The sequence below is a fragment of the Thalia democratica genome, chromosome 5 (assembly GCF_965202585.1).
Source record: "Thalia democratica chromosome 5, ktThaDemo2.hap1.1, whole genome shotgun sequence".
Taxonomy (NCBI): Eukaryota; Metazoa; Chordata; class Thaliacea; order Salpida; family Salpidae; genus Thalia; species Thalia democratica.
In genome coordinates this window covers 74349714-74403783 of record NC_139169.1, presented here as the reverse complement: position 1 = coordinate 74403783, position 54070 = coordinate 74349714, and the positions used below count along the sequence as shown (strand labels likewise).

The window sequence follows — 54070 nt, the reverse complement described above, 5'->3', positions numbered from 1 at the left end:
AATGTCTAAGTTATGTTATTGTTTTTTATAAGTTTTCAATCACCTTTTTAAAATTTTAGTTCGTAGAAATAAAAATAGGTTTATAAGTATTTTAAAAACTTTGTATACTACACTAGAATATTTGACTCAGTCAACGCAAAACTGATTAAGTGACATTTTTATATCAAAATATACTCAAGTTGAAACAGATAACAGTAAAAGATTCTAGATATATAGAGTAGTTCAAACATTTTACGTTTATTTTTTTCAGTAGGTGATTCTTTTATTAAAATTATTTTATTAGTATTTAGAAAATGTTGTAATTGACAATATTTTAATAAGAATAAGAAAAAAATTAACACACCAAGTATAGCTTATTTTAATTTTTTTTTTTATTTCCAAAGAAGTATAAATAACATTTATACAAATGAAAAATTAACTTTACTTAAAAATCAATATTATCATGTACAATTGTAAAAGTTGTAAAACTATGTATAAACTTTTAGGAGGCTATCGATATCTATATAACTAACCTAAAAGCAAGATTGTTCTAATTTTAAAATGTTGGAGTGAATAAAAAGCAAAACGTTACAAAAAAATTTTATTTTAATAATTAAGAAAAGAAGAAGCTAATGTAAGAAAAACAAATTATAAAAAAATAATGTACAAACAACACAACTCAAATGCAGTAAGGAAAAACTTTAAACCTTACAAATAAAGGTATGGTTTAAAGTTTATTCAATTTAATAAGGCCTATTGCTTTTTAAAATAAAAGATTTAAATTTCTTAAAGTTTAGAATATAACCATCTAGTTTAATGATGTATTTGCAACTAAAAGGGTATTTAATTTTGAAACATAACTTTTTGTAAGCTGATCGAAAGTTTTTGTTTAAAATGTTATAAATCGAACATTCCACACTGAATTAGGTGTTAAAAATGCAACAGATATTAATAACGATTTATGTTTTAAAAAGTGTTCATCTCTGTAAATGTTATTATGTAAGTATAAAGAAACATTTTAAAAATTGTTGAAAACAAACTAAATGTAAATGCGACAACCATAAAAACAAGAACAAAAGACATTTTTTTTTTTAAACTACTTTTGCCTTTTCGGTTTAGCGATAAAGAATTCTTATAACTTTTATACAACCTAAAGTCAAAAGCCACAATAAGCTAAACAAAATAAACAAAACGGCCGCGTTAATATTCTGATTCAAATAAATGCATATTTAGGACTAACAACATGGTAGACATAATATGTAGGTTGGAACAACACAGATGGTGTGTCATTTATTTCCCACATAAAAGAACTGTTAAAATTTGAAATGTAGCACTTAATATCCAAATAAAAGCAGATGCATCTTTTGCTATCTTAGTGCTGTTTATCTTTTTGTACTTGAACGGAAAAGTCAATGCTACAAACCTGTCAATTGAAGCAAACGCCAAAGATATGAACGAGACGAAAAGTGTTGTTGGTGCAACAAATTGTAGTGCGAACTGTAATGTTTGAAGACACAAGTCAGATCTGTCAGCATAAAACTCTGGGTAAAATTTAACCCGTAACGTTTCGTATTTATAAATTATTACAATATTTTTATGTTTCGATATTTTCAAGTCACTGTGATAGCACCATCTTACTAACTTGTGATGCGTATCTAGTTTCAACATTTTTAAGCAGAAGCATACAAAATAAGCACTTATAGAAAAAGCCCAAAAAATATCAGAAACTGCTATGGAACACTTGTAAACATACTGATTATGACGTAACTGTTTTGACTTGTTCACCACAACAAGCACAATAAAATTTCCAACCACTGATGCTGTTCCAACTAGTAAGTAGAACACCGCTATTTCGACAATTGTTGCTCTCTGTCTAAAAAAGCATTGATTTATCTTTAATTAACAGTATATCTTTTATGAACCATATCTTTTTCATGTTATGTTCGTTCTTAAAGTTTAAACGTCTAGTTTTAGGTTTTACAACAAAAGTTACGACACATATAATTTTCTCATGTTTTAGTTATAAATGAATTTCTAAAATTGTCGAAAATCTGGCTGGAATGAACAGTAACATTCTTAGAAGATAAAAACCAGAATTTGACGTGTCTAATTGAAAATGTGAAGTTAGATTTATATTCAAACATAAAGTATAGCTCACAAAACGTATAATCAGGGGGGTGCCTATCAGTGGCGTCGCGTGGTATTTTCTTAGGTGGTGCAGAAAAAAAAAGCGAGTTGCCGGTGATCGATTTGCCCCTACTTGAGTTGTCCATGCTCGAGTTGCTTCTGCTCGAATTGATTTAGCTCGAGTTGCCCCTACTTGAGTTGTCCGTGCTCGAGTTACCTGTGCTCGAATTGCCTCTTCTCGAGTTGCCTCTACTCGAATTGTTTCTGCTCGAGTTGCTTCTGCTCGAATTGTCTCTTCTCGAATTGCTTCTTTTCGAGTTGCCCCTACCTGAGTTGTCCCTGCTCGAGTTGCCTCTTCTCGAGTTGCTTCTGCTTGAGATGTTTCTGCTCGAGTCTCCGCTGCTCTGCTTAGCTTTGTTTCCATTTTTTGTATAGAACAGCTTCTTAAATAATACTTAAACCTGCACTGTTTTAAGGAATTTTCAACTTAGCTTACTTACCGCAAGATGTTGATTTTGCGGTAATTTTTGAAGAAATTTTTCTTTTTTGAGTTCATTTGCGGCAGTCAGCTAAGAGCTTGTGGCAGTGTAGTGAGCAAAATGGCCGTTTTCTAAGTTGGAGTTTTGTAAGAGACTTTGTTCTAAAAAATAACAAAAACATTATAGATACTTAATTTTCTCTTACAAAATTTAAGGTGGTGCAATTGCGGCTGTGCAACACCGCACGCGACGCCCCTGGTGCCTATATAAAAACAATTTTTCTACTTTGTAGATTTTTTTGGGGCAAACATTTTTGATATCGCAACGAAGCTTTGCAATTTTTTTATCTAAAATGTTTCTTTCTAATCAATGAAATTTTCTATCGGTTGCAAACTGCAAAATGGTTCATAAATGCGGTATTGTTTTTTGTAAAACAAATGACTTCTGTTTAGAACACAAGAACTTTGACTTTTAGAAACGTTGTGTAAAACTATTATTGTAAAAAATATTGAAAACTTCACTTTTAAATTTTAATGTTTGAATCCTGAAAACTATGAGTCGAATAGTTTTGTAAGCATAAATATTTGTATACAATTTTTAAATGATTTTCTTTAAACTAAAGTAATTTTAATATATAAAAAAATATAAATAAAAAGAAAAACTTTATAAAAAGTATACGTTTGTTAAAAATATTAACAACTTAAAATTTGTCAGTTAGTAGTGAGAATTATTACTTAGCTTTTTTTTTTATGAAATTTGTTTAATAGAGCATCAGAAAAATCATGGATTCGAAATGTTTTTTAAATAAATTGGTATAAAATTCATTTTACAAATTTGTAAATTTTATTGTACAAAAACAGTTTACTCAGTTCGGTTTACAAAAACTTTCCAATTATAAATAAATTAAATTCGTATATACCACTGCTCGGGTTTATAATTTAAAAAATAAATCATACACGTAATTTTAATGTTTTGAAACTACTTAAAACTAATTAAAACATCAAACTTTTTGTAGACTTCTAAGTTTACACGAGAAAAAAAAAATACAACAAACAATTTTTTTCATTCAAGTATGAATATAAACTAGTTTGAAAAACCGTTCTAGATTAAGTTTTTGAATATTTAAGTACTTTTTTGATTAATTTTGAATATATTTTTACATTAACTAAGTTTTTTTTAACTACTTAAACTGCTTTCATAAAGTTTTAAAACATAATGTCCTTAAAGAAAAAAGCAAAAAATTAGTACACAAAAATTTACATCTAAAGTTTCAAAAGGTTTTGTTTGAAAAAAATTATTTCTGCTTTCTAATGGAAATCTGAAATTTACAACTTAACAACTCATGCAACTTTTGTTTAAAAAACTTTTTTCTATATAAAAAACTAGCATTTAAAGTTTAAACGTCCAAAAATGCAAATATTCAATTTATTAACTTTTATTTTAAAGGTTTTCAAACAAAGGAAAGTATAGCTTAAGAAAGAAGTTTAAAAAATCTACCTTTTATATCAAAAACTAAAGACTATATGAAAAAAAGTGATTTCATAAACCTTATAAGTTTTACTTTCTAATTCAATATGGTGCTTTTTGTGTTAGATTAAAATAGTCAAGGCTAAAAGTACAATGTAAAGTTTAATTTAAAACTTTTAAAACGTTTTATCAATTATCTAAAGCTGTAAAGCAATTTAATATTGCATATAAATTAAGAAGTTTACGGCAAAGTAATAAGTTTTTTCATTAACTTCGTATTTTTACGTTTTGTCAAAATCTAAGTTTTAATCTGCAAATAAAACTAAAGTAATATTTAAAATACTTAGTTTAAAGTTTTGTGTGAGCTAATTATACTATGGAAAATACTTATCAAGTCAAAAAGTTTTGGCATTTAAATGACTTAAAAATTTTAGCTTTATGGTTAATATGTTTAGGAACTGATATATTATTCTGTTTGGTGAGATCTACAGTTTGAAAACCCGCTCTGCGGCAAAACTTAGTAATTGTTTTTCTCGAAAGTAATAAGCTATTAATATGTTATAATTATACCTGTACATATTTTTTTTATAAATACTTTATTACATGAATTAAACTTAAAACACTTTAATACTTGACTATAAACAATAAAACCTATTTAACTTTTTGTTTAAAAGTTGTATAAAGTTATTTATTAAAATAGGTGTTAATTTTTTTTAGTTTGTGCTAAATGTTCTTTTAATTTAATATCTTTAAAATTTTCCAAAAAATTGGAGGTAAATTAAAACTGTTATAACTTGTTTATGTTTTCTCATTATTTAGTTTACTTATTTTTATGTATCTATATGTGTTTTAATAAAAATTACAAAATCAATCTTGTGGCTTTCTTTTTTTTACCAATATTAAGTTATGGGTAAGCATGTAATAAAAAATCTGAAGGTTTAGTTTTACAAACGTCAAAAATAATTAAGATATTCGCATATTTTAAACCCTGGTTTCTAATTTCGCATTATTTTTAATTTAGTTGATCTTTTATCTTGTTCAATTCTAACAGTAAACATCCTTGAACGTTTTTATTCTTTATTTTTATCATTCAGTTTGTATTTATTTTTGTAAATGACAAGCTTGAAATCTCTTAAATAGTATTTTAGCTGGTTTTTATCTTTGATAGGACTTATTTATTTTTTTTGATCACTAACTTCAATCTGTTAAAACTTGTGTCTTATTACATTTTAGAATGTTTATTGGACAACTTTATTTAAAAAAATTTACTGCTAAAAGGATTTTAATAAGATAATACAGTGTTGAAAACAAGTCTTTTCAGTTTTAATATCTATAAAATTATCTAACTTTTTGTAAAGTTAATAAATTTTTGATAATTTATAACTAAATGCGAATTCTATTGTTTCTTTTTTTTTGGTCCTTTTTAAATAAAAAAGCTAGTTAAGTAGATGAAAATTAAGTTACTTTATTTTAAAACTGTTTATAAATAACCTTTTTATTTTGCTTGTGAGTAGACTGATTTATTTCTTATGTTTATTTTTTTTATACGATTACTCTAATATACGTTAAGTGATCAATTCCCAAAGCATGGACTTTCGCCTTGAAACTAGCTCAAGTTACCAAAAAATTTTGATCATACCATTTGGATCTCAGCGAGCACTTGTGGTCTGATGGTCCAAGTGATATGATACATTACTATAAAAATATAAATCAACTGTCAAAAGAAACCCGTAAGAAAACTACTTTTGTTCTATAGTATATATATATTTTTTTGTTGTTAACAATAAAATATTGAAGTTTCATCTTAATCCTAATTGTTAATTTCAAGTCTTTTTTAGTTTTATTCTTCAAAAATTTGTCGTGATCCTAGTAAACCACAGGTGTCCTTTTGTTGATGTGACGGAAATCCTCCAATATTTGCTGAGTCAGCATAAAAAATTATAAACATTTTGTGTTTTAATTAGTTTTAGGGGTAAGGTGGGTTAGGGTTAAGGGTATAAGTATTAAAAACATTAAAAAAAATATTTTTAATTGACGATTCAGCAAATATTAGGGGAAACACTTTTGCTTTAAAATCGGACTTAACCACAGTGGACTAAAATGGGAATCAAGCGGCAATTAAGTATAAAAAAATTAAACAGTCAACAGAAATAAAACTAGGTGTTATACAAAATAAGACAGAATTGGATTTTTTGCTTTCAAAACTGTTTTTGTTTTGCTTTTGCTACAAGTATTTCATAAATTATGTAAGTTAAAAAGCAACGAGTTTTTGCTATTTGTCCGCTCAGAAATTACTAAAAATTCATCAAATTATTTGTCGTAGAAATACTTACGAAAACCACACAAAAGTACCTGGATTATTTATTTATGTCTTACTTCTTTACTTTTTTTTTATTAAGCGTTTAATAGTGTCGATCGTAAAAGAAGATTAGTCCTTAGAAAAGTAATAACTTTGACTCTTTGAACTTTTGTTGATAAACTCTAAATATTCGTCAAAATATTGCTGAAAAAACCTTATGAAAAAATTCTGGGCCTAAAATGAAAAATTAAGATATTTTTTAGCTTCTTACTAAGTTGTCTATTCTAAGAAAGAAAAAATATTTTTGGTTTAGGTTTTCGACCCACAGTCTTAAGGTTTTTTTACGCCCTTTTTTTTAAATTTCAAGGGTTTCAAAGGGCATTAACAGTTAAGACTCTTAACTAATAATGCCCTTTGAAACCCCTGAAATTTTAAAAAAAGGGCGTAAAAAAAACTGTAAAGAAAAAAATTAATCCGCCTTTATTTAACAAACTAAAACCCTTAGTTTAATTTTATAGTCATTTTTATAGTTTATAGTCATTTTTATAGTTAAAACTTTTTTGCCGCTTGCCATTTAACATACAGTCTATGTATAGTTTATAAAAAAATGTAATTTTATGTTAGTGTTTTTCGAAGAGTAACATCTTTTGTAACCTGAAGTTGTAATGTAACTTAAAATAATACTTACTTTCTACTTTTCCATTACGACAAAATTTAAAACTTCTTAATATCATTCTTCAGTATCTAAGCTCTACAAAAATAATACTTAGCAAAACACTCTAGTTGCGCATTATTGCTTATTTAAAAAACACTTAAAGTACACTCTAATCAAACAAAGGTTATAAAACATACACTAAAGTTACAAAACCAACATCGTTTTGTTAGAAAAATGTGGAATGTAAAAAGCAAACATTTTAATATGTACCTGTTGCGATACAAATAAAACCACAATTATGACGTAACAACGAGTAGATGTTCGCTTTACAATAAACTGAGTATTTTTTGACAAAGAAAAGTATTATTGAAAAGGCACTTATGCTTGTGTTATCGTATAAATTGTAACGATTAAAATAATACTACAAAACATAATAAATTTCAACAATGGTTGGTTTTATTTTATCAAAAACTAAATTAGCGCTTCATTTTTTTTTACAGAGCTATAATTTTTTTAAATAAAAAAATTACATTTGTTACTCTTCGAAAAAAAAGTATTTTAAACTACAATACAAGTTGATTATTGTCTTATGCAGAAATCTAAAAGTTATGCTGTTGTTTTTTTTCATGTTTCTTATACAAAACATACATTATTACAAGAATTTATCAACTTTCTACATGGTTTGTTAAACCTTGAAAGTTTATTGACTTGTATCAGATAATGAGCTCTTTAAAGCTTTTCAAAGCTAAATTAAGTAATTTTCACGTGAGTTTGTTAACAGTAAATATTTACAGTACTTTATTTAAAAATTAGAAAGTGTTTATTCAAAACATTTTTTAGAATTTTGTGGTTTTACACAAACATGTTGTTTTAATTAATTAAACAAATAAATACACTTAGTACCGTAGGTTTATTCAAAGCGAGCAGAAAAAAAACAAGCTTAAAAAGCACTTTTACATTTAGTGGTTTGAGATGATTGTAAATTGGTCTTTCTACCGGGCTGCAACATAATGTTGCTTGATAACCAAAAGATAACTGTTGTTTTAACTTTATAAAAGTAAACATTTTAACTAAAAGAAAATAAAAAGCACCTTTTTTACGGTTGAAAAAGTTATACAGCTTTAGTGAAAAAGTTTAGTTGCAATTTATTTCGAAGAAAATATTAGTAAAGTTGTATTTATTAGTTTTCAAACTTTATTACTCGCTTTTATTTCGTTTTGAAAATAAACAAAAAATTTAAAAAAGGCGTTAATTAACATATAATGACTTTTAAACAGGTAAATTAGATTATTAAAAAGGTAGACATAACTGCAAGCAATGACAAAAAAAATTACAAAAAAAATAATTATCTTACGTTTAACAACGTTTTTGATTATAAATTACAAAAAATTAGAGCACGACTATTCACGACTTAGCTCAGACACTTATAGATAATAGTGTAAATAGATTAACTTCCTCAAAAAAAAATCAACACAATTAATTTAAAATAAACAAAGTAATTTTTAACACCATAGTATGATATAAAAAGTCTTATGTACACTTTAAAAGCCTTATCTATTAGCATTATTGAAATTAATCTTTGATTTATATTTAGAACTTTATAGAAATAAAACGTCAAAAAACAATTGAAAACTAACAAAACTTTTTTGACACCTTAGTAATATTAAAATATTTATGTTCAGAGTAGAATCCTTTATTTTAAAATCTTGAAACTTATGTTGAAACCCTAGTATAGATAAAACTCCCATTAAAAAATACAAAAATAACAGTTAAAAATAAAAAGTAGTTTGTTGACACCATATAGTAAAATAAAAATCTTATGTACAGTATAAAAACCTTGATTTTTTGTGAAACTTATCTGGAGACCCTGAGAAGTCTGAGCATGGTGTCATTCTCATCCTGTAAATTTTTGTTGCTCTTCACCAGTTTTGAGTTCTCATCTTCAAGACGCTTCATATCCTTTGATAAATGATAAATAAAAAATTAAATAAATACACAAATAAAAAACTTTTTAAATAACTAGTACAAGTGATTGTTTTCTTAATGACTTATTGAGTTTGTTAAATATATTTTTAGACTAAACCTCTATAATTACTTCTTTGATAGTTTTAATTTATGCAATTGAAAAGACTTACACAATCTATATGTTTTAATAAACAACTTTTTTGTTTCTATCTTATTTTAGAAATAATTGGCTGGTTATTGTTTTACTAACCTTTGGTTTGTATTCACGTATGATAAATTTTAATATAGATTTACTTATGATTTAATTTAATAACTTATTTTAGTTTTAATTTTAGTTATTATCATTAAAAGTTTTTAAAAAAAAACTAGCAACTAGTTGTTATTTGCTTTTCAAAATGCAATTTACTTTTTACAACAAATTTTAAGGAATATAAATTTAAATATGAAATTTTATGCTAAAAGTAATTGAAATACTGTCAAAGTTTTAATCAAAAAAGTAGAAGTCATAAGTTTCAAAATAAAAATTTAGTATTAAATGTCGAACTGAAGTTATAAGTAAAGTAAAAATTAGTTAGAAAAAATTCTTGAATACAATGTCGCAAATAGAATAACAATAATAATAATATGTACCAAGTTGAGTTGCTGAATTTTTTTCTGCAAACTTTCTACCAGTTCCTCTGAAATCTTCAATTTTTCACTCACATTGCTCGTTCCATTTTTCTTGCTCTAACAAAAGTTTATCAAGTATTTTAAACAACAAAACTTTTAAAAATTGATCTAAATAATAATTAAAATTTTATCTATAATTACAAACATACAATTGGTATGCTACAAATTAAATATAAAACTACTTTTAGATATTAGAATTATTTTTTTTTAACTAATAAAGCTATATTAAATTCATTTTTATCCTTGTAAAGCTCTAATTTTTATTCAAACGAAATTATTCACACTTGAAGCATTCTCAAAATCTTTTGATCACGAGACGACAAAAAGCCACAAAAAACATAAACAAACCTCGTTCACAGCCGAATCAAATTGTGACGTCACAATGCAGTCTCCTGTTGCCCTGAGCGAAACAAAATCGGTGAGGCGTGAAAATCAACAAAGCGTGACAAAAACAAAGTTGGTGTTATACGAAAATGTTATTTATCTTTAAACATGTTGACATGTTGATGTTGTGAACGATTATTGCTATAAATAGCTGAATATGCTAAACATTTTAATATTTGTATTATCGTTAATCATTATTGTGAACAAAAATGCCAAACAACTTTTTCACAAATTTGGTTGAAATATTTTTAGTCTTCAATATACAAAATTTTTAAATATTTGTAGCTTTTATTTAATTTTAAAATGTGCTTAGAAACCAAACTATTGGAACAAATAATTTTTCAAAGCTAATGTTTGTGCAGAAATTCGTAAAACGTCTCAAAAATATTTTTAGATTATAATCTCTTTAAGAAAATTTAAAAAACAAAACTAATGCTATTTATAAAAATTAATAAACTTATTTAGTCCTAAACCCAAATCAATTAAACATCAAAGACACTAATTAAGGATCTCATAAAAAAATATATTAATTTCAAATCAACTTATTTACAGTTTTTGATTAATCATGTTAAAAAACATTAAAAACATGTAGATAAAATCATCTATAATCTTTTGTTATAAAACGCAGGATAAATCGTCAATAACAAAAACATGTTTGAAATATTTTCAGCTTAAATTTTTATGTTGATAATAAAATAAATCACGCATAACCTACAGTTAATGGTTGAGTGCAAACAAAAGAAAAACATTAACTTGTGCGATTTTTCATCTTGTTAAAATAGTTTAGTCTTAAATTCAAATTTTGCCTTTATGCTTCATTACACTGTTAAACAATTTTTATCTGAAATTTTAAATTTTTCCATTTAACTAATTTAAATATGAACACATTTTAAAGCCGAAATAACTATTATCGACTAAAAATTTTACAACTTTAATGTTCAATTCACTAAGGTTTTAGAAAAAAGTATCACTTTTAATCTCGTAGTGTAAAGTGTTTACAGTACTACTAAATTTTTGCATCTAAGTTCAAAATAAGATGCATAAACCATCGTGATAATTAAATGTTCAGCATCAATTATATACAAGAAGCAACATTTGTTTTGCTTCATTTTATCTTTTACAAATTCAAAAATTTACACAAACAAAGAATTTAAAACGTTTACGTTTACAATTTAGTAATCTAACTTTGGTAGTTTTGTATAAGGTTTTGGTACTTAAAATTATTTAAAACAAGTAACTTACTTTTTAACTTCGTTGTTAGTAAACTCGTTTTTGATCGTGTTACTTTCCGTTTGCTTCTGCAGCACTTCGTCTTCTTTTGTCTGAGAATGTTTTAAAAATTAGATGTGAGTTCGGAATACTTTTATTTTGGAAAAGGCTAAAATACTTTAGTCTTTTGTCTATAAAATGTTTAAAATTTTATCAAAGTTTTACAAAGTAAGCAATAGAATTTTACTGGTGACAAAAGTTCATTCAACTTCTTTTTTAATTTACACTGTTAAATAAAAACACATACGTTACAAAATTGCACTTCATTTAAACTTTTAAGTAGCCGATAGATTGCTCATAATTCGGATGTAACAGACACTTTAAACTTGAAATAAACCGATGAAACCGCGGTCTTACGTGATTTATGATTGAGAAAAGTTAAAACAAATTGAGAAAAGTTTTTTTTTTCGAAATAGTGTTTGTTTTCACGTCGATTTAAGTATTAAAACTACTAATATATGATAGTTTTAAGATAAAATTACAATTTATATATGAAAACTGATGCAAACTAACTTTAAAATTAAGTATGTTTGAAACTGAAAAACTACACTAAAAGTTTGTATAAAAACTATTAAAAACAAATAAAAAATTATATACAACTTTAAATAAACCATCAAAAAAGTAAAGAATAAAGTTAATAACTTATTTCAAAAACATTCTCCTCATTTAAAAATGAAAGTATTTCCAAACAAAGCCTCATTTCAAGTACTCTTATAATTTAGCCGTTAGAAATTTTAAGTGTCATCAATTATATCGAAATTCTAAAGGTAACGTGCTTGAACAAGATTACCAAAATAACTTTATCACACATCATGTATGAATGTTCTTGAAAATTTAAATGCCTTTAATAGTGTTTATCGAATTCTTCTCGGAATTTAATTTAAAGCGCAAGTTTAATGTACTTTCGCATGTTAACACGGTTTATAAACTTACACGTTTGTAACAGTGTACATACTTTGGTTAGAAAAAATTCGTTAACATACGTTTGAAAGGATATTTGCTTTTTAAATTAAGTTTTTTTTTATCTTAGACTTTTAATTTAAATAAATGTACAGTTTGATCTAAAAATAACAACAGAAAGTTATTTATAGATGTTTTTCCATCGTTTAAATTTATGAATAAATCATTAATGATCCATCATTTAAATTTCAAAACTTTTAATGTTAGTAATTACTCAAAAACCATAATTGATATTTAGCTTCTTATAAAGTAATTTGTTTTTGTATTTTATGTGTTTGTTGTATTATTTTGTTTTTAACTGCTTATAGAATTGAACTTTCTAAATATTAATATTATGTACAAAATAAAGTTTGGCTATAAAAAACTACCTTTTTGTACACTTGAATTTTGTAACTAACCATTTTTTGTTTTATACTATAATAAGCAAAACAGTTGAATATATTTAAATTTATGTGAAAAATTAATTTTGTAAGCAAAACTTCTATATGCTATACAGTCTTTTACTTTATTTATATTTTAAGTCTGTAACATAACGGTTGCAAAAATAAAAAGCCTTGGTTGTGCTTTTTCTTGGGTTTCTTAAAATAAAAAACACATAAAACAATAGTTTTAACTTTTATCATTTCTTTTGTTTTACTACTTATTTAGATATTACTCATGCACAAGCAAAATTACCTTTTTAGTTATAAATATTCAGAACCGTTTTTAAAATATTTTTACAAAGCAATAAAAAAAACAACTTTAAATATTCTGCATCTTTTCTATAAGGGACCTGTAACTTGTAAGCGAGCAATAAAATAAGTCAGTAACTAGTAAATGGTCTATAAATAATAATTTGGGTACTTATAAACTAAATTACTGTCAAGCGGTTTATTATAAAAATTCCAAGGAAACCCTAGGTTGCAACACATATCACAGTCTTTCGAACCTGATACTAATTATTTTGTCTTATTTTTCAATGTGATTTTATTTATTTCGACATATTTTTTAATCTTTTTTTTATTTATTTTGTCTTATTTTTCAACCTGATTTATTTATTTTGTCATATTTTTCAACCTAATTTATTTCATTTGTCATATTTTCCTGCTCAGAAGCCTGAATTCGGATACCAAAATGTGTCTTAACTTAATAAAAGATGTAAAAAAAAAAATAAAGTATGTGTAAAAATCATTAAACCTGATTCCCTGCTCAGCCACCTGAATTTCCTCCTTGCCAACCAAACGTACCATAATTTGTTATAACAATTAACTATACATTTTAACTTTAAACTTGATATTCCTACTCAGTAACTTGTATCTCCTCCAACTGAGTATATTATTATAACAATATTTTTACTTTCCAACCTGATTTTCCTGCTCTGCAACCTGAATTTCCTCCTTGCTCACCAAATGTATCATAATTTGTTATAACAATTAACTATACATTTTAACTTTAAACTTGATATTCCTACTCAGTAACTTGTATCTCCTCCAACTGAGTATATTATTATAACAATATTTTACTTTCCAACCTGATTTTCCTGTTCCGCCACCTGAATTTCCTCCTTGCTCACCACTCCCGTGCTCCTCCTGTTCTGCCGCAGCTTCCTCTGCTTCTGTCGCTGCAGCACCCGCGACTTCGAAGCTGAAGGCCTCCTCGTCTCCGCTTCCGGCTCCTGTGACGTCACGCCGGTTTGGTGTGACGTCACAGTGAACGGTTTTTCGGTTGACGACGACAGAGACGTTGAGTTGCTTTCGGTGGATGGACATTTTGATGGGTCTGTTTGGAAAGTACTATTTTTTTTATTGTGTAAAGCTTAGCTTAAACTGTTTTCAAAATGTAATTGGTGAATTTTGTTTTTTGTTTAATTATGAAAAGTTAATTCATAATTAACTTTTTTTTTTGTTTCATATTAGTTTGATTTGTTTTTTAGACGCTGTGTAAAACATTTAGCAAAATTCGAGTCTACTTAAAAACGTTAGTTGCTTGTCAATTTAAACGAAATACTCTTAACTTTAAAGCATGATTTCAAAAAGTATCTTGATCAAAAATCTTTCACATGAATTTAAAATGTGTCGTTTTGAATAAAACATCAAAGTTTTTAACCTGTAAATATTTGATGCTAAATTCTAATGTTCAAAAAACTTAACAAATGTCTTGTAATTACAAAAAATCAAACAGAAGTAAAATACAAGTTTACATAAAACTGAACTTATTTTTTCAAGTCTGCAGAATTAAAACTGTACGTGGCTTTCAATTCTTATTGAAAGGTTTAATAAAAAGGTGAATTTACAATAAAAATATAAATTCAACTTTGAATTTTAAACGTTTAAATAATCTTAAATAATAAATTATACAGCTACAAAAAAGCAAATTTTATGATAAACATTTTGAAATTTAGATTTTTAGCTTAAAGGAGATGCTTTGTTTTCAAATTGTTGAAAAGAAGACATGTGTTTGAAAGTAATTTTTTTTTCAATTTTAACTATAACAACTATTCTAACACTTTATTAGCACTACTTTAAACTAAAAATAAACTTTTTATCAGAAAACGTGTTTTTATATAATACATTTTTAGTTTTTATCAGCCTACTTAGAAAACAGATTATTTAATTAAGTAAATAACTATTTTTCTTATTTTTCCTAAAGACTTTTAAATTATAGTAGCTCTACTTTCAATTACTTTTGGTAAAACAGATATATATATATATATATAGAATTAAGTTATTTAACTTAATAAATCAAATCTTTTATCATAATATATATGTATATATATATATATATATATAATTTATTCAAATGGCGATTTTAAAAATTCTGGAACATATGTTTCACAAAGCTTTAATCTTTCATAAAGCTTTGATCATCAGCCCTTAAAATAAAAGCCCTTCAAGTGTGCTCAGTTGAAAGTGTTTACGTTTAAACATTAACCTTATTTTATATATATATATATATATATTTATTTATTTATTTATTTATTTAATTATATAAAAACTATAATTCAAACAGCTGTTTCACACATTGAAATGTAAAATTTCATGCGATCTTCAGTGAGTTGTAGTTTATTATAATAGTGAACAGAAATTTCGATTTTAGAATTTTTTATAGTAATTATGACGTAGTAATAGTACAGTTTATTGTACGATTAGTTGAATTTGAAATACGCTGTAAGTGTTATTCTATGCTTTTTAGGAAAGTTAACAGGAAGACACTAAAAGTGTCCTACTCCTGCATGCCAAACATGAAACAACTTATAATGGCACACAATCGAAAGATGTTAGACACAACAATACCAGGAAGCTATAAGAGAAAGTGGATACGATCACGAGTTAGCCTATAGCCACAAAAACGAGAAGGGTAACAACAAGAAAAGAAGGAGAAGAAATATTTTATATTTCAACGCTCCATTCTGCAAAAGTGTGGCAACACGGGTTGGGAAGCGCTTCCTAGAGATTGTGGACAAGAACTTTACAGTAAACCATCCATATTGTAAAGTTTTTAACAGGAAGACACTAAAAGTGTCCTACTCCTGCATGCCAAACATGAAACAACTTATAATGGCACACAATCGAAAGATGTTAGACACGCAGTACAAAGAGAGGCGAATGTGTGACTGCAAAAAACAAGAATGCCCGGTAAATGGAAGTTGCCTGATGGAAAATATTATATATAAAGCGACAGTCATAACTGAAAATCAGACTAAGTTTTACGTTGGCTCGACTGGGCTATTGTTCAAGAATCGCTACACAAAGCACAAGTACAGCTTCAAACACGAAAAACATAAAAATATGACAACATTATCGCAGTACATTTGGAAACTAAAAAATTACAAGGTCAATTTTAAAATTCAGTGGGAAATATTAACAAGAACGAAAAATAAGTATAATTTAAAAAACGGATGTAAATTGTGCAATGCGGAAAAAATCGAAATTTTAAAAGTTAAGAAATCTGAATCTTTAAACAAAAGAAACGAATTACAAACTGGATGCATACATTATAGAAAGCAATTTATCTAAAAACTCTGTTAATAATTTTGTCTAAAATCAACTATCTATTATTACGTAATACCTAATTTTGTATAATTTTATTGCTGTACTTACAAGTTTGCTTTTCATTGAATAAAACTTGGCTGAGGACGCGTATTAAACGCAGAAACAGCTGTACCAAGCAAAAGTTTATTTTGCGTATGTTATTTCTATATATATATATATATATATATATACATCAATTGACCAGTTTTTTTATTTAACTTTTAAAACACACTTACAATAGTTGTTTTTTTCAAAGTTTTTTGTCATCGATTGTACTATTGAACTTGGTTTGGATTTTTGGCCTAAAAACAAGTTATTTGTGATTATATCAAGTTGTAAACGTTTAAACTTTCTTCTCGTATAAATATGCTGTTAAAAAAGTTATTATCAACCATAAAAAAAGCTAACTTTACTTTTATATGTATAACTAAAAATGTTAAAGTTTTTTTTTTCAAGTTTAACACTATTTAAAATTTGTGGTAAACTTAAAAAACTTTATTTTGTTTTAGAATAATTAAAGGTAAAAGTTTAAGCTAAAGTAACATTAAGAAAATAAGTGAATAAAAATTAACAGTTCCTTCAATTAATATACACTACCCCTGTGAATTTCAAGTTTAAACAACTATGGTAAGAAAGTATTCGAAAAGTATGAAATTAATTGTAAAACAAAAAAAACAAATTTACTATTTTGTTTAAAGTACATAAAAAGTTTTATAAATTTATTAGTTTGGTACTCCTGTTCATATATTCTACAATTTTTAAGCTCTTATCTTCTTAAAAAAGGTTAGGATACTACCTAAATTTAAATCTAAGAAACAATAAACATATTATTGATAAATAAAACATTGAAATCAAATAATATTCCTAATTTTCAAACCTGATTCTTCGTTGGGCCGAAACCTGGAAGTCCTGCTTCTCCTGTAACTTCTGGTCGTTGTGATGTCACTGTTAGGGTTTTGTGACGATATAATCTTACTGTTGATCGATGACGTCAGGTTTCTGACGTAAGCGTCGGAGCTGTGCCTTACGTAGGATGACATTTTAAAACTATCTCTAAAGCTTAGAATTTAAGTGTTAATGGTCTTGTAAGGTTTTTAATTGGTGGAATTATCTTACATTACAACATACTTACATTTAAAACTATTTTAAAAATCTAAATTAATAACATTTGGTTTAATGATTAACAATGGTCTTATTTTTTAAGTTTGCTTACATTAAAAATAAAAGATTTCGATATACTTTGGTAATATGATTGTTATAAAACAGTTATCATATAACAATAGTTTGCTTAAACTTTGTTTCTTCTTTAAGACTTAGTTACGCTTCATTCTATAAAGGTAGTAAAGTGTATATTAAAAAGTTCTAAAAAATGAAAAAGTTTGATAGATTTTTGTTAAACTGTAATTAACATTTAGTGTGAAGTCAGAGACAAAACTAAGAATACTTTTTATCTATTTTAATTCTTTTTTGTTGTGGTAAATAATGTATTTGGTTGTTAAAATCCTATGTCCGTTTGTTGTTGAACTGTATAAATTTTGTAAAATCGTCTTTAACAAAAGTTAAACTTGCTTGAATTATTTTTTATTCTTAAGAGCTTTCCACTGTTTTAAACTACATGCTTAAACTGCTCCTAACCAGTGTAAAACACAATTTGTTCTTCTATCATATAATTTCTCTTAAATGTTTTAAACAAATTCAAATGCATTTAAAGTTTTTTATAGCTGATAATTCAAAACTTTTATTAATTGTGTCAGTTTTAGAAACAAATATATTTTACTTAAACCAATGTTTTTCAAATTTTCAAACAAAGTTATTCACAAAAATAGTATAAATCAATGTTACTTTCAAAGAATTTAACCAGTAAAAATTATCCTTTATTGTTAGATATTTTAACAAATATTCATAAATTTACATAAATACTAGTATTTTTTCATTAAAAGTGACATATATAATCTTTAAAAACACACTTAAAAATAAGGTTTGCCTTGAACTCAAGTAACAATAAAAGTTAAGGTTTTCAATGGTTTTAAAACTTTTACATAAACACAAAGCTTACAGAAAAGTAGTTTGAATAAAACACTATCTCTATAAAACATTTTTTCCACATTGTGGTATAACAAAACGTTTTTCTAGTTATAAAATAAATTTTTTTAATAAAGTTATATTGTTTAATTTTCATTATTTTGGTTCTAAATATCGAAATAAGTTAGTTTTTAAAACAAAATTACTGTATTTTAATGAGAAAAAATGATTAAAAACCTTTTTAATTTGTGTTAGATTTTTTTATAAGTTTTAATCTTTAAAGAAAAGTTTTTCTTAATAATAAATATATAAGAGAAGTTATTATAGTTTTATTTAAAATCTCGATTTTAATATTTTGTTGTTTATTGTAATAAAAACTATTTTATTATTTTTAAACACAAAAACTTTATTATTTTGTCAAAACTGTGCCTTTATAAAAACTAATTAATTAGTCAAACCTTGAAAACACATCCTTAAATGAACAAACTATAAAGCTATGGTAAAAAAACGAAAATTGAGAAAAAAGCTTAACGCAAGTCATTATGTAGAAATTGCTTTTTAAACAAGAAAAAAGTTTGATCACTCATGCAGAACTTGCATCATATTGTTTATAAACTTTAATGGCTCTTTTTAAGTTTGACAATATTGTACCTGTGGTTTACTTTTTGTAGTTGCTTGGTGTTTTATACTTAAGACTATATAAAACCTTTTTTTTATTAACAAGTGTTTTTTAGCATTGCTTTTACATTTGTTCATTTAGTTGGTAGAAATAAGAGCTGAAGTAAAATTATAAATCAGTATAAAGAATTGATTTAAAATTTACACTAATATAATATAGCTTAGTAGTAAATCTTATGTATTCTAGTTTTCGGCAGCCTAACTCTATTAAAAAAAGTTTTTTTGTTGACTTAGCCTGAAACTTTTATGTTAAACAAAAAAAAAATATGCTTAAATGCCTAATTATTATAGCATCTTAAGAAGCCTAGTCAGCAGATTCTACTAAGACGTGTTAGGTTTACTGAATAAAATACAGAACACGGTAAACTTCCTTCGAAGACAATATTATAAATAAAATTAAAATAACTAAATATATATATATATATATATAGAACTAAAATTCACAAAATAAACTTTTGCTTGGGACAGCTGTTTCTGCGTTTAATACGCGTCTTCAGCCAAGTTTTATTCAATAAAAAACAAACTTGTAAGTACAGCAATAAAATTATACAAAATTAGGTATTACGTAATAATGGAATAGATAGTAAATTTTGACAAAATTATTAACAGAGTTTTTAGATAAATTGTTTTCGATAATGTATGCAACCAGTTTGTAATTCGTTTCTTTTGTTTAGAGATTCAGTTTTTTAAATTTTAAAATTTCGATTTTTTCCGCATTGCACAATTTACATCCGTTTTTTAAATTATACTTATTTTTCGTTCTTGTTAATATTTCCCACTGAATTTTAAAATTGACCTTGTAATTTTTTAGTTTCCAAATGTACTGCGATAATGTTGTCATATTTTTATGTTTTTCGTGTTTGAAGCTGTACTTGTGCTTTGTGTAGCGATTCTTGAACAATAGCCCAGTCGAGCCAACGTAAAACTTAGTCTGATTTTCAGTTATGACTGTCGCTTTATATATAATATTTTCCATTAGGCAACTTCCATTTACCGGGCATTCTTTTTTTGCAGTCACACATTCGCCTCTCTTTGTCCTGCGTGTCTAACATCTTTCGATTGTGTGCCATTATAAGTTGTTTCATGTTTGGCATGCAGGAATAGGACACTTTTAGTGTCTTCCTGTTAAAAACTTTACAATATGGATGGTCTTCAGTAAAGTTTTTGTCCACAATCTCTAGGAAGCGCTTCCCAACCCGTGTTGCCACACTTTTGCAGAATGGAGCATTGAAATATAAAATATTTCTTCTCCTTCTTTTCTTGTTCTTACCCTTCTCGCTTTTGTGGCTATAGGCTAACTCGTGATCGTACCCACTTTCTCTTATAGCTTCCTGGTATTGCTGGGTTGTTTCCTTAAAAATTCTTTGACTGCTAGAAATCTTCTGGAGGCGGTTATTCACTGCGACCGGTATGTGTTTTAACACATGCTCTGGGTGGTTTGACTTGCTATTCACATAAACCGTATGCGCATTTGGTTTTCTATACGGCTTATGGCTTTCATTTTGAAGATCTAAAGTTACGTCTAAAAAAGTCTGTTACGAACAGGTTGGCTTCGATAGTAACATCAAACCCAATGTTCTTAAAGACTTTTCTTAGATGTTTGACTTTTCTCTCCATATCTGGTCCCGGTTGAATGTCCACCACTGCTAAACCATCGTCACGGTATATACCAAAGTTACCATCTCTAAAGATTTTTTTCCTTCTTCAATATATCTAAAATATAAAGGCCAACCAGTTCGCAAATTTCTGCGCCATGAAAGCTTCCCATTGGTACATCAAAGCTGTTCTTGTTATGCTTTTTCGACCATGGTTCACCCTCGTGGAACAGTACTGATTTGCAGCAATGTCTGATTAGCTCTTTTTCATTCTCCGTGATTTTAGTTAGGCCTGCAGCAAATTTGAAGGAGTTTTCCAAAATTGTTGCTGAGATGGCTAGATAAAAGCTCACTATATCAAATTTGATAAACCTTGAAATTGATTTATTGCTTAAGCTATTGAACCACTTCAATACCTCATAAGTGTTTTTCCATTGTACTAAATTACTTTTTGATCTTATAAGATTGTTGATTTTATCTAAATTTGTTTTTGCAGGTTTGCCAATAAATGTTTTTGCCGGATTAATTATTCTACAACTTAGTTTATTTGGGAAGTTTGGTTATGATCTTTTAAAGTAATGTAACATTGTTGTTGAGAAAGTTTGGGAATTTTACCTTTTATTTTGTTTTTATTTTGTTTCAATACTATTTCCTTTGCTACATAATTAATTTTATCGATGAGACTGTTTTCCGATTTTTTGTATGTAGATGTAATGTTTTCTGTAATTAGTTTTTTATATTTATCCGGACTAGTTTTGTATAGGCTATGAGATTTATCTGCAAAAAAAAAAACTTTTTTGGTGGACCTTATTTCCTTTAAGTCTTTGTTTAGTTTGCGGGTAAAAAAGTTTTGGTATTTTCGGAATTTTAAGTTATTTATTAACTCGTAAAGGTCGTTTTCAAAATTTGTTAAAAGTTTATCCTCGAGAGCTCGTTTTTTTGTTGGAAATAAGCCGTCATAATCTGAAACTTTAGCTTCTGTGTTTTCATCCCTTAAATGGAATGCTTTCCATCTCATTTTAGTTATCAGTTTATCTACTTTTTCGTACATTTTAATTTTTAACTCTTTATTACTACTACTTATTGATATGCTCTAAAATGAATATTTGAAGTTTATAGGTCTTAAGTCGTGTATACTTTTAATCATCTTTAAAACTTTAGAGACTCAGCTTAATTGAAAAAGCGAGAAACTTCTTACTTGTTTTTTGCACTCATCAGCTTTAAAACAAGTTTAAAATAAAGCACAAAACAAAATCACCAATGAAAGTTAAAAATTTTTAGCTTAAATAGATTATGACGTTATTTTGAAACTATCAAAAAACATGCAAAACGGCTTGTGCAAAAATTAATTTACTATTCGACAATAAACTAGCAATATTAATAGTCGTATGCTTTATTTTAAACTTGTTTTGAAGCTGATGAGTGAATAGTCACGAAACTCGAGTCCTTTGAGTTTTGCATCTTTAAATAAACCTTTTTAATAATAAAACCCTCAAGGTGGGCTCAGTGTGAAAAATTTAATTTATTAAGTTAAATAACTTAATTCTATATATATATATGTATGTATATTTTAGTAAATGTTTAGTAAAAATACAAAGAATATGACATTTAGTTTAGTAACAAACACAAATAAAAAATTACACATTTTTAGAATTTCATTATAAAAAATATTAAAACTGGTTTTTAACCTAACATTTTTTTTGCTTAAAAGTACGGTGAGGGCAAAAAAAATTGTATGGAACATAATTAGTTCGCGCGTTGCATTTCGCTGACCCCCTTTAAAACCTTAGGCAACTAAACAAAAAAAAAATCAAATAAAGCTAAGCTAGCCAAATATTTGTTTGATAGAAAAATTGTTTATAGTTTAAAAAATAATTTCAAAAACTGATTTTACTGTTGTATTTTTTTAGTTTATAATTAAAATGTTGGTTTATTATTCATTTATCAGTATGCAAAGCTTTAATAAATGTTTAAACCTTTAACAAATAAACAAATCTTAAAATTTTATAACCGAGTTGTTAAGCTTATTAATTTAAAGTTTAGTCTGAGATAGTAAACAAAACACTCATTTTCAAAACCTGTAAAAATTTTATAGATATAAGCTTAAACTAATTGTTCATTATATATAAACTTTTTTGTAAAAGGTTTAAACATTTTTTTGTCAAGAGCTTTGTAGGTTAATCGATTTTTAAGTTAAGGAATATTAAGACCTTAACAGCATTTTTTAAAATGTATTTATTTAAAACCTCTACGTATAAATTTTTTTTTTTAATTTTGATACTGGTAAAAAAGCTTCTTAAAAAGACTATAAACTATTATTAAATATTATTATTTTTCAATGGTTAAATTGTTCTTAAATTTATTTATTATAACGAACTTAATAGAATATTTTAATTTGTTGAAAATTTTTTTCTACTTTATTTGAAGAATATTTAAATACGTGTATTTCAAATATATTTTTTCTATTTTTCGTTTAATATAAGTGTAGAAAAAAATTTGCATCTTAATTTATTCACCATTTCATTAGACCTGGTAAAAAAAATAAGGTTTTTATTGAACGTTGATAGTCTAAAAAGTGTAAATCATAAACAGACAGTAGTAGTTATTTTGAAAAACATAATTGTTAGATTGTCAAAAGTTTGCACTGAGTTTGCATTGCTCTTGAAAAATTCACAAAAACTATTTTAATAAATATTTATTAGAAACACACACTAATGATGTCTACTGTAAGTTGTTTCTTAAACTACTGTATTATTACTATTATGTTTCTCAAAGTTTGTATTGAAAGTTTGTTAAAAAATTTAACTAGTTTATTCTAAATATAATACTAATAATTTTTAATACTTTTTAGTAAAATTTAGCATATTTTAAATTTCTAAAATTAACTTAACAATGTACAATAAACTTCAAGATAATAAATCATTAGTAATCTTATATGCAACTTTATAAATTCTTAGTAATCTTTTTTTTAATGGGTACAGTTTTCTTTAAAGTTTGGGAGTCATTACTAAAATATTTTGGGCATACAGTTTTTGCGTTAAAAAAAAATTAAGATAGTTATATTTATAAATTATTAAAATTTGTTTCAAAATATCTCTACTATGATTTAATTATGTTTATTTTTATATACTTTACTGTTAATTGAATATTGTTTTAGTTCATAAATACAAGTCTTTAAGTGTTTTATTTAATGTGTTAAATTTTTATTAATTTTAGTTTAAAATACCAGTAAAATTGTTATAATAATTACTAGTAGGGGTAGAAGGTACTTGGGTGATGTTTGCTCGACTTATGAGTCTATATGATTTGGATGTGTTTTTGCTTCATTAAGAAGAATCTGAAAAAAAAAGTTTGCAGCCCAAAAATCACATACTTTTTGATTTTTCGACTTAAAGAGTAATAAAATCACTTACACATGTCCTAGACTTATAATTTAGGTCTTAAATGAAAGCTTATACTTATTAACATATATTTAAAGATATCTGCTTTTGATGTTTTATGATGTCATATTCACCCTAAATTTGCAAAATATGTCTGTAAAATGTATGAGCAGGGAGTACAGCACAAATTTTTAGTCATATTGTAAATTTTAAAAAGGACATATGATTTGGATGGGTTTTTTCTTACTTGAAAAGAATCTAGAAAAAAAAATTAATATCACAAAAAAAAAGTTGCTGCCCAAATTACTGGTTTTAAACCCCAAAAATCAAATATCTTTTGATTTTTTGATTTAAACAGTAATAAAATTGTTTATACATGTCCTAGACTTATAATTTATATCTTAAACGAAAGCTATAATTATAGGCACAAATTAAAGACATTTCAACTGCTTTTGTTGTATTATGATGTCATTATTACACTAAATATGCAAATTTTGTCTGTAAAACTGTACCTTTTTTTTAATATAAAAAGCAATTTCTTCTGCTGATACTTTTAGTTCTTTGAATTAGAATGTAAAATGTGTAGAGTCAGCTAGGCAGAAAGATAATACTGACGTAATATTATTTCAATTGCATTTTGATATATATATATATATATATAATACATTTTAATTCTATTTCTGTTATTAGAAATTACAATTATTGAGAGCATTTTATATAAGTAAATGCAATAACAATTAACTGCTATGAGTTTAAAACTAAAAAAGATTTGATAATAAGCTTTGAAATTAGAAAATTAAAACAATAAACAAATTAACAAATTAAGTTTTAATTTATTTAGATTTACAATACTTTATAAACTGTAACTAATAGTAATTTAAAATCAATAACATACTTAAAGCTAATGAAAAATTAATATAGATAAACATTTATTGTTTAATTAAATAAAAATTCTGAAATTTATAGAATAAGATTACACTAATTTTAATATATTTATATGCACTTTCTATGATATATAAGTTTAGGTCTTTTATTCTTAGACAGGTGCTCTCAATAATAATAATTTCTAACAACAGAGAGTGATTTAAAATCTATTTTTTATGTATATCAACATGCAATTGAAATGACATTACATCAGTAATATCTTTCTGCCTAGCTGACTCAACACATTTTATATTCTAAAACAAATTGTTAGTAAAAAAAAGTAAAACCGCAGAAATATTTGCTTTTTATATTAGAAAAAAAAGTACAATTTACAAACAAAATTTGCATACTTAATGTCATAATGATGTCATAATACAACAAAGGCAGTTGAAATGTCTTTTATTTATGCCTAACATTATAAGCTTTTGTTTATGATATAAATTATAAGTCTAGGACGTGTATAAGTAAGTTAATTATTGTTGAAGTTGAAAAATCAAAAAAAATATGTGATTTTTGGGGTTTAAACCAGTTATTTGGGCAGCATTTTTTTTTTGTGAAGTTTTTTTTTTTAAGATTTTTTTTAAGTAAGCAAAAACACATCCGAATCATATGTACTTTTCAATATGACTAAAAAATGTGCATACATTTTACAGACAATTTTTGCACATTTAGGGTGATTATGACTTCATAATACATCAAAAGCAGATGTATTTAAATATATGTCAATAAGTATAAGCTTTCATATAAGACATAAATTATAAGTCTAGAACATATATAAGTGATTTTATTACTGTTTAAGTCAAAAAAATAAAAAAGTATGTGATTTTTAGGGATGAAATTAGTGTTTTTGGGCTGCAAACTTTTTTTTTGAATTAAGAAAAAAAAATTTCAGATTTTTCTTAACGAAGTAAAACCACATCCAAACTATATAGACTTGAATGAATATTACAATATGACCAAAAAATGTGCTGTACTCCCTACCCCTATTACTAGTGTAATTTTGTTTCAACAGATGTTTTAATAAGACATTTTAATATCACAATTAGTGAAAGTAAAATTATTTTAAACAAATATGTACAGTTAATAAAAGAATTAAGTGTTATTTTTATATTTTTATCTAATTCAAATGTTTAATAACTATTGTTGATAGAAATCTACTCTACAATTTTTATTTCAAGATATTGTTATATACCGTATCTATATATTTAATAAAAATATGGGATTTTTTTTGTTACTATTAACTTGTTGTTTATGGTATTAAATATTTCTATTTTTTGAAAACAATTGATCCCCTTTCTTAAATTAATTTTTATATATTATTTAATATAATGTTTTACACAAACTTATAATGTTTGTATGACTGCAATTATGATTTAACTGTACAACAGCTGCTTTGTTGTGAAACTAAAATTTATTTTACTCTCAAACTATAATATTTTTACAGGCTTCTAAAAGAATTTATTATAACAATAGTTGTACAAGTAATAAATTTATAATTTATATATAAATTTATAATTGTAGTTTAAGTATATTAATCCAGTAAAAGATCGTGAAAAGTCAAAGAGTACATTTTGGAAAAATTTGTAAGATTGATTGTTATGTAAAAATGGTGTTTTATATATTATAAGTTTTTTTTCAACTCTTTTAGTTTCTTTTCAGTTTGAATACTTCTTTGTACATGTACTTTTTCTCATTTAAACTGAATTCACATAATTTTTTCAAGGACGCATCAAACTCAGTTGCTGAAGACACCAGCATGAAAGGGCAGCAGAGTTCAGTTGAAATTCTCAAAATAAACACGGAGGTCAGCGCAAAGTACAGAGGGGCTTTCTGCGAGGCAAGGATCAAGGAAATAGAAGTTGAAAAGATTCAAGTTCAAGTAAAGGTGAGTTGTTTGTCACCATATAAATAGTTTGAAACAAACAAAGCATGATTATACCAGCAAATGTAATTTTGTGATACAGAAAAACTAGACTTTGGTATTACTTAATAAAAAAGTTATAACGGTTAATACTTGTAATATCAATTACTTATTTTTAATTTAGTGTCTTCTTAATTTTTTTATGTAATTTATTTTTGTTTCACTAAAATTTACTTGATCTTTTGATTTTCTTAGGTACTATATAAAGTTTGGTATAGTTAACAAAGTATTTCTTTAAAAAAATTGTATATTAAGTATAATATTTTTTTTAAACTACTTTAACTTGTAAGACATCAGTAACTTTTGATTATTTATCAGGGTTCGTGCGCGTCAGGCTAAATCAGGCTAAGTCAGGCTAAATCAGTTTTTTTGAAAAAAGTTGAAAAACGTCAGGCTAAATCAGTTTTTTTTATTGAAAAACTTGAGAAATCTTTTCAAGATCAAATTGAGATGTGAATTTATTTCTAAATAAAGATTTAGTTATTAATGACAAAATCAATCAGTATTTGTAAAAAAAAAGCTTAAAACCTTTTGTTGAATCTCTAAAATTTTTCAAAGAACCTTTAATGTTTTGTTTTAAGTAGATTATATATGTCATAATTATCAAAAACCAATAAAAAAATACAGTTTGAACATAACAATTTAGTTCAACAACTTAACTGTTTGTTTGAATTTTAGTACTTTTGTAAGCCTTTCATTTTTAATTTTAATAAAACACGACAATGTAAGTTGTTTTAATCTAAATCTTCTGGTTATAGTGTTTAATTAGTGCTTAATTAAATTGAACAATTGTGCTTAGTAATGTATATTAAATTTTTACACCAGTAATAAATAAGATATTTAACTTGTTTTAAAACTTATCACTGATTTTGTTATGTTAAGGGTATAGGGGGGAGGGGGTCAATCACCTTTTTCACAATTTAGTGTTATTTTTATTGAGTTGTAACTAAGCTATGAGTTGCTTTTTGCAGATTTTTAAAGCTCAAAATACTTTCAAGATTAAGCTGATTGAAATCGGAGACTACAATAGTAATAATCAAGACACCCAAATACCTAAAATGACTTCTAAAGGGGATTTTCCTAAAATGTCAGGCTAAATTGGTCTCAGTCAGGCTTTATGAAAAAAAATTCGCGCACGAACCCTGATTTATTTTTATTGATTTTTTTAGCTTGCATCCACTAACAAGAGCCATTGGGTTATATATTAAAAAGTAATTGTTTTATAAAAAAGTTATATATTAAACCTAAGGTTTCCAAACTACTTAAACTTTAAAAACATCAGTAACTTTTGATCATTTATTTTATTGCTTATAATATTTTTTTTAGCTTGCATCCACCAACAAAAGCCATTGGGTTGACAAAGATAACGTCAAAGGAACTTTCAAGGTGATATGAAAACATTTATTGATATATATATTAAAATAACTTGTTTAGTTAAGGCAAATAACTATACAATAATTTTACAACATTTTGTTTAACCCACTGACTATACAGTTTCTTATGGTTAAGTACTTTAAATTTTTTCAAGTAAACTCTTTTATTTTTGTGATCAACCAGTGTGGTGATGTGTTAAAAGTGCAGAGCAACATTAACTAGGTTAAATACAGTTATCTTTCATAATTTCAAGTTTAAGTTCATTTTGTGGTTTGACCATTGCTTCATATTTTGATATGAAATAAAATATCATTCAAGGTACTTAAATTTGACGTCATTGAAATAGCTTCTATTACCAACTTTTTTTAATGTCTACTATTTTACAGTTGTTTGTAAAACAGTTTTTAGTTCTTTAAAATTAATTTTAGACAATTTTTTTTGTTATATTATATAATATGAAATATTCTTTTCAATCGAGTATTTCTAATTAAAGCTATAGGTGTGAAGTGAATAACTTCTTGTATCATTACAATTATTTTATTATTACTATAATTATATTATTACAACTAATTATAAGCTGTTGTTATTTTTACTCTAATAACTAAGCTATCAGTTGTATTTTAACAACTTTTACCTTTTTGCATTTAAAATTTAGCTTTTATACTTTTTAAACTTTTTTTACTATCAACTATTTAATAACAACTTTTTTAATTACATTTATTTATTTAAAATCAATAATTTTTTAATTTGTTCTAGATAAACTTTACACACATTTTTCTTTGCATCCTTTTTCAAAAACAGAAAATAAATTTTATAAACGAGTTTTTTTAGCATATTCTAAAATATTTTGAAAGTTTTTGTTTTGTTTATAAGTTTAGAATGTAGTAGAAACTATTTTTTGTGATAAAAAGTTTAATGTTATATCTAAAAAGAGCTTTTTTAAGCTGTATTGTCAACGTTTTAATATACTGGGCTACAAAAAAACCTGGAATCCTGGAAAAATTTGAAATTAAAGAAATGTAGAAAAACCTTGATATTTAACAGTTTTTTAAGTAGAATAACTAAACTTTAATAAGATATTAAAAATCTATTTAAAAAAAAAAATATATATCATTAAACGTTTTACCATAAGAAACACATCTGGTGTAGCTTTACAGAATCTTTTAAATGTAATTATACTTTTTAGAACATTTTTTTAACTTAAGTCTAATTTATACTAAAATTTTACGTAAAAACATGTTTTTCAAAAACCTGGAAGAAGTTTACAAAAAACCTTTGGCATCCCTTTAACATGTTTAGATAATGTTTGTAAATAATGATTTTTACCTTACTAGTATTTATTAGAAAGGGGAGTATGTGGAGGTTCGTCAGAACAAAAACATGCCATACGAGAAGGGACTGATGCTCAACATAAAAGACAAATCTCAGTACACTGTTGTGTTTGATGATGGCGACAAGAGAACGTTGGGCAGAAACTCTATTTGCTTGAAAGGTGGTTTGTTGTTCATTTGTGATTTTCCGTTTAACAGTTATTTTTTCAATCTTTTTAGAGTTATTTTGTTTATATTTTTCCTTAAGTAAACTGCTGTAACCTGTTGGTATTGTATGGAATAGTACATTATAATAAGCAACATAATTACAAACTTTTGTTTCTAAAATCTTAGTCGTATAAGTCAGTAGTGGTTATATCAGGGTTGTCACACACTTAAGCTACTTTGATAACTCAGACTAAGTTTTTTTTTTCAAAACTTAAGCTTGTAATATTGGTTACTTCAGGTTGTGTTTTGTCTGAAAGTGTGTAAATGTAAACGCTAGTGTGTAAATGATATGTTACAATATTAATGACAGTAAAATCAATAGTGATCAGTATAACACAAATTGCCTTTAATGTTTATAAGTTTGTTAGTTTCAATTTATTAGTGTTTAAGCTACAAAAATAGGTTAGTTATTGTAATCCAAAATATAAATTATTAGAAATTAAGGCGTTTTTGTTCTATAAATTTTTTCTCTAGTGAATAAATAAAAACGTACAATAAAATATTAGCTACTAAATAGTTGTTATCTAATTTTCAAAATCATATTACATTAATTGCATAATGTTTAAATATTTAAAAGTCATGAATACATAATATTTTTTTTTAATAAAATTTATAACAAAATAGCACTTTTTTCAAAGAAGTCTTTTTGTAAGTGCTTATTTAATTTACAAATAAGTTTTAGTCTAATTAATATTAAAAGTGGATGATCCTTGGTAAAATTGTTATTATTTACAAATAAATGTATTATTTTAGTAAAAAAAATAATTTAAACTTTGATGTTATTGTTATTAGTTCTTTATTTAAAAATTACAGATGCTAGAATTATAGTATGCAATGAAATCTAGCTAATAAATTGTTGCTGTATCATTTCGGTAGAAATATTTGAATTTAAGTTAAATTATTTTTTTTACTGAATTATATAAAATATTGTTTGTATAAATTGTTAAGTAATTTTGAATACTTTTACCTTAAAAATAAAAAGTAATAAGTGCAGATAAAAGTCTTGAACATTCAGATATAATATAAGACTATACATCTGCTCACAAAACTTTTCATTAAAAGAGTTTCAGTAAGTATAACATTATTTAATATTTTAGCTGATGAAAAAACACTCAAAAGACAATATTTCTGTAATCAAAGTTTGTGTAAAATCTAGTCAACTATGTAACAACAATCCAATTTGTTCAATTACTACATTTAGTAGATCTGATCACTTTATACATTTTTTAAAGCTTACTTCCACCATAAATTTAATTCAATTTAATTAAAAAGTTTTCTGAAACTTTTATTACTTTTGTTAAACCTTACAAAAAACTAGAATATAAGTTTTTTCATTTTTTCAATTTAAGTTATTTACACTTATAATAAAGCAATAAAAATAATTTTACTCAATTATTCACACAGGAAGGTTTAAGGTTATTAAGCATTTAAGTAAAATGTAAACTTTTAAAACATATGAAAATTTATCTGAAAAACAATTTTTTACATTCAAAAAATAAATTTAAGTATATAGTTATAATGCTGAAATACATAGATCTGGTGTTTTAAAAAAATGATTTTAGAAGATAACATGAATTTTACTGCAGCTTAGTATAAAAGTTATTCTAAAACCTTAATAGGGTAGAGAAATAGCCTTTTAAAACTAGAAAAAAATTATATCTTTATATTTTAGTCAAGTTTGAAGTAATTATATTTTAATCAGTATTACGTTTCATGCAGGCACGCGCCACACTGACGAAAGCAGAAGCCTGGACAATTGGCCGCTGACCGACCCGGAAGGATTCGGCTCGCCAGTGGTTGACCTAAAGAACAAAAAGTCAAAAAGAAAAAACACTCCGATGTGGGGTGAGTTGTTTGTTTGGTTTAATAAAAAGTTTTTACGTTGCTTATTATGTAAGGGCGAAGGTTTAAATATTTTCTTATAATTTAAGAATGTCTTTTTATCAAAGTAGTTTAAGTGTTTGATCTGTAGAGGTTTGCCACTATGATTGTTATATAAAGTTTTTCAAAAATTGGTGACTTTAAAAAAAGTACTTGAATTTTTAGTAAATAAAAAAACTTGAACAGAATTTCAGTAATTTTTTTCTCAAAATTTGAAAAAATATCTTATATTAAATTGAAATTCTGCATAATTTGTTTTCTGTTTTTTTATATTCCTATTATTATACAACGGAAAAAGTTATTTAAATAAGCTCTTTAGTTGTTGAAAAGCTGTAATTTTTGCATAAAAAATTGCACGCTATTTTAACACTAAATTGCATACAAGTTTAAGGCTTCTCACTATTTTCTCATTTTATGTTTAATATCAATCTATAAATATTTAAATTAATTTCTAAAAGTTCACATACACTCACTTTATTTGATAATATTAAGTTATTTGTTAATAAAATTAGCTGACATACTAAATAGGAAACAAGTACTTGAATAGTTGTTACTGAAGAAAACTAATACTAAATTTTAAACGTTCATGCAACTCTTAAAGACAATTGCATAAAAAGTAAATTAGTTTAAACTTCTTAAACCAAAACAACAGGTAGTGGTACAAGTAATAGCTATTGTTAATAGTGTACAATTTTTTATTCAAAAGTTGTCAATTTAAAATTAGTATAGTTTGTAGTTTACTTTTCAATAGACTGTAATATGCAGAGTTGTCAGGAAATCGGGAAAAACCAGGAAAAACCAAAAAAAAAAGACAAAAGTCAGGAAAAATGGGGGCTTTTGAAAAAAAAGTCAGGAAAAGTCAGGAAATTTGACAAAGTTCAAAAAAAAATCAAAACTTGTCAGATTAAATTTACAAAATTCTTTATTTTCCAAAGCCTTAAATGGTAAAAAATTAATTAAAAATCCTTTAAAGTCATACTAAAATTGCAAAATTTTCCTAGTAAAATACAAGTTTTTTGAATTTCAAATGTTCTCATCTGGTATAAATTAATAAAATATCCTTTATAAAACTGCAAAATTTTTCTATTAACATATTGAACAACTACCCTACTTAAAACAAGCAGTTTTTCATGCTCTTTAGTATTGATGAATTGTGGCAAGTACACTTCCATAATGAAACTTAATGAAAAAATTTCTTTTGCATTTCTTTAGTTATGTGATGTCTCTTATGCAGCCTATTTTGACATTGTACTAGAGTACCCACCTTGTTGTTGCCTTAATGCATGAGGACATTTCGTGCTTAATAATTAAATTGCTGTGCATATTAAGTAAGACGTGATAGTTACGAACTTCAGCCTTAACCAGTTATTCAAGGTTGAATTAAATGATCAAGCTTCCCTAAAACCTACCCTTGATCTTGGTTGTGCTGCAACCAATTTGCTTGCAAGTTTAAGGAAAAAAGATCTAGTTGAGGAACAAAAGGTCTTAAATTTTAATAAAGAATGTATAGTATTTTTTATATAGCGGTTGAAAATCTCCGGAGTAGAATGGCTATTGGAAGTACATTTGTAAAAAATATGTCATGCCTAAATCCGCATAGCCTTGAAAAATTAGGTGTCAAAATTGTTGTTAAGCATTTTGCCAATATCTTGCACTCCTTAACAAAGTAAAAAAATGTGCCCAAACTCTGAAAGTGACATTAGCATTAAACATTTAGAACTTTGGTAAATTGTCCAATGAATGCATTTAAATTCAAGAGCTTCAAGCAAAGGAAGATTATTTGGACCAATTTTATTTTGTAACATTAAAGTTTCCTGCCAAATCTTCTCTCGGAAAGTTGTTGCAACCATTATTTGTGTTGCACAATCACCAGACTGAGGTCAATCTAGGGTTTAGTATTAACAAAGCCCTGCTTGAAGACAGTATGAAATGAGAAACTGTTACACCCAGAAGAAGAGTTGAAGATTGTATGTATGCATACAAACTAGAACTGTTTCAAGTTAGAAAATACAAGTATTTTGCTGATAGAGCTGTGTATTGCAAATATATCAATCATACGCAGGTGTTTCAAGTGATGTAATGGAAGTTAGATGATTGAATTCATCAAAAAAACTGTAGTTTCGACCTGTATAAAAATAATAATGAAAAATTTATGTAGTTTCAAGTGTTTTTTATGTATTTTAGAATAAGTTTAACTTAAGAGTTTAGTTTAAGAAAAGTCAGAAATTTTTTCTCAGCTTGATCTGTTGCAACTCTGAATATGAAATGATAAAAAGTACGGAACTTGGGTTTTTGCTTTCAGTTGAAATAATTTATAGTTTTAGTAAAAGTAACAGAGTAAGAACGAGTGGAAATTTTAAACTCAGTATTAGCTTGTTGCCAACCAAAATAATAATAATTAGAGATGTAGTTAAATTAGTTCAATCAAAACTTTATAAAATGAAGTGTGATGTATTAATATAAATTATAAACAGACAGCGACACGAGCAGCAACTATCCGACCCCCTCCCCCTCAAAACTGAGAAAAACAAATATTACTCCGAGTCCTTCGGTAATCACCAGCCTGGAAGCCAGAATCAACAATGCGGCCAAGGTTTATTATTTTTCTTATTTGATTTAATTCTTTACTTTATAGTTTTTTGTTTATAAGTAGTGTGTTTAATATATTTTTCTACCAAACTTTTCAATTCCAAGTTGCAAATTTATCATAAAATGATGTTAAGTTTATTTTTTATTTGTCTTTACTATATTGTATCTTATTATATTTATTTGAAACTTGTTTGAATTCGTTGAAGCCAAGGTTTGGTCTGTCATTAGTTTCTATCTTGATAGTTAAAATTTTAGTTAAATTTTTTTTATTAAGTTGAATAAACAATAATGCATTGAAGGTGACATTATGTCTTTTGTTAATTAATTTCTCAACTTAATTTTTTTTGATGTATACCTAGTAATTTTAATTATTAACCCCTACACATTTTTTCAATTCTAAAATTGTTTTAATTTATCATATGTTTGTACTTTTTTCCTTACTTTATTGTTTTTGCTCATTTATGTTTCTAATTTAAAACTGTTTAATCTAAAATATTGTTCTTGCTAAGCTTTTTAATTCCCAAAGAATTGAAAACCTCACTTAAAATTTAATATTAAAAATATGATTTTATGTCCTTACAATATTGTAATTTGCTGTTTTAATTAAAAAATGGCTTATTTAAATTTAAATGCCAACTAATGAAAAGTTTCAGTTCAATAAGTGTATCATTATATATAATCAATAATCTCAAAACTTTTTTACTAACTTAAGGTTTATAATGATTGACAATAAAATAAGTTACAACTAAAATTAAGAACTAATAGCGTTTCAACAAAATATTCAAATTTTTTTACAGGTTTGCCAAAAAACCTGTAATTCTGGAAACTTGGAATTGACAATTTTAGCGAAAAAGCTCTAGAAAAACCTGGAGTTTTGAACAAAAATCATTAAAAAATCTGGTGTTTTGAACAATTTTCACATGTCAAGTGATGAAATATCTCAATGAAAAAAATTGTATGATAAGAATTATTTATATCAAAAAGTAATTTTAAAGTAGCTTTTCAGTATCTTTTCAATGTTGGTATACTAATAAGACAGTTTTTTTTAACTTAAGATCAGTTTTATACTACAACAAATGAACAACAAAACTAGTTTTTTAAAACCTGATAAGTAATTACAAATAATCTTTGGCAACCCTGTGTTTAGAATTTACCAATAAGTTAAAATAAACTGATATTTACAACTTTGAAACATAACTTGTTGTTGTAACTTTCTATTTCTATGAATACTTAGTAGTAAAGAATTTTAAACTAAACCTCTATAGTTTTTTTGAGGCTTTATGTTTGAATATACAACAAGTTTACAATACTTACATCTAGTCTTTTTTTGTCTTTGAAAAAAGTTTAGTCTTTCACGATATAAGTGGGTAAAACAGTTTATTTACAACTTGGTATTAATTTGCAGAACTAAAAGAAGCTAGCGGTTGCTAATCACAGCCTTTTTAAAATTTAAAGTTAAATTCATGTAAAATCATTTAATTTTATGGAGTTAAATGAGCTCTGATTTAACTTTAAGTTACTATTTTTAATTTTAACAGTTAATTGCCTCTTAAAATATTATGTTTGGAATCAGTTAATTGTAAAAACTAGTAATATTTAAAGTTTAAATTCACCAAAAAAATCCTTATCTGGTACATATTCCGAAATAGTTATATTGTTCTATTAATGATAGCAACAAGTAATTTTGTTGTTGCAGAAATTTCAAAGCTAACAGTATCTTACTTTTTATCAAATTGTTTTGTATTCAATTTAGAGTTGCTTTTTTTTTGTATTTTACAAATCAGTAATTATTGGAATGTACAAAATGTAAATGTTGTTGAAATAATGAATAAAATAAAATTAGAAGGTAAAGATCATGCTAGCTTAAAGCGCAGTTTTTATATTATGACATTAAAAATCCAATGCATCCGTTTTTCGTTTCTTTTTGCTTAAAAATAACCCTGTTCTACAAAATTTATTAACTTTTATTAGAACGTAAACCATGACTTCAATAAAGTTTATTAGTTATATGGAACTAATAAAATTTAGATAAAAGTTTTTAAAACTTAAGGTATTACAACTAAATTAAGAAAATATATATTTGTTCTAATAATTAGCTTCTAATAAGTATATTGTTTGCATGGTCAGAAAAAAAAAATAAAGACAACTTTTATATGTTGTACAACTGTCACTGTTGTAAGAGTTTTTGTGAAACATGGAATCTATTGAGGAATAAAGTCCATGCTAGCTCTTCTTGATAAATATTAGGACCGATATAGTTTATAACTTCCGTAAAATTAAATTAATTCTTATAATCTTATAAACTAATAAATTTAAATAATCAAAGTAAATAAAAATTTTAGTTTAACAAAGCTTATTTGTATTTATCTATAGTAATTGATACTTTTTCTCAAATTCACAATAAAATATTTCAATAATAATTTAACATAGTAAACATTACAGCATGAAGAAAACCAGAAAAACAAAGTGGAATTCAGAGATAAATGGCTGAATAACAAGTTGCTTGGAAAAATGGTGCTTGTTGTGGAGGGAAAGAAAAAGTTGGTTTTTGTTTATTACTTTTTTTTTTAATGATTGAGTTTGTACAGTAAACCTTTTAAATAAAGTTTGGTTCCAAATAAAAACTTTTCGGAAAAACATTTTAAATATAATTCAGTAATTGAAATTAAAAAAAAAACTTAAAGATTTCCCGGTTCAAAAAAAAAATTTTTGTCAATTACTAAATCAATAAAAAAATCCGCAGATATCCTGTTATCAACAAGAATATTTCTAAAAAAAATTATCAATCAAGAGTCCATAACTTTAATAAAAACAACATTAAAATTAATCACACTGTAAAAGTTTAAATCAAGATTTAGATTAATATATTTATATTGATAACATAAAAATAATTCAAATCGAGGTTATTTTCTGCAAACAGGTTTCCGGCGGTCGTGGTCAACCCGGTTATCAACGAGAGCTGGCACAAAATCGAGGATGAGGAGATGCTGGTGAGAAGTTTCATCAACGGGGAATTCCACGTGGTGAACAAAAATTCCCCGCTGTTGAGCAAGACTGCATGCAGCAAGGCCGACCCCGCTGTTAAAGGTTTGTGCACTGGTTGTGTTTAAAGAAATGTTTTTTAAATAATAACGTTAAGTATAAAGTTTAAAATAGTTCGTAAACAAACAGTAATTTAGTGATGAATTTTTTTATAGAAGTTTCGCATGTTCCACATCCTAAATAAAATTATAACAACTACCAAAGATGGTTTCATAATTTTTATTTTAAATAAATGTCCACAGTTTCGCTGTTGTTCAAATTATTTTTTTCACAGGTAGAACTATCTATACTTTACCCATGCAAAATATTTATCAAACATAACATTTAATATTAAAAATTTCAAACTCACAAATCGTCAATTTTTTATCAGACAAGTTTTGTTTCAAATAATTTACAAACTAAATTAAAATTAAATAAATTAAACAGACGCACTGAACTGGCAATCTCAGATGATAATTCCCAACTCGTGGCGTTGTGACGTCACAGACATAATCCCACCCAACGGTTACGTCACTTCTGACGAAGAGGAAGACGAGGACGATGACGTCAGTGAGGAGAAGGAGGCTCACGATGACGTCATAGACGAGGAGAAGTTGAAGGAGAAAAACGCGAGGAAGGCGCAGGTTTGAATTGAAAATATAAGAAATCATCAAAGTAACATATTACGTCTAAGTTTGTCTTTATTAATTAGCTGAAGCTTTAATAAAGAGAAATCTTGACTATAAAATAAGGAAATTGAAATTTTTAGATCAAAATATGTTCAATAGTTTTTCTATTTTTCACAAGACAAGGTTGGTTTATAAATCAAGCTGTAACTTAAACTTAAAGATATAAAATTAAAATTGTAACTTGTAACTATTAAGAAGTTGCGAACTATTAACAAGAAAACTGGTAGTGTTTCAGTAAAATAAAAATTGGATTTTTAGAGAAACCGAAGTTAAAATAATAATCTAAAGTGTTTGCTCAACCTAATTTTCTCTGCTATTTAACAAAATTAATAATAAATAACAAACTTAATTTTTTGAAATGATGTTTACATGTATTTTCCAGGCCAAGTTGTTCAATGAGCAATTGTACAAACTGATGAACGACTGCGGCTCACCAATAGTAAAACCTCCCAGCCTGGCTAACAAAGACCTTGATTTGTTCAAACTCTACAAGTTAGTTTAAAATATTTATTTACTAATTATACAATAGTAAAGCCTCCAAATAAAAACCTTCTTTTTTCAAACTCTACAAGCTGGTTTTAAAACAAATATCCTAATGAGTATATATAATTAACAATACTGAAACCTAAAACTTGTAAGTTTCCGCAATATTTTATATATTAATACAAAAAATCACAACACATCACAGTTTGGTTGAATCGCGCGGGGGATCGTCACGCATCAGCGATTCCGAGTGGCGGGAAATCTACCACAAGCTGAACCCGCTGAAGAAATCGACCAACAGGGTGAAGGTGTCATACTACAAGTACTTGCACAAGTACGAGGAATACCAATTGAGCTTCAAAAACAACAACCCCAACAACCTGCTGCCTTCAGGTTTGGTTTTAATGTTTTTTTAGTAGCAGGTGTAATTATAAATGTTATACAAACTAAATTCAAGTATATTCTTGTAGTATGACTTTTTAAGACTTTGTTTTCAAAACAATGTTTCACTCAAAAATAGAGATCATCAGTTAATAATAACATCTAAATAGAATTTTATTCGAATCTTTTTTTAACATTCTAATAGTGATAAATAATGGAAAAATTAAAATTTAATCTACCCAGAAATCTACTCCTTGTATTAATAAAGTAGTTATTTTTGATCTTATAGTAATTTAGAAAACATTTCAAATATTTTGTTTAATAAAGTTTTAATTTCAATCATATTATATTATAGTCGTGAAGATGACTTATTGATATTTTAATGGTGTAAATTTTTATTCTTTTTATAGTTATAAAATTCCGAAAACTTTTAAAAGAGCTATATTAAAAAATGTCTTTAGCCATTAATAGTCAAGAAGTCTCTTTTATTTTTATTAGAAGATTATTTAAAACAGTACATGTTTAAACAATTTTATTATTCACAAACACCCCTGTGAAATATTTTCGCTTCAGTATGTTTTTATTTTTCCATCACTTTCCTTCATGTGGTGGGATGAATAATCGAACGGTTTTAATATGAAAAATAGTCCATAAATTTTATGCACATTAAAAGTTTAAAACTTTTAAAAAGAATTTACTCTCATTATCAATAAGCTTGTCAAACAAAACTTTTGAAACTAAAACTTGGACAGATTCAGAATTTTACTTTATATTCAAAGCTTGTCTTTCTTTCATACCTGTAATTTCAGCATATTTGAATACCTGTAATTTCAGCATCGGAATTTCCGTTTATCATGGACGAGACATCTCGCAGTTTGTTGGAGTGTGAAGTAATTAACCCACTATTGATTAAAACCTGTTCATATTTATATATTTTTGTTAAATAAAACAAATTGTACAGTAATCTTCCTTTATTGTACCAACATATGTTTCTGTGTGTTAACGAATCAACACACTTCAACTGGGTTCTGTAAAAAAAACTGTAATATAAGAAGAGAAGCATAGAATAAAGTAGGTGTATACATGTTTTCATTAAAATTAAAAGAAAAATATTTCTAAGACTTTTACAGGTTATTAGTCAATAATAAGTAAAATACTTAATATTAAATCCGACTGTTATAGTAATAAATAAATAGTAATAGATAAATATATATTTTTGTTATTTATGAATACTTACCAAGTTTTATATCTTTTTAAAAATTTTTAAATATTTAAAATTCCAACATGTAATGAATATTCAGCATCGGAGTTCCCCTTCATCAAGGACGAGACGTCCAGGAGTTCGGTGGAAAGCGAATCCACGGAAACGTCCTCCGCGTCGGGAGGAAGGAGAAACACGAGGAGGAGGAAGCACTCCGACGCCAACCAAGCAGGTATAAAGAGAAATTGTATAAGTATTTAGTAGGTATTAGTATGTATACCAAGCAGGTATGAGGAGAAATTGTATAATTATTTGGTAGTATGGTTTACTCTGAGGAGAAATTGTATAAGTATTTATATCGGTATACTACGTTTGCGAATCGAAAATGTATGAGTATTTGGTTTATTATTTGTTTTATATGTAGTTACTGTATATATCTATTATTAAAAGCAGTTAAGGAGAAAGCACTCCGACGCCAACCAAGCAGTTATGAGGTGAATTTGCATAAGTATTTAGTAGGTATAGTTTACTCTGAGGAGAATTTGCATAAGTATTTAGTAGGTATAGTTTACTCTGAGGAGAGTTTTATTAAGTATTTAGTAGGTCTAGTTTACTCCACGTATGCAAATCATAACCAAACTAGATCATTCTAAGGTGGGAGATTTTTGCCATCAGGGATAATAATTAGACTAATAAGTAAATGAGTAGTTAAGTTTTAGTGGGGCAAAATCTCAACTAAGGGGTTTTTGTTTACTTTAACTTTGGAAAATTCGTACCAAGATGAAGTTTGTTACTGAAAACTCGTTGTATATGGTTGAAACCACATCTGTGTAATCCAGATTTAAACTAGATCAGCTTGTGTTTGTAATTGCCACCTTAATTTAATTTTAAAAGTCTTTTTACTACTCAATTACCAGTTACTTTTCGCCCCCTTACCAGTTATCGCTCTCTATGGAAATCTGTGAACAAGATTATTTTAAATTCTTTTCATTTATAACTAATAGTTAAAAAATCTTCACCATTCAAACATTCATCACAGGCAACGACTTGTCGGACTCCGGAGGTCCGCAAAAAACCAAGAAGGCCAAGAAGCAGTCCGTTGGCGGCACGCCTAGCAAAAGCGGCGGGAAAAAAGCGCGGGAAAGCGAGGAACTCCCCTTGTACAAGGCGGACGACGACGTGTGGGTGTGGTACCTCGACAACCGGTTTCCCGCCAAAATCATCAAGGTGATCGACGAAGCGGAACAGGTGGCCGAGAGGAGAACGTACCTGATCCACTACAAGAACTGGAACAAGCGACACGACAACGTGGTGCCGTTCAGCAAGATCATCGGCTACCAGTCGGACGTGGACCTGAGCGAGAGCATCAGGGGTCCGCCCAAGAAAAGCATGACCGCCGGGTGGCAGCAGGGAGCGAAGAAGCGGGAGTCGTTCGGGGCGCAGGGGAGCTTGAAGCGGCCGCGGAACAGGACGTCGAGCTGCTCGAGCTCGAACGCGGGCGACGCGACGAGCAAGCAGGCGCCACCCAGCGACAAGAAAAAGGAGAAGGACGACAAGAAGGGGGAGAAGAAGCAGCAGCAGCCGAGGAAGAAGAAAGAGAAGGTGGAGGAAGGAAAGGAAGAGGTGAAAGTGGAGCAGAGGGAGAAGAAGGGCAAGGAGTCGCCGGTGAAGCAGAACCCTAACAACAAGCAGCCGAGACAGAGGAGGACGAAGAAGCAGATGCAGGAGGCGCAGCAGGAGAAGGAGAAGATGATGAAGGAGCAGCAGGTGAAGGAGGAAGTGAAGGTGGAGGTTCAGGGGGAACAGGAGAAAGTGGGAGGTGCAGAACCGTTGGTGAAGAAGGAAATCGTGAAGGTGAAAGTGGAAAATCACAACTCGACCACTTTTCAAAGTTTGTTTTTGTTATACAGAATATTTGATGGTAATTTATCTCGCCTGATATAACAAAATAATGATTTGTTTTGATAAAAACAATTTATTTTTTAAACCTATTAAATAAAGTTGAACAGTTTATTAATTTGATATTATATTTTCAGAAGTTCAAGTTGAAATCAAGGTGGAAGAAGGTACAAGCAAAAAACAAGCACCATCTGCAAGTCAGTCGAACAAGGCAACGAGCGAAATTAAAAAACCCTCGAAAGACCAAACAGCTTCGAATGTCGATCAGCCGAAAGAACAGGCCACTTCTTCAGCAAAGGTTATTTTTTATACAATGCTTGGACATTTTTATAATTTTGTGTTTTTGTTGGTCCAAAGATACAGAAAATTCCTGTTTATTATTTCACTGTTTGAGAGTATAAGTAAATAATTGTTTTACTTTGTTTTAAAGAAAACATGTATGTTTTTTGTATTGAAGAAAGATAAGTATTTTTTACCATTTTTCTTATTTTCCAGCTAATAACTTTTTATTAACGAACCTGCAACTTTCAGCCTGAAGAAGCCAGCAAGCCTTCTTCCAACAAAACTTCCGATAAACCGCCGCAGAAGCCGCCTACTCAACTGAAAATCCCCCAAACCAAAACCACAAGCGTGACGCCGCCGCAAACCAAAACATCGGTTGTTACGTCATCAAGTGCAAGTAATGACGTTGAAATGAAAACAACTCCGTCGTCAAGCGAAGGCTCGTTGCTTGGCAACAAGACGTCATCTGAAGCAGTTGCTACCACGTCAGCTGCCACGTCATCGCAGGCCTCCACTCCCACCGACGATGACGCAACAAGTAAAAGTACGGAGAAACGCCAGGAGACACCTGGTGGTGGTGGTAAGAAGGAGAAATTGCCTCCATCAAGTCCGAAGAAGCACCACAAGAAAGTTGCAAGGAAAAATGAAAAGGTTAAATAGTTATTAGTTTTTTTATTAGTAGGTTTTATAATAAAAGCTACAAAGTTAATTTCTAACTCACTATAATGTATAAACCAAAGAAAAAGTGAGAAAATTACATTTGCACGTTTCTGCACCACTTTTCGCTTTTGTTCAGGTTAAAGTTAAATTAGGTTCAAAGTTTTAGGTGTTAAAAATTGAAGGCGGGTTGTTACATATCAGAAATTAATAGTTTATGATAAAAGTTTAATATATGTATATAGTAATGGTTAATGAGTTGTATCTTAAAGTTTATACTTCAGACTTACTAGTTCAAGTTAAAAAGTTAGGAATTTTAACACAGATACTACAAGTTATGGTTTTAAAAGATTAAACTATTAGGTCGAAGATAACTGTCAGAAATTAAGAATAAAGCGATGATGTTCTCGTCGAAACTTCTAATCTAGGCGTATTAAATTGATTTATGTTGCAGTTTGTAAAACCAGAAGACTTTTAAAGGGCAGTTTAGTAACCCGCGCAAAAGCGACTTTCCAAAAAATATCTCTTTTAATAAGTGTTGTGTTTTGTAAAATGTGATTGTTAAGTTTAACGGAATGTGCTCTTTTAAAATAAGTTTCTAAAATAATTTACTATGTAAGAATTTAATATGTAATGATTTAATTTTTTAAATAACAAAGTAGTTTTTTTGTTTGTTTACCAAGTTGTGTTCAGGAAAACTCGAAGGACAGCGACTCTTGCGTGGACGACCAGAGAGATGTGAAGAGGAAGAAGAAAGTTCAGAAGAAGCAGAAGAAAATTTACCCGAAGTCCGTGAACGATCTCAAGCTGAAGAGCGATGAAGGTGATTTGCTGTTAAAAATAAATAACAACCGCCAAGTGTCACTGTTGATTTTAGCAAACAAGAATAGGCAATGATATAAATTTGACTGGTTGGCTCTAAGAAATAAATAACAACTATATCACAGCTAAAAAAAGCAGATTAGAATATACAATAAGAAAAATAGAGTTTTAATACAATAGTTAGAATAAGCAGTTAAAATTTATATAGCTACTTGTAAAAATTAAAAGAATTAAACTAAATCGTTTGCTAATTGTGATCCCAGCGAATCAAGTTCAGTGGAATATATATTAACAAATTTTCACATAACACTTTTTCACATGTATCTTTTGAACATCTCAATTAATTAGTTCTGTTTCATATGTTAGTTTAATAGAAAAAGAGTAATGTGAAAATTTGATGTTATAGCTACTTCATGATTTATTACATAGTTTTATTTTATTCAAATTTATAAAACTAGTTACGTTGACTAGTATCAGATTTTTGTATCTTACCCTCAGTAGTTAAACTATATTTAATTTGTTTAATTACATAATAATGAAACAAAACTGGCTAATATGACGCGTGAAGAGTCTATAGATTATTACACAACATTAAGAAACATATATATATATATATATATAAATAATTAATAAACAATGAACTTCACCGCACGTACCAACAACAACAGCATCCGAGACAACCCGGTTTCGTCATATTTAGGACTCATCAGGCAGGCTTAGTCGCGAGAAACCGCCGTTGTGATCTCAACCAAGCGGGATTTGCTGGAATCTGAACAAGCAAATGCACTGAAGCGACCGTTTGTGGGTAAAATCTGAAAAATTGACGCAGCCAAATCGACGTCTAAGACATTGGCAGCTTAATACATACATTGTAAAATAAATAAATATATAAAAAGTTAAAAACTTTTAAAGTTTTTACGTAACAGTAACAGAAATAGCACTAATGACGAGTGAAGAACGTATAAATTGTTACACAACGATAAAATAATAATATATATATGTAACTAATGAAAATTATATTTAATTACATAGTTATAACAGAAGTAGCATTTATGACGAGTGAAGAACGTATAAGTTATTACAAAACGATAAAAAATTATATATAACGTATAATTATTATACAGAAATCTAAGACAAAATTCATTCAAAAACATCTTTATTAAAGCAACAAACAAGTAAAGTAAGCAATATTTAATTACGTAATAATGGTACAGAAGTAGCATTGATGACGAGTGAAGAACGTATTGATTATTACAAAAAAATAAAAAAATAATATACATATATAAATAATGATAATTATAATAAATTACGTAACAATGGTACAGAAGTAGCATTGATGACGAGTGAAGCACGTATTGATTATTACAAAACGATAAAATATATATATATATATATATGAAAAATAGTAATTATATTTAATTACGTAATAATGGTACAGAAGTAGCATTGATGACGAGTGAAGAGCGTATTGATTATTACACAACGATAAGGAACGAAAGTGCTAAGATTTGGAATGAGTGGAACAAACACAAGTTACATCTGGAAAGAAAAAAGAAAAAACACAAGAAAAACATGGAAGGTTTGTGGGAAATATTACAATAAGGAGTTTTATTAAGAAAAATGTAATAAAATTATAGAGAGTATCAAAATGATTTTAGGTAAAATAACTAAAGTTGTGTATTATGAAATAGTATAAAAAAATATTGATAAAATATTAATAAAATTATATATTATGTTATTAAAGATTTTTTTTGTGTAGTATAGTGTTTTACTTAATACAAGGAAATTAATACAAATTGGTTTGTATTTAATAAAGTAACTAAAAGTACATTTATGGTAAAATAAGACAGTTTTTTTGACCTTTTTCTAAATAAATGGCTTTTTAATTTGGCTTTCTAAAGTAAGCAAGCAAAAGTCGGCAAACTGCGGCCCGCGAGCTCCTTTTCAGCGAAAAACTTACAGTTATAAAACAATTAATTTTAAATATTTCGTTATAAAAACTTCCAGTTATGCTTTTAATTCAATAAATACTTTTTACTAGTGCTCTACTATTGCTTGATTTATCATATTTTTCATCTTTTCTACTGATTACTAGAACTTTATCTGAATAAATGCGGCCCTCAAAGATGTTTTTCTGAATAGTGTGGCCCGCGAGCAACTTTTCCTGGGAAAATTGGCCCGTGTGCTACAAAAGTCTGCCGGCCCCTGTTATAGACTAAACTGATTTACAATAATACGGGATTTACGTTAAAAGACAGATTTTTCTGTTCATCAATATAATTTGTTGCCACTAGGTCAAAAAAGATCCAAAATGTTTTTTTTTTGCATTAAGAGCTTTATTGACATAAATTTTTTTTGTTAGTAATGTAATACGTTTGCTTCATACTTCATAACAAACTTAATACTTCTGTTTGACAATTTTCTGTTTCAAACTACAAAAATGGTTTGTACTTTCAAAACTTTAATTATGTTATTTTGCAGAAAAAGAAAACAAAAAACAAAGCCAACAAAATTCAACTAAGAAGAATTCCAGTTGATGTTTTTAAGTAAATCGTAGTTGCTTTTTGTAATATTGTGATAGATTTTTAATCACGAGTTTGTAGAATTAACACTTTTAGTTCGTAATAGAATGTTTTTATTGGTTTTGTTAGAATTTAGTGATGATTTAAAGATATTTTTTATTTTTTAGTTCCATAACACTACTACGTTCAAAAAGATAAATTTATAAATATTCAATACTTCATTTATTATAATAGATTTATAAAATAGTTTATAACATATTTTGATGATTTGTGCATAACCTTTATTTTTTAACTAAAAAAATTATAAAGATGAAGAAATATTTTGATGTTGATAATTGTTTAATAAAATACTTGATTGTAAAATGAAGACAATTTTTTTTATAAATTTACAATTAAAGAAGTTATTAAAGTTTGAAATTAAAACTAATAATTTTAAGAATAAAGTTCTTGAAGTGATTCAGAAAAAGCTACAATTTCAGGTATATATAAAAGCAGCTGTGATTTGTCGAGAGAATTCGTTATAGTAACGCGATATTTTGTTAAACACAACATATATTTTATTCAACATGAATGATTAATTGTTATTTAAAACAGGAATCGGTAAAATGTGGCCCGCGAAGGAATATTTATAAAGTATATATTGTTAGGTTTGAAATGAAGAGAAAAAAAAGTTTTAGGTAAAATTTACGGTATTTTTTTTTCCAAAAATTAGGCCCGCAACTATTGACATGCCAGTTGTATTAAAATATTAATTGAAATTACCTGTTTCTAAAATAATTTATCATACTAATAGTGCACTTTTAAAAATTACGATTTGTGCAAGGGTATATGAATAAGAAAGATGTCAAAAAAAAACGTCATGACTGTAAATTTTTATAAGCTAGTTTAATTTTTTATTAGTAGTTCTTTTTTAAAGTTTTTCATCAAAAACTAACAACAAAACCAAAAAAATATACATTGTTAAAGCTAATTTACTGTAGGTATTCTTTTAGCATAAAATTTAAAAAACTGTACTAAGCTATGTGCTTTGTAAAGACAAAGGTAAGTACAAAAATGATTTTAAGTAAAAACTAAAATAAACCAATTTGTAAATTTACTTTAAAAGACAGTTATTTATAAAAGTTAAGTTTGTAAAATTTTTTAATACGATCAGTTGAACTTTAATTTTTGTTACACTATCTTTATTGAACGACAAAAAAAAGCAGTCAAAATATTTAAAGTTTAAAGACCTGGAGTACAAAGGAATTTTTCTTTAATCATTTTTGAAAATCCTACTTAAACAAATTAATCTTATTTGTAAACTTAGTTTAAAAGACAGTTAATTTTAAAATGTGCATCTGTTTTTTAGAACACTTGTGAGATAATTCTAATGCAATTTTTACCGATGAAAATATTTGAAGAACGTTAGTTTTCATATACTATTTGAAATTCTAATTTAGTTTTTACATGATTTTGCTAACCAGTCTTTTTTTTTGTTCAAAAAATCTACTTAATGAACGAAAAATGAAAGTTTTTGCACAAAATTTAATTAGTAAAATGAGTTTATAAAATTATTTAAACTAATAAAGAACAGTCTTTTTACTACTAAACATCAAAACTAAAAAGTATGACTAAACGTATTTGTCAGCTAAAAAGATATTAACATTATTAAATAGTAATAAATTAACTATTTTTCACTTTTAATTAAAAAAAGAGAAGTAGCTTGGATTGAATTTAAAGAATAAAAACTAAGTTTGTACATAAAAAAGTTGTAGAAGCTCGTAAATCTTAGTCAGTTATTCAAGAAAACACAAATACTGTCAGTTTTACAAAACGCAGCAAGAGCTTCTTAGCTTGTCATTTAATGCAAAAAATTAAGGAAAATAAACGAAATGATTTCTACCAATCAGCCACAATTTCAACAGAATGTTAAACTATCCTCACCTTTAACTTTTGGGCGCTCAATAAAGATTTCATACAGTGGAACGAATTCCGTGTAGCTTATCTGAAAATATTAATTGAATAAAAAAATCTTACATTTGTAAATTCAATGCATATTTCGATTTAAAACTGTCATTAATACAGATATTACGTTTACAATGATATGTCTTTTACTTTAAGTAAAATGTTTTTTGTTCAACAAAGTTCATTCTAAAATTTAAAGGTATTTAGATTTTTGAAAAAATTTCAGCTATAATTAAAAGTTTATGTAATCTTGTGTAAAAACAGTTAACTTATCACTTTTCATTAACATAATGTAAAATATTTTCAAACAGAATTAAATCTCTTCTAATTAAAATTAGTCAAGTAATTTTTAATTAAGGTCAGAGATATCAAATCAATCTAGTTTTAATCTAGTTTTACATTTAGTTTATCACTACAGTTTTTGGTCTCGGCTTGTCAACCAATTTTGGCTCGAATAACATTCTGGCTTTTCTCCTGCGAAAATTAGCAACACGAACATACTTGTAAGTGTTTTTATTTTAGCATGATCACAACCAGTTCACTTAGTTCAGCTTAAAACCTTATGCAGAAATCAAAAGCCTAGTCAATTTTTTTTTTCTTTTAAACATGTTAAGCTTATTTTGTTAGTTTATAATATATATGTTATGGCCAAATTTATTGTGTTTTAGTGCAGAAGTCTAGTTTAAAAAAGCCATGAAATTATATTATTTTTTTTTGTTTAGATTAATATGAATTTCAGCAACCATCTAAGTGCTATTTAAATGTGTAATTAATGACTTGCAACCAGGATTAAAAAAACATTTTTTCTTTTATATTTTTATAGCTTTTTTGTTATACTTTATGTAACTTTAAACTTTAGAAATGTCCAGTTTTGTAATAGGTATTTACGTATAAGATTAAAAAAAAGATTTACGAATTTTTTAATACAGTTTGTCAAATAGTTAAAGTTCATACAATATTACTCTCATTGTTAATATTAATCAAGTTTATTTACAGTTTATTTTGAAGAAATGCGGCTCGAGGTCAATTTGTAACCTATGGGTTAAGGTACCTTAAATAATAAACTTAATCTATACTAAATGATGATAGTCAATAATAATTAGGGCTAATCTATATAAAACTATGCATGACAATGACTGAGCATGTTTTATATAAAGAACAATTGCAAACACTATCAAATATATAAAGAACATCAAATTTAGAAAACACTTTAAATGTGGTCAAAACCTTTACACAAGATTTAATCTAGCAAGAATAAACTTTAAAAATGTATAAAACAAAATAAGATTTAACTACTTAGAATGTAAACAAGATATTTATAAAAATAACACGTTATAAAACACAAGAAAACAATATAAATATATTTTCTTCATTATCACGTTTACTGCAGCTGGTCTGTTGCATTAGCATTCCATAACTCAATGTTGCATCAGGGTTTCTGGTATGCACTTTATTTTCTCCTTTTGTCAACTAACTTGCATCAGTATAAAACTTGACTTTGCGAGCTTTCTCTTAACGCTTGAATGAACTTTTAGTTCAAAACTTCCGACCAAATTTAAACAGTAATCAAGTGCAACTTGATACAATGTTACAAATTTTTCCTAAAAAAAACTTTCTAGGGCTGCGACTTATAAAAGCCTTCCGACCATTGGTTTAGAGTTTTGCACACAGTAAAATGACAATGACAAACTATTTTTTTTCAACTCTTTAATCAAGTCGTAATTAAGCTATTTTATCTCAGCGTTTTTCCTCATTCTTCTCACATCTAGTTTATCACTACAGTTTTGTTTCTCTGCTTGTCAACCTATTTTGGCTCGAATAACATTCTGGCTTTTTTCCTGCGAAAATTAGCAACAAGAAAATTTTTGTAAGTGGTTTAATTTCTTTTTAAAATGATCACAATCAGGTCACTTAGTTAATCATTAAATAATTTGTAGAAAGTGAAAGCATAATCAGGATATTTTCTTACTAAACATATTAAGCTTGTGTTTATTATATATAATTTGTGGCTAAATCTCTGTGTCTTAGTGCAAAAGGAAACCATTTGATTATTTGAAGTCTTTTTTTGGACTAATATATTTTTTAGCAATCATAAAGATGTTAATGATTATTTATTTAATTGTGTAGTGAATAAGTTGAGACCAGGATAAAAATAGTTTAGATATTATTTTGTGTAAAGCTTATCTTGAAATATTTTATGTAGTTTTAAAACTTTTGAAATCCATGTTATTGGTTTTCTAGGGTTGCCACTCGGTCAGGAAAAGTCAGGTTATCAGGAAAAGTCAGGTTATCAGGAAAAGTCAGAAAAATATAAAAGAAATGACAAAAGTCAGGAAAAGTCAGGTAAAAAGGGGGGGTTTTGAAAATAAGTCAGGAAAAGTCAGGAAATTTGATAAAATTAAAAAAAAATTCATATTTTGTCAGTGTAAATTTACAAAATTCCTTGTTTTCCAAAGCCTTCAAATGGTAAAAATTGATTAAAAGTCATTTAAATTCAGAAAAAAAAATCCAAAAATTTCCTAGAAATTTACAAAAATATTTAATTTTATTTCCAATGCCTTCACCTAATATGAATTAGTAAAATATCCTTTATAAAACTGCAAAAATTTTCTATTAACATATTGAACAAGTACCCTACTTGAACAAGCAGATTTTGTAAGCTTTTTAGTATTTATGATCTGTAGCAAGTACACTTCCATAGTGAAACTGTGATATATAAACAAAAATTGTAAAAGTTCCTTATATGTCATTGTTTATCTAGATACATTTATGCTATGAAATGCTAAAAAATTGTGTCTTTTATCAGACAAGCTGTGTTTATAAGGTGGTACTACAAGTATTTTGCTGATAGAGCTGTTTATTACAAACATGAATCATGCACAGATGGTTTAAGTGATGTACTGGAAGTTTGATAGAATTCAGCAAAAAACTGTTGTTTTTAACCTGTATTATAATTAGCTTTATATAGTTTCAAGTGTTAGATTATGTTTTTTAGAATAAGTTTAATTTAAGAGTATGATTTAGAAAAGTCAGGAAAATTTTGGTAAAAAGTCAGGAATTTTTTTTCAGCTTGATCAGTGGCAACCATGGTTTTCCTTATGGTTTTATTAAAACAAAGAAAAAGGAAATTTATAAATATTTCATTAAAACTTTTTTAACGTATTTTGTTTAAGGGTAAAAAGCTCAACGTATTCTATTATATAATATTTTATCACCGTTTAAATAATTAAGCATAAGACTTCATATAATAAACTGGGGCCCGGAATCTCATTTTTCTAAAGTATTGGCTTAGAACTTATAAAAGCTTTCCGACCCTTGGTTTAGAATTTTGCAGATAGTGTAAAGACAGTGATAAAGTTTTTTTTTGTTAGGCTCTCAAATATAGTTATGTACTACATTAAACCATTTTATCTCAATTTTTCGCATAAACGTTTTTCATTGTTCATCTCGCATTTAGTTTATCACTACAGTTTTGTGTCTCTGCTTGGGAACCTAATTTGGCTCGAATAACATCCTGGCTTTTCTCCTGCGAGAACTTGCAAGATGAATATCTTTGTGTGTAGGCAGTTAGTTTCATTTTATTTTAGTAACCTCATCTCAGTTTGCAACCTTCTTGAATTTAAAAGGCCTAATCAGAATTTTCTATCATCACTATTGATTTAATCTTATCAATTTATGGCATGTATGTTGCGTATAAATTTATGGTGTTTTTGCTGCGCGGATTTTATTTACAAAAACTATGTAGTTATTTAATTTTTTTTTTCTAAGTATATATAATTAAAAGAACCATCTTGATGTCATAGATTATTTTTTTAAAGTGAAGTAAATGAATCGTGTAAATGAATCATACATATATTATGTATTTTTCTGTTTTTTAAGCTTACCTTCTTCTATGGTTTTTAGACAGACTATTAGTTTAAATTAAAAAAAAAAACTATTAATTTTCTTCAAATTTATCTTATTCAATATTTTCTATTTAAAGTTTGAGTTTGTATATAGAGAATAAAAAAAATAAGTTTTTTGAATTAAAAATTTTTAAAAACTAGTAGTGTTAAAGAATGTGTCTGTATACCTTCAGCTATAAAAGTTCTTAATGTTTTTTTTTTTATTTACACTTTAAGAACATTGTTATAATTAGTTTATAGTTTATTAGTAATATCATAATAGTTATTTGTTCTTTGTAAGCTCTTAATTTTTTACATTACCAGCTTAAGTATACTCTAGGGCATCTCAAAACTTATACAAGATATTTTAGGTATGTTATAAAGATTAAAAACTTAAACTACAACTAACGCTCGGGAATATTTTGCACTTACTGTGCAAACTTAATGTTATCAGCACTAAAACTTTAATTGTTTATAAGTACATTTTAAATGCATTTTGTCAATGGCTATTACGTATGTTAGCCTAAGTTTTTTATGTTGATTGTTTATACAAATTTATTCTAGTAAATTAGTTTTTGTTTATATTGTTGTTCTACCCGTAATTTTATTAATAGTTTTAGAGCTTTATTAACATGTAAAGCTTAAAGTTTCTTTCTAATAACTGTTTCTTAAATATAAATTGAACTTGTTTTTATTTATTCATGAGTTTAAGATTACTTCACTTAAACATATGAAGAGTCATCCAAGCAACAAAAATAAAACTTATATTGCAATGTATTAAAAGAGGAACATTGAATTACACATTGCAACAACTAAAGTTAAAATAAAGTTAAACTTAAGTTTGTCCTAAGTTGAAATAAAGTATTTGAAAGAGGTTGTTTTAATCTAGTGATGAACTATTGACATTAAATAAAACTTTAGATATATTTTCTCATGATTTTAGTAATTACAAATAGAAAAAATACCTCCATAAAAATTACCCAAATAAAGTTTAACTTTAAGTTGTGATTTTATTTAAACTTTATCACCAAACTAATGCTATTCGCTCTAAAGTTGTTTTATTAATTAAAAAAGATTTTTCTGAAATCTTTAAGTTTTTAATTAAACTTACACCTTTAATGATTTAATCCTTGATTATCTTCTAGCATATAATAAATTTTAAAGAAATTAAAAACATTCAAGAATGGAAATTATTACTGACAAAACTTTTAAATATAATCTCAAAAGACTAGACTTAAACGCAGGAGAATTTAAATCTATAAAGGAATTTTTTGATATAACTATTGACCCTGTAGAAAGCTTCAAAGAAGATTATCAAATAAAAGATTTTCGTATTTACAAAGTCTTTGAAAACAGTCCAAGAAAGACTGAAGACAAGAAAATTAACAATTTAATGTTGTTTCACGGCACTATCAAAGAAAGTGCGACTGGAATATTAAAAACAGGTTTTAAAAATTCTGAAAAAGGGTGGTTTGGCAAGGGAGTCTACATGACCGAGTGTTCAGATGTAGCTCACGATTATTCATTTGACATAAACGCTGACAACCTTGGCGGTACTAGATTCTTTAACTATATATTTGTTAACGAAGTTCTGGAATCAGAAAAACTACAAATCCACATATACGATGACGACCTTCTTGAAATGGATGAAGACAACACTGCTGGGCTTCTTCATCCATTTCAAAAACATGTAAGACCTTATAGTCCGCAGCCAACTGAAGAGGACTACAAAAAAGATCTAATGGGAAGAAAATACAGAAATAAGAAAATTGATGGTTTGAACCAGAATGATGAGTTTGTCGCTGATGAAAAAATAACAATACCAAGATACTTAATTGCTTATGAAACTGGAAAAAGGAATTAAGCTTTTTTAATTTGTTTAGGTTTTATAATACATATAGTTTTTGTAAACTAATTAGTTAAAAATCTACTAGAAGCATATTCTATTAATTATATTTTATAAATAAAAAAAATGTTTTATTTCTCTTAAAAATAGCTACTACAGCATAGTTTTAATTTATATACTTAATACAGCTTTTGTATGAATAAATTAGTTGAGCTATTTGTTGTGTGCATTATATTAATAAACTTAAGATGACTTTTTAGTACACTTTTTTACC

At 26.8% G+C, this 54070-nt stretch overlaps 2 protein-coding genes across 3 annotated transcripts; one reads left to right on the top strand and one right to left on the bottom strand.

Annotated features, from left to right (window-relative positions):
* Positions 1 to 7908: 7908 nt before the first annotated feature.
* LOC145835906 (uncharacterized) lies at positions 7909 to 17315 on the bottom strand. The gene is made up of 7 exons (XM_082943660.1): positions 17141 to 17315; positions 16500 to 16565; positions 13764 to 14011; positions 11267 to 11346; positions 9989 to 10040; positions 9602 to 9697; positions 7909 to 8965 (listed from the first exon to the last, which is right to left on the bottom strand). Exons 1-7 carry the CDS (start codon positions 17301 to 17303, stop codon positions 8861 to 8863), a joined length of 810 nt encoding a protein of 269 aa, XP_082799786.1. The 5' UTR covers positions 17304 to 17315; the 3' UTR covers positions 7909 to 8860.
* Positions 17316 to 23190: 5875 nt separating this feature from the next.
* On the top strand, positions 23191 to 46294 carry LOC145835701 (uncharacterized). Of its 2 annotated transcripts, none has more exons than XM_082943399.1 (18): positions 23191 to 23284; positions 26586 to 26747; positions 28110 to 28169; positions 29502 to 29649; positions 31415 to 31540; positions 34051 to 34169; positions 36608 to 36705; positions 37086 to 37252; positions 37634 to 37830; positions 38258 to 38367; positions 38564 to 38751; positions 40041 to 40172; positions 40980 to 41831; positions 41977 to 42137; positions 42371 to 42772; positions 43472 to 43601; positions 45039 to 45179; positions 46082 to 46294. In XM_082943399.1, the coding sequence occupies exons 1-18, from the start codon at positions 23273 to 23275 to the stop codon at positions 46135 to 46137; spliced, it is 3261 nt and encodes a 1086-aa protein (XP_082799525.1). In that variant the 5' UTR covers positions 23191 to 23272; the 3' UTR covers positions 46138 to 46294. The 2 variants fall into 2 exon arrangements, with proteins under 2 accessions (XP_082799525.1, XP_082799526.1); XM_082943400.1 differs by lacking the exon at positions 23191 to 23284 and adding an exon at positions 26335 to 26445.
* Positions 46295 to 54070: the final 7776 nt, after the last annotated feature.

Bases quoted from the DNA above. Each gene is read 5' to 3' on its own strand.
- LOC145835906 (XM_082943660.1), bottom strand. From the start codon at position 17,303: ATGTCATCCTACGTAAGGCACAGCTCCGACGCTTACGTCAGAAACCTG. The intron at 14,012-16,499 runs GTAAGTGTGTTT...CTTTCCAAACAG, and splicing joins CTTTGAAAAAAACAACTATT to ACCCATCAAAATGTCCATCC. The intron at 10,041-11,266 runs GTAAGTTACTTG...TGTTTCGCTCAG, and splicing joins ACTAACAACGAAGTTAAAAA to GGCAACAGGAGACTGCATTG.
- LOC145835701 (XM_082943399.1), top strand. The intron at 36,706-37,085 runs GTTGGTTTTTGT...TTCTGCAAACAG, and splicing joins GTTGTGGAGGGAAAGAAAAA to GTTTCCGGCGGTCGTGGTCA. The intron at 42,138-42,370 runs GTTATTTTTTAT...TGCAACTTTCAG, and splicing joins AGGCCACTTCTTCAGCAAAG to CCTGAAGAAGCCAGCAAGCC.